The sequence below is a fragment of the Pteropus alecto genome, unplaced genomic scaffold (assembly GCF_000325575.1).
Source record: "Pteropus alecto unplaced genomic scaffold, ASM32557v1 scaffold196, whole genome shotgun sequence".
NCBI lineage: Eukaryota > Metazoa > Chordata > Mammalia > Chiroptera > Pteropodidae > Pteropus > Pteropus alecto.
This window is the reverse complement of record NW_006439717.1, coordinates 2,268,426-2,340,514: the sequence shown is the minus strand read 5'-3', so window position 1 is coordinate 2,340,514 and position 72,089 is coordinate 2,268,426. Positions and strand designations below refer to the sequence as shown.

General features: G+C 38.6%; 2 protein-coding genes across 9 annotated transcripts in view; both read right to left on the bottom strand.

Moving 5' to 3' along the window:
* Nucleotides 1–30,939: 30,939 nt before the first annotated feature.
* Nucleotides 30,940–59,670, bottom strand: RPAP3 (RNA polymerase II associated protein 3). 6 transcript variants are annotated; one of them, XM_006916856.3, is made up of 17 exons: nucleotides 59,574–59,670; nucleotides 56,338–56,521; nucleotides 55,338–55,478; nucleotides 52,100–52,222; nucleotides 51,181–51,308; nucleotides 48,138–48,259; nucleotides 47,371–47,441; nucleotides 46,207–46,332; nucleotides 44,732–44,859; nucleotides 41,706–41,827; nucleotides 40,101–40,171; nucleotides 39,887–39,988; nucleotides 37,942–38,180; nucleotides 36,765–36,951; nucleotides 35,861–35,958; nucleotides 35,106–35,206; nucleotides 30,940–32,746 (listed from the first exon to the last, which is right to left on the bottom strand). In XM_006916856.3, exons 2-17 carry the CDS (start codon nucleotides 56,488–56,490, stop codon nucleotides 32,661–32,663), a joined length of 1,998 nt encoding a protein of 665 aa, XP_006916918.1. In that variant the 5' UTR covers nucleotides 56,491–56,521; nucleotides 59,574–59,670; the 3' UTR covers nucleotides 30,940–32,660. The 6 variants fall into 6 exon arrangements, with proteins under 6 accessions (XP_006916918.1, XP_006916916.1, XP_006916917.1 ...); XM_006916854.3 differs by having other exon boundaries at nucleotides 56,338–56,627; nucleotides 59,574–59,657; XM_006916855.3 differs by having other exon boundaries at nucleotides 59,494–59,650.
* Nucleotides 59,671–63,213: 3,543 nt separating this feature from the next.
* Nucleotides 63,214–72,089, bottom strand: part of ENDOU (endonuclease, poly(U) specific) — a 14,404-nt gene continuing 5,528 nt past the window's right edge. The window contains exons 2-9 of one of the 3 annotated variants that reach the window (XM_006916851.1): nucleotides 70,589–70,654; nucleotides 69,961–70,095; nucleotides 69,324–69,495; nucleotides 68,744–68,943; nucleotides 65,745–65,858; nucleotides 65,024–65,130; nucleotides 64,124–64,266; nucleotides 63,214–63,432 (exon numbers count right to left, since the gene is read on the bottom strand). In XM_006916851.1, coding sequence (XP_006916913.1) covers nucleotides 63,312–63,432; nucleotides 64,124–64,266; nucleotides 65,024–65,130; nucleotides 65,745–65,858; nucleotides 68,744–68,943; nucleotides 69,324–69,495; nucleotides 69,961–70,095; nucleotides 70,589–70,654 — 1,058 coding nt within the window. In that variant the 3' untranslated portion in view covers nucleotides 63,214–63,311. The remainder of the gene's footprint in view (nucleotides 63,433–64,123; nucleotides 64,267–65,023; nucleotides 65,131–65,744; nucleotides 65,859–68,743; nucleotides 68,944–69,323; nucleotides 69,496–69,960; nucleotides 70,096–70,588; nucleotides 70,655–72,089) is intronic. The other 2 variants (XM_006916850.1, XM_006916852.1) reach the window with 2 other exon arrangements.

Below are 72,089 nucleotides of genomic sequence, written 5' to 3'. Positions count from 1 at the left end.
TTGCTCATCTAGCTGGGGTCAGTTGGCAGATCAATGAGAACTGGTGGTTCTAGGCTGGCTTTAGCTGTGACAAACTGGTTCTGCTGCATGTAATCTATCTTCTCCTCCAGTAGGCTAGCCCAGGATTGTTTTCATGGTAGTAGGGGTAGATACAGGGGAAGAGAGGAGGAGAGGAGGAGGGAGGAGAAAAGGGAAGGGAAAGTGAGACCTAGGCCCAGAACTGGCCCTCTGATGCATCGCTCTCATTCTCTTGGCCTGACCTTTTCAAATGATTGTCCTGAGTACTAAATGAGGTGGTCTCTGTGTAGAATTTATAAATCATGAAGTGTCATAAAGCACATATAATGTAATAAAACATCCACTGATGTGTCCTGTCTTTGTGCTGTCCTTCATAAGATACACCGACTTATACTCTCACTAGAAATGAAGCCATCAATGACATTGGGGACAGAGAATGTCATGTGAGATGTTTTGTGTATTTATGTCCTTTGCCTTGCTCCACAAAGCTTTGAGGTTGCCTGCTACACAAAAATACCAGCATACTATAAATAACAAGGAATCAGACTAGGAAAAATATAACTGATGGTAGAAGAAAATCAAGACACCCAGGGTTAGGGGTAGTAAGAGATACTACCCCAAATATGCAAGCCATTAGGACAATACCATGACTATATTTCTATATTTGGTTATATACTTCCTAAAAGTAAAGCTGAAAGAAATGTGTTTTCCCAAGTATGGTCCACAAGTAGATCTGCAGTGGTACAAGGCTGCCAGCACACACCCGTCCTTTCCATCCCCTGTGTACTAGTGGCTGAAAGGTCCCTCAGCGAGTAGCAATGCAATGCGCTTCCTGTCCACAGTCTCGCCTCACCCCCACTGAATGCTGAGTATTGCTGGGAGGTGAGCAAGAAGCGTCTGGGCTCTCGGCTGCCAGACACGCAGCGTTCAGCCACAGGCCAGCAGCACGGACTGTGTGCAGGCTGCAAACTGGGGTTTGTGAAACAAGATGAAGGGCAAGTGAGATGGATTTTTTCCTTTCGTGCTAGTGATACAATGTTTCCTCTTTAAATAAAATTTAAGTTTTCAAAAGTCAGTATAGATATCAATACTAAATAACTAAGAGTAGGGATGATGTATAGGTAAGGCAAACTTGTGAAGGTATTATCTAGACTCCTGGAGTTTGGAAAGTGGCTCTCATTTGGGACATCCATTGAACTTTCCGGGATGAATTGGCAGCAAGTCTCTCTCTGACTGTAGTCTGCACACTGTAGGAACCATGTAAGACTGGTAGGTAGGAAGAAAATAGAAGTTCTATCTACAAATGTAACGACATGAAAGGCGTCAGATTGTAATACTATTTGAATATTCTGGTTGACATAGGTACCTCACCTGCTTGGTCAACTTGCCAGATGTTACCTGCCCGGGGTGCCCCCTGTGGTCCTCTGGGCATCTTGGGGAAGAAGTGTAAGTTCCCTAAATAGAAGATTGACACATTTTTTGTTCACTTTCACCAAATGGTCACATGGTGCAGTTTGGATGTGTCTAAACAGATGTATAGAATACAGCATCTAATTTCAACTAAACTAACTCATAAAATGGAGAGGATTAAGGAAATATCAAAAATACACACAAGCAAACGGAAAGAAAATGGCAGAGCCTGTATTTCTCTGATTCTTAGAACACACAGCTTCTAATTAGCCACATTATGAAGTAAAACAAGGATCTGATTGTATCTGACAGAAAGGCAACCCCCACATTTAAAATGAATAAAAAGACAACTTAACATACAAATTTATCTCCACTCTCATTTTTATGAACCTTGCCTTGAGTTTGTAGTGTGCCTTTGATATCAGCTAACGAGAGCATGAAGCCATCAGGATTAACAAGAATTTTTAACAGGAAGCAGCCAGAACATTCATTGTCATAGTGGAGTGATATTATTCTATTAATGAATAAAATAAGAAAAAAAAAGTCACTTATTTCATCTTTATGTCATCTTTTTGAATTGCTATTTTATATGTGCTTTATAATATAGATAACATACTGATATAATAGCACATGTATTAATTTATATATAATAAATTTTATGTAACTTATTATATATATAATTTATTATGAATTATATTATATATAACTTATAAATAAATTTGTGCAGACTGGGAAAGCATGCTGACACATTTCTTCACTAATGAGGTATGTAATTAAAACAGTTGGGATACCACTGCTATAAATAACTAAAAAACTAGCTCGTTGAATGAAATTATTAAACTTAGAATCACTACAATTGGAGAACACCCACATAATAATTATTTTAATTGTAAAATAGTTGATCTAAGACTAATCTTTCTGTGTGTGGTCTGAGCACAGGATGCATCACCCACAGAGGCCACTTTTAGATTGTGGCATTAATATTTTGTATAGGAAGAAACTCATTCCACTATTTTCTCTGGCCAATGGACAGGCATTCACATTAACCAAAGTCAGTTTCAAATCATTAATATATAACTTATACAAAAGGGAGTGCAGAAAAGAGCCCCATTTTATGTCATTGAACCCTGTTAGCTAAATCATCAAAAGATAAGCCAGAAACAACCCAGTGTGTGTCAATCGATGAATGGTAAACTTTCAGACTTGGTTTGTTTTGTTCTGCGAAAGCAGTGGGACATGTTTGACAAAATAAAATATTACATGGGAAGACTAATACACAAAGCAGACTTGGAGTAGCTCTAGGACCCCGAATTCCTGCACTCTCTCCCCCTGGAGAGTGGCTGGGGAGTAGGGGTGGGGAAGGACTTACGGCCTAGCTGTGAAGCCCTTGAGAGAGCAGGAGAATGGACAGTAAAAGCGGGTGGGGGAAAAGAAATACTGGGAACAAAAAGGAAATTGCTATGAGCTGTTTGCTCGCTCTCCCTTCCTTCTTTCCTTCCTATTGTCCTTCCTTCCTTCTTTCCTTCTTTCCTTCCTTCTTAATAATTTAGGCAAGAAGTAATGGGGGCTTGAATACAAGCACCCCAGCCTTTCTGATACCCGCTAAAATAACCACTGCTCTGGACCTAAGGTGTTGAAATAAATTTCTAGGCTCAAGAGGAGCCGCTCCTGCTGGGAGCGTAATGTCAGCAAAATGAAACTTAGATAACTTTTGTGTCCCTGTAAATGCTCCCCTTGATCAGAAACGCAGTCTATGTGGTCAGCCAGTCCCTAAACACCAAGCCAACTCTGAGCTCTATACTTATTTCCTTGTTCCTTATTCATTTTCTATCTTTCTCTTCCTTGTTTCTCATTCTTTATCCTATAAAAGTGTCCTGCCTTCTGCCCCATTCTGCAGTTCTCAAGACCCTCTGGACAAGACTGCCCACTTCATGAAGTGTTAAACACAGTTTGTTTGTTATCACCTAAATCGCCTCCTTTAGTCATTTTTAACACATGGTCAGAAGGGAATTCAACTCCTCCTCTCCCCAAACCTCCTTCACTTTTTGCATCTTGATCTTTTCTTTATTTTCTTTTTTTTCCCTTTTTAATGTTAGCAAATTATCTAATACCTATCAAAGAACACACTGTCTCTTGAAGTGTCAGCCTCTCTACTGCACTGTGAGAAGCTCAGGTGGGAGCCACATGGGATATGTGTTGTTGAAGCCTCAGGTCTAATTCAGCACCTAGCATACAGTAAGCACTCAATAAGTGTATGTGGAATTAAGAATGACATCAGAGATAACATGCAGAATTTTTTAAGTTTATTAATTTTAAATACTAAGTTTTTTTACTCTTATATTTTAAAAAAATAAGAAGAATTAAATAGCAGTGGCGTTTTTCGGGTGAACATTGGCTGATGACTAATTTTGACATTTTCTCAGTCCAAGCTTCTAATACTCAGCACTGCCTGGCTTCTACAGGTAATGGTCATTCATATTCTTGATAATGAGCCTGCAGCTCTGCAAAACTCGGAATTACTACAGGAGCACAAATTACCTTCAGTGGGATTTTAGTGGACACGTTGCACTGAGCCTAGCTCACTGGAGATATCAGCCCGAAGACTGAATGACCACCAGAGATGGGTAGGAGGGACCCCTACAACTGCAAGGGTGAGTGAGGGGAGAGCAGACCAGATGGTGCTGTGGTCCTCTAATATAATATTCTGTAGTCATGACTTGTAATTTTTTAATTGGCAATAGAATAGAGGTAGGTTTACATCAGTAGGAATCTGGTTAAATGTATTCTGTTCTACCCACAGGAATAACACACAAAGAAGGAGGTAGGGCTGTATATATAGACATGGAAAGAAGCCCATGATCTATTTTTTTTTACACTGAAGAAGCAAATTACAGAAGATTATGTATATATAAACAATTTTAATTTTAAAAAGTAAATTTTGTATGTTTGGAGATAGAAAGAAGAGTTCTAAATATGCATAGAAAACTCCAGATGGCTATAGACCAGGCTATTGGTGGTGGTGAGCTCTGGGGAATGATATTGGAGAAGGCCAGGAAGTAGTGGGCTTTCATTTTTATATGCATTCATTTCTTTTGAATATTTTACAAGTACGTAGCATTATGAAAATATATAACCAGTCACCCAATGTGTCCTAACTTTCCTTGAGCCAAAGTATGAATATCCCCTTACTTACACAGAAGAGTTTACTGTGTTTGGAGCAGGAACAATAGACCCTATTCTCACCTCTGCCCCACAACCTGTGTGCCCTGAGGCAAGTCACCTACCTCATCTGTTGGACCTCTATCAAGAGGATGGAACCAAATTTCCTCTGAAGTTCTTCCTAAGCTCAAAATTCTTTAAGGAACTAAATTATGTAAGTGTCCATTTAAAAACTGATTCAGTGGCAACTTCCTAAATATAATATTCCCTTGGTGAAATCAGATAGTTCAAAAATTTGAAGAAAAAAATTCAGTGGGAATTTGAAAAATAAAATCTATCGAACTTTTATGTCCAGTGCTGATTTTTCCAATAAACTTTTGCCCATGAGACTAAACTTTTTTCTCAGTTCTCTGATGCTGTGTATGATGTGCCCAAAGTTACCAAGAGCTGCAAATTGTTTTTTCCCACAGCCTCCTGCTCTAAACTTATTTATAACTTCCTATCCTCTTTTGGAAAAAAAAAATTTGAAGTTACACAAGAGTTTGCTATGGGGGATATCTAGCCAGCCATTAAGCCAAACTTTATGACAAAGTAAGAGTTAGGAAGAGGAACAGAATGATTTATTTTGAACCTAACTAAACATTTAAATATAGAATGGATAATATGTCAACACCATGAGATTTCGTGTAAACCTTAGAAACCAGGAATTGGTTATATTTCAGTAATGTTTTAATAATAAATAAATTCTATTTGGAGCAGTCTAATGGATTGTGTTTATCAGTCAGAGGGAGACAACTTAATAAATAGGCTGCTTAAATGCACCTTTTTTCAATGATTTGATTACCATGTAAAAAACTGTGGCCTGGAACACAGATCTATTAAATTGTCAAAAGTGACATTAACACAGGGTTTCTGTGACTCTCCATACAGTGTGTGCAGTTTGTGCATGGTTTGTGGATATTGGGACAGTTGGGCTGAGCCTGCACAGCCACCCCAGCCAAGACCACCCTGGTTTGAGAGAAGTCCCATTTTGAAGGCCCCACTGGAACAGTCTAGTTGAAGGTTGTGTTCCATGGTCTCTGGCAGTTGTGGGCTTTGGAGTCAGAGAAGAAAACATTTAAATCCATCTCCATCTCTTACTAGAGTGAGCTATGTAACACTTCTGAAATGAGGTAAAATGGGGACAATACCTAATACAAGGACATGGTCACACATGATGAAAGAACACAGGAAATATGACCTACCATTGGTGCCTTGGACAGAGTAAACATTCAGCAAATATTAGTCTTCTGCCTTCCAAGTAAAGACTCTATTTACAAAGCCACTGGATCCATGATTTTGCTGAGGCAAAACTGACCACCACGTGTTCCTAAGTAAGTCACTTAAGCTCTCTATTTTCCTACTTGTAAAACTAGAATAACATCTCTTTGCCAGCCTACTGCATAGGGATGTCATGGAGATAGAGATTTCCTGTTTCTATATTCATACGAGTGTGAGCAGTAACATCATCATCACTATGCCCTTCAGATGAAATGGCTTAAAGCTCTAAGATGAGGAAAAATCTTACAGAACATGTAGCCTCTTCTCCAGATTTTGCCATTGGAAAACTGAGTCCAGAGAGGTGAAGTGACCTGTTCAAGATTACCCAGCTTGTTGGGGACAGAGCTAATATTAAAACTTGGTTTCCTGAATCGAGAATAGTGCAGGCACCACTGAATCTAAGCCAGGATGGGAGGTCAAGCTCTAATGAAGCCTGTGGAGACCAAACTCCATCTCAGAATCCATTTCTCCATAACTTAACCTGCCACACTTGGCCATACCCAGCTATTCAAGTGACTGGGAAATGTAGTGTTTTAACTTGCATCCATGTATATTCCATAGTATCCCCATAGTAGGCTTTGCACAATGTCTAATATGAGGAGGTATTCAAAAATATTTATTGGATAAATTAATGAGAGAAAATTGAATGGATAAATGAATAACAGGAATCTCTAGGGAAAGGACAAAGAATCCAATTAAATGTATTAGTTATATACATATTGGCTTATGTGGGTATACACATAAAGTAAACGCTTCAGTTACCAATAGTTAGAAATATACAAATAAACTTTACGACACTCGTTCTAATTTTACTTGAAGGATAGTTTCAAACTGACTTTATTATATTTGTAAGAAAGAGGAAAAATTTGGTGTCATTTTCTGTGAGAATTGCTAATACATCACAACTAGTTGAAAAGGTATTTTTGTTTTGTTTTGTTCTGTTTTGTTTATTTGCCGGCTTGTTTTTGCCAAAGCGGAGAGCACTTAGGAAAGACATCTGCTGTCTTCTGGGAGTCTCAATTCCCTGGGACAGAAGGGAGATGAAAAACTTTGTACTTTTCAACACATTTGGCGAAAGTATATATACTTTTCTCAGGGGAATACAAAGTTGTCAGACTCAACAGTAAATGTGGATGCAACACACTTGAGCAGGGAGGAAGAGGGAAGGAGCCCCCACAGGGGCTCAGAGTCTCAGAGCCTGGAGGAAAGATTCTGGGGCAGCACAGCAGCCACCATGCCCACGCTCCTCCCTCCAAGGCACGGACCTGAGTTATGGAACAGGACACCTCACATACAGCATTTCAACAGGGGCCTTCTGGAAATAATGGCTAGTGACAAAACTTTGGGCCGGTGGGCAAAGAAGATGTTCAGGGATGTGAAGGTCCTCAGGCCGATTCCCTGAAGTCCTGGAGCACACGTCCTGCATCCAGATGAGCACCATGAAGAGAAACAAAATGTAGACAGTATTCAACTAAGAACATAGCCCAATGGCTTCCTTCTACAATAGGCCCTTTAAGAAAATTCCAGAAACAGCCTGTGCTTTTGGCAACTTCTGGAAGGAGCTGGTCTCCCCAGCATCTCAGTGGCCAGGAAGCTCCCTCTCTGAAAACCCAGAGCCAAAGCTAAACCCTATTGCTGACATTCCATTTCAATTCGACTTTTTATTTAATGTCCAGCCCGAGACCAACAACATGATACAGTTTTACTTTTCTTCCAGAAAGCAAACAAATCAAAGGCTTTGCACAAGAAAGAACAAAACCCAAACACAGCTTTTTTCCTCATTAAAACTTGAAGCTTCAAGCTCTAAACCCCAAGGAAGACACTGAGAGGCAATAGTTTTATTGACTAGAGAAAGGAAGTAACAGATGAAAGCAGAGGATAATACAATACCTCCATCTCTCTCTGTTATGTTGCGGATCTCACTGTGGGGAGCCTGGACAGTAGCAGGCGTTTCCATCACATGCCTCAAGCCTCACTTGTCATCCGCTAGCTCCGACTGCTGCTCCTGAGAGGGAGGCAGCCTCATTCATACCAGGAGGGGTGCAGTGGGAGCCCTCTCAGCACGGCAGGGGGCTCAGACTCGACTCCCTAATATTCCAGACTCTAACAAAAATGAAGATGCGTTATTTCATTTAATCTTCATTACAACTCAATGGAAAGGAACTATTTTAATTCCCATTTTATAAATGAGGAAATAAAGATTTAGAGAGATTAAGTAACTTGAAAGAGATTAAAACTATTAAATGGAGACTCAGGATGCAATGGAGATGCTTTCTGTTTTGGAGGAGGGGGATGGGTATGCAAATGGCAAAAGCACCCTCTTTTTTTTAAAAAAAAAAATTATGTCTCCCACATTTTCTATTTGCTCATGAGCGATACTGAGAGGGCAGTTACTTTGAGAATACATGAGACCATAGATGTAAGGAGACACAGTGGCCCACAGTAAGCACAATGACAAAGGTAGGTGTCACCATCCATCCTCATAGCATCCCTGTGAAAAACTGGTGCCCTCCCCCATTTACCCATGAGGAGACTGAGGCTTAGTCAAATCGAGATGGGTCCAAGGCCATCCAGGTAGGATATGGAGTTGCTGAAAGGGGCCCCAATTCCCACCCAGTCTGGAACCCTTCCCACACACCGCAGCTGCCTCCCCAACTCTTCCTGCACTTCCTGTGCCCCAAGCTGCAGTATGTGCTTATTATTTCATTTAATGTACATAACAGCCTGGTGAAGACGGTATGTCTTTGTGTATTAAAAATTACCTAGTATTAGAGCTTTGAGACTTCCAAATGTATCTTTACTCTTCAATCCTTGTATTGTTACCAAGATTTGGGCATTCTGAGAATAGCTAAGCAGGAAACACACCATTCATTTTTCTAATATTTCAGCTTCAGGTCTGAAAGATTTAAATTAGAAGAGAAAAAATTCATATAAAATGGGAGATTAAAGTTCTCTAAGTGTTTTAAAAGAAGAAGAAGAAAGAAAGAAAGAGAGAGAGAGAGAGAGAGAGAGAGAGAGAAAGAAAGAAAGAAAGAAAGAAAGAGAAAGAAAGAAAGAAAGAAAGAAAGAAAGAAAGAAAGAAAGAAAGAAAGAAAGAAAGAAAGAAAGAAAGAAAGAAAGAAAGAAAGAAAGAAAACCTTATTTCTCATTTGATTCAACCAGTCCAGGTAACAAGCAGTACCTCCAGTCACCTTTTGACATCACTGCAACATAATGACTTTGCAGACAGTCTCCTGGGACCAGCTTTACTCATGTAAAGCTGGCGCTGAGGTTATTTTAAATAACGTTTTAATTTCTTCATTCCACCATGATAGAATTATGCGTCTGCATCTGAAGATCTTTTATGATATTATGTCCTCAGAATTAGCTGTAAATCAGGAATGAGTCTGCCCCAGAGCTGCTCCATTGACTTGATATCACGAAGTGAAAATTGCATGTGTAATAATGCATATCTGAGTTGTACTGTTTTGCAAAACTTTGAGACTAACAACCTTTCGAACCAAAGAAAAAAATGTAAAATCTCACTTTGGGCGGGTAGAGTAATCTTCAGAGGAATAGCGATGGCAGTGTTCTGAATTTTGTCTTTGCCCCTTACCATAGCTTTCTAAAATACACCCCTGCGGAGAGGGAGAGGTTGTGACTTAGGCGGAAGCAGGGAAGACTACTGTTGGCTGTCAGAGTCCTGGGGTCCCGGAATGAGGGACAGGGATGTTATTGCCTAACAAGCGATTAAGCTGTCCATGTTTTACGCAGTTTTCTGTGTTTGTGTTATATTTAACAATTTTTTAAAGTTTGTTTGTTTTAAAGAGACCTAAAATGGACAAGGCAAGGTGCCAACTCTGTGGGTTTAAAATCCTCTGTATCTGTTTTGTTCATTGCTGAATCTTCAGCACCTAGAAAAGTGCTTGGCCTACAGTAAGGATCCGATAAACACTTGTTGAAGATAATTACACGATGAAAAAGACATTGTTCATCCATTCCCTCACTGAAGTGGAATACTTGATAAAATACAAATACTATCTAGAGCTTAGGCTCATACAGCAAGTCTGGGTTGAAGCCTAGGAATAAAAATATCAGTATTATACCTTGCTTTAAACTCTTGAATTAAATTTGAGATTTCTTTTGTCTTGAGAACAGATCCTATCAAGCATGTTAAAATATTGTCTTTTAAAGCATTCGACATAGTTATTTTCTTGGTGTGTTTGTTACCAATTTGATATATAATTACATTTATTTGTTTTCAATTTAAGAACTCTCTTTTCGAATACTAAAATATTTGTCAAAAAGTCAAAATCATATAAAAATGTACATGAGTCTTGACTCCATCTCTGTCTTCTCCATCTTGTAACTTTTTAAAAATGTTGACATGCTTCCACATTTTTATCTTCTTCCTCCCTCCCTTGCCTTTCTAAACTATTCAGTCCTTAAGTAGGTGGCTATGTGGAGGGTAGGAATTGCTGTGGTCATCCAAAGTAGAAGCCAGGGCCCAAGCACGATCGTGAGAGTATCCGCGGGTGACGGCAGCCTGGCATGGGCAGTCAGAGCCCAAGAAGGGTGAGAGGAGAGTTCACCTAGGAGGACTACCTGGAGCCCCAGCAAGGGGAGGACTGATGCACGCATCAGAGCACAAGTGGACAGAGGAGAACATCTACGTAGGGGGAGGACGCAGAGGCTATGATGGGAGATCGGTTGCATACAGGTGGATTGAGCAAATAAGTGACTACATTAAGGAAAATGGGAGGAAGGTTTCTTGGTGTCAGAGAAGCGGGGTTACAAGTATTAGAAAGGGAGAAATCTAGAGTGAATCCTGTGATGTTAGATAGAAATTGGAGATATCAGGTACACACAGTTTTTTGAAATATATAATAGACACAGAAATAAATATAAACCTGGACACACGAAAGTACATACATCCTCTGTCCACTGAGATTGCCTAGGAGAAGTGACACCCCAATAGTAGCCAGCACAGCTGGCATGTAAATCTTAGTTTCTAAACACCATTCTCCACTAAAAGGAATCAGGGATCCTTGGAGAAATGGCTGATGGCAGCGCTGAGGCTGGGAACGTTCGACAGTAGAATATCTTGTGCCAGAAAGCAAGGAAGTACTCAAAAAACAATGAAACCACCTCAAAAGGGCATAGAAGCCATCTTGAAGATGCTCTCAATCTGGGACGATTTGTCTCTCCAAATAAATAATGATAGTAACAAATTATAATCCACGAATAAAACAGGAAATTATGATATTAATTAATTAATCAAAAGTTTGTTGAGAAATAAGATATTTATATAGTTTCAAAGTCACGTCCCACAAATGCTTGTTAATTATAAAGGGGAAAGGAGTAATCACAGTGGATCACCTTAATCAAGCGATCAAAGTTAACATCATCAGTAATGAAACAACTCAAATTATGCACCATCTGATAAGATGTAATGAGAACACACATCATTTCTATGATATTCCTGCAGAAACTGTACAACCTTGAATCTAATCATCAGTAAACATCAGACAAACCCAAATCAGGGGACATTCTTCAACATAACAGGCCTGTAATATTCAAAATCCTTAAAAAATCATGAAGGGGGAAAAAAAAAGCAACAAAAAAAAAAAAAAAAATCAAGATACTCCCAAGGGGCATCTTATATGTCAGTTCAGACAAAGCAGTTTGATGGCTATAAATCTGTTTATCACCCTTCAAGGTGCTAGTAACAGAGAAATAGTAACTTCTTCACTCCACTTTACACCCCAGCACATTAGTTCAGGGAAAAGAATAATTATTTGAGCAATTAAACCTACCAAATGTTAAAAATGACACAAAGCAGCGACATGGAGATTGGACTATAAAAGCTTTAGAATAGAAAGGTTTGGTAAAGAAAACACAGAGAAAGACTGAAAGAGAAAAGAAAGCAGCTTAAAGAAATGTGCAGCTCAAGCGGGGGAGGGCTCGGGGGCCATGGAGGAGGAGGCTGGGGAGGAAGGCTGGGTTTCAGTTTATCTGATGGCCGCAGTGTCTGATGGCTTATTCACTTGCTCATTCACTTTTCCATTAACCTCTGCAGTCCCTGAAAAGTCAACACTGTTAGTACATGAGATGTAGCTAAACAAATATTCATTTTTTTAACAATCTCAAAAATTGTTTAACATTGACGCTGCGGCCACTAAAGCTAGCTTCTATTTCTACCTTTCCGTGTGGTTACACCTTAATGTTTTTCTACATTAAAAGGTATCAGAGCCTCCTCTGAAACTCCTGAGTCAGGCTCTGCTTGATTCTTTTTTTCTCCCTCTGTGCTCAGGAATCCAGAGAAACCGGGTGAGGCCAGCTCACCAATCCCTAATACTGTGACCCAGATTGGGTCTGTTTTATTTAATAAATAGGAAGAGTTTTAGCCTCGGGCAAGCAATACATCTAAGGCTACAATGACCTCCGAGGTTGTTTATGAGGGATATTTTTGCCTGGGGTGAATGTAAGCATCAGCTGACTTCTTCTGAGTTTGTAGAATGGTCCAAGATACAGGAAAATTTAGTGTTTTCAAAAATGTTCACAGAGGTGTTATCTCTGTCTCTTAACATGCTCACGAGAATTTGAAAAGTTCTTCTCCAGATAAACTTGGAGATGTCGGTCCCCTTCTGATAACTTACTGGAAAGAGACAATAGTATCTGTCAGCACTGAGTGCAAATCATCCTTCTAAATCGTCCTTCATAATGTGCCATGCTCAGGGCTAAGCACTTTACATTTATTAACTCATTGAAGCCTGATGAGTATGTTCTGAGGTAGATACCATTATTATCCTGTTTTATGGATATCCAAGAACACACATCTATTAAACAGAAGAATTAAACCTGAATTTGTCTTAAGGGGAGGCCAAGCCCTGCACGGAGAGAAGAAGAGGGTCCTTTGGCGAAGAGTGTGGGAAGAATTCAACACACATGCCAAAGTTAGTCAGAAGGGAAGTTTATCAGAAATGGGATAACACTCCACAGAGTGTGGTCTCTCAGAGGCAGAGAGTGAAAGGGACAGTGAGAGGGACATGGAAAGGCAGTGAGTAAGGGCAGTGAGAGGGACAGGATAAAGGCACTGAGAGGGACCTTGAGTGTTCCAGGAATTCAGTTTACATTCTTTAGTTCCTGTGAGTTATAATTTCAAAAGACTTTGTTAATCCATTTCCTTTGATATGGACATACTGTGAGGAAGGGGAAGAGTATGTAGCATGAAAAGGTAAGGATATGTAGAGTGAAAGACCTACTGGCAGTTCCCAGCCTTTAATCCATAGGTTCCCCATGGTTTTAGCCATAGGGAATGACTTCTGGTTCCTGTTTCCCCTTCACAGGTGTGAAGAATGGGTTGTTAGCAATCCTAATTGAAATCTTCCTTTGTTCTGCAGGTGTCTTCCTGGCCTGGCTGCAGGGCTGATGAGCATATTGCAGTCTCTGATTGTGGCTTTACTAACATTTTTAATTCTCTTGCCTCCTCCCTGCGTTAATAAAACTATTCTAGGAGTACATGGGACTACAGATTCTAAATTGTTTTAACTATTGTAATGATGGGGTTCAGGACATGCTAGCCCAAAATACGGCACCTTAGCATATTGAATATTTTAAGCTGAAGGAGCTTGAGAAAATGGCACAAGCAGGAAGGTCACTCTGACCTTATTCTGACCTTATTCTCCCCTGAAGCAAGTCATAAAACCCTCATGCTCACATGCCTTCCCTATACCTAGGAGTAAGAAGCATCCTTATCCACAAAGACAAAGAGACACAGATTAGAATCCTAACAATCAGGCCTTGCTAAATTTCCCCAGTTTATACTCTTACCTCATACTCCTTAACCTATCGTATTCCTCCATGCCTGTCTACTCTTCATCAAACCCAGCATGAAAGTACCCAGTTTTAAACATTTCTTCAGGTCTTCATTTCCTTACGAAGCCTCCCGTGTCACATAAAACTCACACTAAATAAATCTGTATGCTTTTGCTCTGTTATGGCGCGAACGATTCTGAGACCCACGGAGCCAATTGAGATTAATTATGAGCCTTTATTAGCCGGCCGGCGACTGACTCTCTACCACGCAGGGCTAGAGGAGATCAGCCCCGAGCTTTCAGAGCAGGCAGCTGATAAAGCTCAAGACCATATCCTGGTGGTCTCCTGAACAAGCAAGCAGATTACAGAAGTGGAAGTTGGCTTTTAGCATATCTTTGCCCGGAACAACACCCTTAATTAACAAGGAAATGGATTATAGAAGCAGACATTGGCCATCTTCATATCTTATACAATACACTTCCTAAACCACACACAAGCAAGTAGGACAACTTCTGATATCTAAAGATATTTCTTCCCTGTAGCTGACTTAGCTAGTTTGCTCACTTGAAAATTTTCCACCCTTAACAGCTCTTGCTAATCTGTCCTTGCCAGTTTAATTTTCAGACCCAGCCAGGGACCTAAGAGGGTCGAGGAAAACTGCCCCTGCCCCTGCCCCTGCAGGATCCCTCTCGGTCTTAAGTGCAGCCTCTAAAGTGGGCATCACTCTGTCTCTCTTTCAGATGAGGAAATTGAAGCTACAAAAGTTTAAATAACTCACCCAAAGTAGGGTTGCCAGACTTAGTGGGGAAAAACACAGAATACCCAGTTAAATTTAGATTTTAGATAAGCAACGAAAAATGTTTTAGTGTAAGTATTCCCAAATATTATTATCAGGAATTCAAATTTAAATGGGTGTCCTACATTTCATGGCAACCTCGGTCCAAAGTCACCGTAGTGTTGTGAGGCAGTGGGAGACTGTAAGAGAGGGCTTCTCTAAGCCCAGGGTTCTTTCCACCACCCTGGGTAAGGGACCTAAAGTCCCCATCCGGATTTGCAAATGGAGTTACAGAAACCTGCTTCCATTAGTCACGTAGACCAATATTTTTCACTATCACTAAATTAACCTTGTAGCAAGTATGAATCTCAATCCATATAACGTGGTGTCAAAAATTACAGCTTTATTTTTTTATAACTCAATCTAGTTTCCATTTTAAGTCCTACTAGGACAGTGGAAGCACCACTTGCCAACCCTCTTCCTGAGATGCTCCACTGTGAGACAACAGAAAATCTACGCGGGGCTCCCTAAACCCTTGTAATTTCCTAAATAAGAGCATTAGGAGCATTTTTGTTCTACTATTTGGTCTTTGACCTCAGTTCCTGAAACAGAGCTCCTAAATTTTTTGGAATTTCCTGGATGACAGCAGTGTCTTTTGTTCTAATGAGGTGACTCTACATGGGCTCCTGGATGGGAGCTGGTCACCAGAAAGACCACGTCATGATTAGAAACTTGGAATTTTCAGCCTCATCCCCAGACCCTTCAGAAAGGGGAGAGGGGCTGGAAATGGAGTTAATAACTGATCATGCCCTTGCGAGGAAGTTTTCACAAAATCCCAATAATAGAAGTCTCTGTCCCCAGTTCCACAGAGATAGAAGCCCCTGTTCTCATGACCCTCCCAGACCTTACCCTATATCTCTCTTCATCTGGCTGTTCATCTGTATCCTTTATTATAAATTAACCAGGTAAACATGTTCCTCTGAGTTCTGTGAGCTGTTCTAGCAAATAATCTAATCCAAGGAGGAGGTGGTCATGGGAACTTCAGATATTTAGCCGAGTTGGACAGAAATGTGAATAACCTGAGCACCTGCTACCTGAGATTGGCATCTGAAGTGGGAGCAGGCTCATAGAACTAGGCCTTTCACCTGTGGGATCTGACGCTATCTCCAGGTAGACAGTGTCAGAACTGAGTTCACTGTAGGACACCTAGCTCGTATCACAGAGAATTGCTTGGTGTGGGAATAAAACACACACATCTGATGTCAGAAGGGTTGCGAGTGACAGCAGTGTCAGAGTAAAGGAGAGGCATACAGGAGGAAAAGTGTAAGTTCCCTACTCAGCCACAATTCTGGAATCATACCCAGTGCCAGGTGCCATGGGAACAAGGTCCCCTCCAGTAACTACGTCATCTGCTCACACTGGATGCTATTCATGAAGTCCTTTGAGTACCAGGCCTTGGGGAAGCTGCCGAAGGCCCCATCTCCATGGGAGACAGGCTGCCTCTGCTGGGCTCTGACTGGGAAGCAGTGTACAGGTTTTCTCTGCTCTCATCACCTCTCACCCGCTTCCCACCCTGGGGACGAAACTGATATTTTTCTTTTTCTAATCTTTGCAAAATCACACCTCCCTTCAGTTTCTGGCCAGGAACTTTGATCTATTCTTTAGAATCCTCTTCCTGTTTCTTGGGGTTTAGACTTTTTGAAAATGGAAGTCAAGAAGAGTCCCACACTTCTCTATCTCGACCACATCCCCTTCCTGTGGTAAGGAAGTCAGGAAGAGACAGAAAGAAATTCAGGGAGAGTGAAAGGAAATATCCATTAGCATCTAATAATATTCTACCACAACATAATGTAAAAATTGTGCTTTTGTAAATAATTTATATGTAATGGTTTCTTCATTCAATATACTGCTGTCTACAACTCAGCAATTAAAATTAATACAATCATCTTACACTTTGCAGCCAGACTAATTTCCAAAAGGCAGGCTCATCAAATGATTTCTGAGCTCAGATTCCTCTAAAGGCTCCCCTTTGTCTCCAGAACAGAGTCAAGATTCCTTGGTTTGGTGCCTGAGCACGTCCACGACCTGCCCCATTTTCAACTCCATTTCCCATGACTCCTCCACGCAGCCAGTGGCAGCCCCACCAAGTTCACCTGCCTGCACTGCCTCTCTCCCTCCCAGCTGCCTCTCCAAAGTTGCCACATAGGAGCACTGAAGTCTCATCCCACCATCCACAATTACGCCAGCCCATACCAAGCCATTTCTGCTCACATCAACCACTTCCTCCTCTTTACTTGCTTGGTACCCCTTTAGACCTCTAAGAAAGATACACTGCTATTTTAAAATACGAAGAAAAAAAAATCACATTTGCTACCACAGCAGAGCTGTTAACTAATATGTCCAAGTTTCTTTGCTTTGCACTGGAATTGCACCACCTCAATGTAGTAACACTGGTTATGTCATAAAAATGAATGGCTGACAGAGTTCTGATCAAAAAAAAAAAAAAAGGTGAGAAAGTAAATGCTTTATCAAATGCAGTGTGTCTGGTAGAAAAATAAGACGCTCAATGAGATATAAAAGGGACCTTTAAGAGTGAAAATGGAGAAATCATCCAGTCCAGTATCCCCTTCCTCTTACGGTGGAGGAAATACCTTCCCCCGCCCCATCACCCCCCACCCAGAGACAAGGTTCCTCCCACTGCAATGAAGGTGATGCTTTTCACAGGCCATGCAATGTGGAAAACCCCCCTGCTGAGAAGCTTATAAAGCTCACAGGCATAGTTAATGACAGTCAAGAAATACATTAAATGTGTGAATGTCATGAATGACACCAAAACAGAGATACTCTGAGAAAGGCATTGAGGAAGGAGGAAAATTTTCCAAACTGTGTCTTTCTAGGCCTTCATCTTCAAAGTTGCCCCATTAGAGCACCATTTATCAGTAAATTCCTCCACCAAGCTGTAAGTGGCTAGTGCTTGAACGAATGTTCTTAATTATTATTTCACCCTTGGACGTGTTAAGACCAAAACTGCTTCCTCTAAGCGGAGAAAGGATCTCACCTGAAATGCACTCTCTTCTTGGGTAGCTGGAGAAAGGTCCGTCTTTAGACAGACTCTAAAACCGAGTGGGAAGTCCCTACATGACAGGCAGAATTAACATTTTTCCTTGCCCTTGGCCTTCCCCTTGAATAAGTGAAAGTGCTGACATCTGGGAAACCAGATTCTGGCATCCGAGGAGAGAAGGTGCCCTCTCCATGGAGGCAGCCGAGAAGCTGAGACCAGGAAACAAAGGAAGACACAGCACAATGCCGCAGGCTACGCAGGGTAACATGAGGGATCTGGACTGTGTGAGCTGAACTTTTTATGTCTCTAGTATCTTCTTCCTTTATAGTCTATGTTCGCTATTGGAATTTGGTAAAGTCCTCTTTAAAATGCCAGTTTGTCTAAGCTCTGTGGAGGGGAAACAAAGAAAGGGGGTTGTCTCTGCTTGTGGGCCTGGACTGTCAAGCTAAATCGTCTCACCCTAGGAGCCATCCTAGGATAAGTGCTCCAAGGGAAAACCAAGTCACGGCCCCTTGGTCTTACCACACTTCCCTATCTGACTAGTCCATTCTGCCCTGTAAAAGAGACCCCCACAAACCTGGCCCACAGGAATACCATCAGTTACCCCCAAACCCCACCCCCAGCTCTACCCATAAGTGTTACTGAAAATAGCAACAGGGCCCAGGATAACAGCTGGCCTTTAGCAACATTCTCTGTCCAGTCCATAAATCTGAGCTTCTAGGTTCACTTCTTCCCCCTGCAGATCTCTAGCCTGCTATTACATCATTCTTTGTGGAGAGTCTATCTACTCACCCAAAAAAGAGCCAGACAAGCATGAAATGCTGTCCTTGGGACTCTGGTTTAAGAGCCTGTGGCGGACATCCTGGAATTACCGGTAGAAGAGGGCTTGGCTTCAAGATACCACTAGTATCACTGGCTGAACAATTTCCTAGTGGGAGGAAAAAGAGAAACGCTAACCCTCAGCCAGAGCCACTGTGGTCTGGCTGAGTACCAGAGCAGTCAGCAGGGAGCCCAGACTACAGCAGGAGCCCTGGGGCCTCCGTTTTTGGAGATCCAAGTCTTGACGGCTATTCCAAAAATAGGAGCTAATAGCCAAAGGGCTCTCCAGTGAAACAGAGATTTAATTTAGATAGAGCATGCAGAAGGAAGCATGAAATCCGAACAGACAGCAAATAAAGGGCTAGCATGTTTCTTCCCGTACGGGACCCAGACTCTAAATGAGAGAAAGTGATCTCAACCACATCTAAACCACATGGATTATTAAAGTCACTCAAGGGCATCCCTAACCGCAGAGTGCTCCCTGCCATAGGGCTGATGCCTCCACTATAATGAAGAGCCTGATTCTCGGGCTGCAGGTGAACGGACAAGAGCTAATAAGGGGCAAAGAGAACCTGGGTATGACCCTCTCAGTACCAGGATGTTATTGAGGGCCCTCATAATTAATGTCTCCCCTTCAAAGTGGTTTGTTGATTTGGGTCATGGACATAACTGGCTGGATATGGCTCCTCAATAAAGTCTTTCTGAAACAGGTCTCACCTTAGATGTCACTTCATTTGGGGCAGCCTGCCCTCCACTTCCCCTCGTATTCCATTTATTACATCTTATTGCATTCTTTTCCAATTTATTGTCTTCTCATTAGAGTCACTACCAGTAATAATAAAACGTAACATTTACTGTCACTGACTATGTTGCAAACCCAACACCAAGCACTTTAGATGAATTTTTTTCATTTAATCCTCACATCAACTCTGTGAAGTAGGTGTTTTATTCTTATCTCCTTTTTAAAGATGAAGAATCTGAAGTCAGGGACTTTGGATTATTAGTCCCAGAGCTGGAATTCAAACCCCTGGCTGCCTGACTCCTGAATCTATGTTCTGATGAGAGAAAACCTCTCCAGACTGCAAGTACAAAGGCAGGAACGGTGCCATTCATTCATTCATTCATTCAACAAAATTTATTTAACAACTACAAACTATTCTAAGCTATTCAAAGTGCCAAGAGTACAGTAAACATGCAAGTTCCCTGTTTGCAAGAAGCTAACATTCTAGAGGTTAGAAAACAAATAAGAAACAAGTAACTAATAAATAAAAAAGATAAATCAGGTAGTGATAAATGCTAAGATGGCAATAAAAGAAGCAGATATGCTAGCCAGAGAGTAACTACTGCAAGTGTGTGGCCAGGAGGGAGAGTGTAGCTTCAGTCTGAGTGACTAGGAAAGTTCTCTCTTAGGAGGTAATCTTTGAGCTGAGACCTGCAAGATGAGGTGGGAAGAGAGTCCCAGGTTAAGACCTAAGGGACCTTCAAGAAATAGAAAGGAGGCTCCTTTGGATGGAGCGAAATGAACAAGGCGTGTCTACCTGATGGGTTTAAGCCAGTCTGTACCTAACACGGCCTGACTCATGTTGCCTTGCTTTCTCATTTGTGATGTGCTACCTGATGAAAAAGGTTTTCCAAGCCACAGATTCACCATGGAAGTAAGCACACGGGCCACTTTAAATAGTTACCTGCACATTCTTGTTTACCAGGAAATTTATCAGCCAGTCCACATAATGCTTCTATCCCTCCAAGTGCTCAAGATAGATAACACATAGAAAAGGTCAAAGAGACAACTCCTGGACTAGAGAGACAGTACCGTTCTCAGGGGCAGCCCAAAATGTGACTGAGCTGAGTGAACTTTGACCTTCGTGATCTACATCCTTAGCATTTTTTCCTACCATGCTCACCACCAACACCACCACACACAGTGACCTATGCTACTGCAAGAGGTGGGTATAGAGAGGCAGTGTAGTTTGGGAGCAGACCTGGTTTTGAATTCTAATTTTACTACTGTTAACAGTGTTACCCTAGTCATGCTACCCAACCTCTATGGGCCTCAGTGAGCCAGTCTGTAAATGAAGGAGGATAGTGTTGAGACTATTAAAAATGTAAAAAGTGCCAGAGCCACCAGCTCCATATCTGGCATACATTCGATACTCATCCTTGTCCTTCTCGTCTCTCCCCTACAACCAAAGGCCCATTCCCTTGTCCCTAAGGACACCAGCTAGCGCAGAGGGAAGATGCTCACAAATTTATTTTCATTAAGATGTTAATGCCCAATAACAGTTTTATGTTTCTCTTCCCAGTGATATTTGTGCTCCAACCAGCAAAGCTGACCGTAGCAAAAGTCCCTAGGTCGGGGATTTCATATTGTGCGTGGTCACATTGGAAGGGGTAAGAGAGCCTTCCCCAAGTACAGCACATCCCCCTGTGCCGAGCCCATGGAACAAGAAACCCGGGACTCCTGGTAAGTTTACCATGTTCTTATCCCCACTTCCACATGGTGCAACCATAATTCATTCACATAGAAGAGGCTAATTGAAGAAAAATCACATAAAACCTTGAAAGCAAAATCTTAGATGAAGCAAATTTTTATTGACTCTGGAGATAGATCAAAAATTCATCAACTCAGAAAAGAATGAAAGTCTATTCATACAGTTCTTCAGCCAGATTCACTTTAATGCTGACTTTAATAAATATGTGAGTCCAGCCTGCTTTGAAAGAGCTAACGAGCTGGGATGTGAGCTCTTTCAAGCCTCTCTGCTTTCGCATCTCTTCTCTCTACCTGGAAAGCTCTTATTGCCCCTTCTGCACCTGGCAAAATCCTACTCGTCTTTGAAGGCCTCGCTCAGTTGCCATCTTCTCTGTAAAGCCTTTCGAAATGTACATCCAGCCGTTCTGCAAAATTAGTCACACAATTCATCTCTTCATGTTTCGTTCCTACCTTTGGAATAAGGCCTACCACTGTTTATCCACACATCACAATGTAGTACAATGAGTGGTTTGTATTCTGTCTCCCACGCCAGACTGAGCAATTAGAGATCAAGAGCCCTGCCTTTTCTGGTTTGTATTCCTGGTATCATGTACTGTGCCTAGCATATAGTGTGCCCTCAGTAAATATTAGTGGAATTGAATTCATTAATGTTGGGGGAAGTACTGAATCTCCTCGAGCCTCTGTTTCTTCCTTTATAAAAGGTGACAAAGATATCTGCAACAAAAGGTCAGTATTCAGATTCAATGACACGTCAGGTATGAAATATTGTCTTGCACCCAACATAGAACCTTGTATATAATTAGCTCACTAGTTGTTGATTTAGTTCTTCCATCCAGTAATGTCCCCAGTGCATTTCAGTAAACAGGATAGGCAATGACCCTGATCTCACAGAGTTTATATCTCAGAAGGAAAAGACAGCTGATGGCTAGTAAACAAATAAATATACCAGAAATATCAGTGATAAACACTTTGAAGAAAATTAAACAGAGTATTAATAGAGAAAGTTATTTACATAAGGGTGGTGGTGGTAGGGAAGGCTTCTCCGAGGAGAGAATGTCAGGCTGAAATTCACATGGCCAAAAGGAACCCTGTGAAGATCTGGGAGAAGAGCACTCTGGGCTCAGCAATAGTAAGTGCAAAGGCCCTGAGGCAGGTACAAGATGGAAGTAATTAAGAGAGAATGCTGAGGTAAGTATGATGGGAGCAGTTTGACTTAAGGGAAGAGTAAAGGAGATGCAGCTGGAGATGTAGGCAAGGGGCAGGTAATTTGGAGAGTAAAGACTAGGACTTAAAATTAGAAGGAATGCATATTTTATTCAAAGTGCAATGAAAAACCATTAGAGGTTCTTAATTAGGGCAGTGACAAGAAGTGGTTTATGTTTTTAAAGGTTTACTCTAATAACTGTGTAGAGAATGGGTTGTAGGGGCAAGAATGGAAGCAGGAAGACCAGTTACTCCTAACTGTAGCAGTCTAGGAAGGAGATGCTAACTTGACCTTGGGCAATGAAAGTAAAGATGGAGAGGAGAGGATCTGAAAATGTTTCAAAGATAGAGCCAAGAAGAGTTACTGATGGAAAATAAGGAAAAGTGAGGGACCAAGCATGATGCAGATTTTGACTTAAGCTTCTGGGTAAGATTAAGTTTGAAAGTACATAAACTGTTTTAACACAATTAGCAGTAGTGTACTTTTCCCTATTTTTTCTGCTAAGTACGATGAAAAACCTTGGACATTAATTATAAATCGAATGTAAGAAGACTGAAAAGTAGAGAGAAGGCAGATGGATTAGGGATGCTGGAACCCAAAGAACACAGTGGTGAATGCTCTGGGCTGTCTTTTTGCCTCCTATACCCCAAACATGTTGCTGAAGAGGCCAGCAACCTGGAATCACCAACTGGCACATAACAACAACAACAAAAAATCCCCCCAAAAGTCTGCTCTCTCTAGCCGAAGGACCAGGAAAAGAGCAAGACGAAAACTTGTAGATAATAGCTGTTCTACTATAGACAAACATCACAGAAAAATCTGTGGCTCTACTCTCATTCACACCAGCAAATTCCAAGTAGGAAGCCTAGAGTCCCACCCTTACCAGGTTCTAATGAGGAGCTCCAACACCCAAGAAGAACGTCTCTTCTCTTTCTGGTGTAAGGGAAGCCAAGTAGAGAGCCAAAAATTTTATCCCTATTGGCCAGTAACAAGCACACCAACTCCTCCTGGTATCAGTGGAGACACATGGGGCAACTGGACTTCTATCCCCATCCAGCAGTAATGAGATGCCCATTCCCCTTCCAGATGAGGTGGTCTCAAAGGAGGCCTAATGGAGAGTCAGGACTTTAGAACTGTTGTCTGTTATGGTTCTAAATGTATGTAGAAAAAATATTTAAGATGTATATCGGTAAGTTATGTATATACAGTGTAAAACTAAGAGCAACCAATAAAAACTTTATTAAAAGATATACTTTTTAAAAAAATAGATGAATCAAAATGGCATTTTAAAATGTTCCAGTAACACTGAGAAAGGCAAAAAAAAGAAAAAGAAAATGAAAATGAAAAATAAGAACAAACAGAAATAATTACATTAAATATAGTCTAAATATACAAATTAAAAGACAGAGATCTACAGATTGGATTACAAAACATGACCTAACTATATGCTATCTACAAGAAACTCAGTTTGAATACAATGATATATGAAGGTTGAAAGTAAAATGATGGAAAAAGACATAACATGCAAACATTAATCTAAAGAAAGCATGGAGTGGCTATATTAATATTAAGTAGACTTCAGAACAAAGAAAATTATTAAAAAGAAAAAGAGACATTATGTAGTGACAAAGAGATTAATCCGCCAAGAAGACATAGCAATACTTAATGTATGTATATGTACCAAATAGCAGAGCTGCAAAGTATGTGAAGCAAAAACTGATAGAACTGAAATGAGAAATAGACAAACCCATAATTGTAGTTGGAAACTTCAATATTCCTCTCTTAACAACTGATAGAACAACTAGCCAAAAACCAGCAAAAATACAGAACTCAACATCACAACCAACGGGTTGGCATTTATAAAATACTCCACCCACAACAGCAGAATCCATAGTTTTTTCAAGTGCCCACAAATCATATACCATATCCTGGGCCATAAAACAAATCTCAACAAATTTAAAATATTTGATATTATTATTTCAAGGATAAGAAAATACTACAAACAAATCTATACACACACATCTGACAACTTAGAAGAAATGGATCAATACCTCCAAAAACACACACAAACTACCATTACCATTCAATATAAAACAATTTGATAATATTTAAATTTTTTAATTTGCAATTTAAATTACTCCCCCCCCCCAACAACAACAACAAAAATCTCTAGGCCCAGATTGTTTCACTGGAGAATTTTATCTAATATTTGAAGAATTAGTACCAATTGTATACAATCTCTTTCAGAAATTAGGAGATAACATTTCCCAATTCATTTTATGAAGCTAATATTATGCTGGCACCAAAACCAAACAAAGACAGTATCAAAAAAGAAAACTACAGATCAATATCCCTCATGAATATAAATGTAAAAATTCTTAAAATATTTTATGTAATACAAATAATATTTGGCATTACATAAAAAAATTCTATACTGTAACTCAATGAGGTTTATTCCAGGAATGTAATGCTAGTTTAATATTAGAATATCAATCAATGTAACCCACCATATTAAAAAGCTAATGGAAAAAATATCACATGATCTTATCAGTTGTGCAAAAAAAGCATTTGAAAAAATTTAACATCCATTCTTGATTTTAAAAAAAACTACTCAGAAACATAGAAATAGCAGGAACTTTCCTCAATTTGGTAGAGTATTAAAAAAAAACATACACACACAAAACTACAACTAGCATTATACTTAATGGTGAAATATTGCTTTTCCCCTAAATTCCGAGCCAAAGCAAAAATTTTTACTCACCACTCTTATTCAGCATGATACTAGAAGATCTGGCCGGTGCAATTTTTACAAACTAACTCAAAATGGATCATAGATCTAAATGTAGAACACAATACTTCTGAAACTGAAATGCAGAGAAAAAATAACAAAAAAAGACAGATTAGACTATTCAAGAACTGTGGGACAACTACAAAAGGTGTGACATACATGTAATAGGAATACCAGAAGAAGAAAGAAAAATTTGAAACAATGACCGAGAATTTCTTAAAATCATTAGACACCTACTCTTTAATGTACCTGGTTTCCCCTAGTCCAGAGCCTTTCAAGGGTAATGGAACATAAAGTACATTCTGTATTAGTTTGCTAAGGCTACAATAGCAAAATACCACAGAAAATGCCTTAAACAACAGAAAATTTTCTCACAGTTCTGGGGGCTAGAAGTTTGAGATCAAGGTGTTGGCAGGGTTGGTTTCTTCTGATGGACTCACTCCTTGGCTTGCAGATGAACATCCTCTTCACTGACTTCACATGGTCTTCCCTTTGTGTATGTCCTAATCTTTTTCTTATGAAGACAGCAATCATATTGGATTAGGGTCTAATGACCCTAATGACCCCATTTTAATTTAATTGCCTCTTTAACAAACTGATCTCCCAAGTCACATTCCAAGAAACAAGGGGTTAGGACTTTACCATATGAATTTTGTGGGAGAGCACAGTTCAATCCATAACACCTATTACCTTATGCTCCTTCATGCAAATCCTTTCTGAAACTCCCTCCACCTTCATCTTTCCAAAATTGGTTGAGATCTCATTTCCTAATGCCCTGTTCCTAATGCCTTTCTTTTTGCTGTGTATGATTTACTTGTTTTTAATCCTTTATTATTATTTTTAGGAGGATCTGAGGAGGGGGAGAAAAATAGGTGTGCTTAATCCCCCATCTTTATCCAAAAGTCCCTACCCACCCTTCTAATTACCACCTCTGTCTGAGAAGCCCTCGTGTCAATGTCAGACCACAGTCATCTCTCCTTTCTCTTAACTCTTAATTTGTTTAACGTACAACCATCTTCTGTTTCATTTTTATTAGCCTTGTGAGTTCACTATTTGTATTTTACCCACTGAATATCCAGGACAGTATAAAGTGTTCACTATTTGATTGATAAAAACAAGTCATTTTATGAATTTATTATATGAACCCGTTTCTATAATTTAGATTCAATTTTTTATTAATGTTTTAATGTAGTAGATCAATAAACCCATTACATCATGGATTTCACAAAGTACTACCCTATTATACATGACCGCTTGTGGAAGGAAGTGTAAGATTGCAAGTCCACATCCCAAAACGGAAGGCACACTGCCATCTCCTGGATCAAAGCCAATAATACAGCCCTTTAAGAAAGGACAATACAGCTTCAAGTAAAATGCAGGTCGGCGAAAATTATGCAAATACGACTCTTTGCTTTTCTTCTAACAAATGTTAAGGGTAATGTAATTAAAATCGATGTTGATCACTATAGTAATGAAAATCCTAGTCCTGAATTCAGGGCATTTACAGATAGTTAAGTTGACCTGTTAACAAGATCTTCCAAGTTCATCTAAGGAACATCATTTCCTCATGTGATTTTCTGAATTTGTACCAGACCTGGATTCAATTTCTCTGGCAGTTATTTTTATATGAATTGATTAGTGAAAACTTTGTTCTGTTTTGCTCTATCAAATGAAATGACAAATCAAGTGTGACAAAAAATGAGATGACACACATACAATGTAGCCTTTGTCACATTTCAGACTGCCAACGCTAGAGTTTACTAGACAGACTACACACAGAGTTTGAACATATTGACTGACTTACTCTGATCATCCGAATCAGGCTTTCTTCAATGGAAAAGAATGTAAGAGGGTGAGTAAAAGGGTAAAGTCAAATCCCAGGTACCAGTTGGAACAGACACAAAACCAAAAATAATTAAAGCCAACATTTGGGAAATCATAAGCATTTTCTGCATTCTTGTGTTTACTGGACTTTTTCCTTTGGGAGGGTACTCCCATTGTTCTGGAAACATGATTTATATTTTGGTCAAGCATGCCTAAAGCAAGTGCCTTCCCAGTCTTTGAGGGAAGTCCTGAAGGTAGGCATGATCCAAGTGCAAGTGCAGAGGCTGCAGCCTGAAATGCTGAGGAGCTTCTAGTAAAGCCCATCTTCACAGACAGCTGGGAACCTCTGCCAAGACTGTGAGAGGACAGTAACTAGTTTTTGCTTTCTCTGGCTTAGGCCAGCTGGTAGAGAATTCTGGACTTGAGGAGGGCCTCTGTGCAAAGTAGCAGTGGGCTCCAGGAACACAGATGCCTGTCCTCTTCTCTGCCCCATAATCTTCTGAAGACATCTTCAAGTATTCAGTAACGTGTTAGAGGAGTATGCCTTCTAGTATCACCTGTGTTTGGGAGGCTAACAGAGGGGCCTGTGCCCACATTTGGGTTAAGCAGGCCTGGGAGGAGCAGAAGCCAAGAGACGAGGCTAAGAGGTGGCCATGGCAGGGAAGCCTGCAGCAGTCACCGACAAGATTGCTGACAAGATGCAGTCAGGATGGATTTGTGCACGTGTAAACACTCCCTGGGCTGAGTGTTGCTGGCAACTGATAAAAGATTGATGTCGTCCAGACATACAGGGAGGTTCAGGGTATGTTTTGGGGCATCAAAGGGATGAATGACCCCTGGAGCTGGAGCCCTTGAGGATATCCAGGTGACAGTTATATGTCAATCTGAACCTAGTACTCTCTGGATTCTGCATAATGGGGGCTTCAGACAGCCTTGCTATTTGGTTTGTGGAAGGGTTGAACGCAGTGGGGGCTGCGTTAGACATCCTCCTGAACTTCCCTCTCCACTAACCTCAATCTAGTCATTACTGAGGTAATAACCAGAGCTTTGTTATGAGTGCCTGGCACTGAATCAATTCAAAACATTCACCCTAGAGACCCACAGATACTTATGTCAAGTTGTAAGCCTGGAAACTCAGTGTCTCAAGGCCCCACTCAGGCAAAACTCTGAGCCTGTGGGAGATAGACAGGTCCTGCTTACCTTCCTCTTCTTCTCCATTTCCCCAGTTAGATCACTCCTTTTTCACTCTGGATTACCTGAACTCTACCTTGGCTTTGGCCTCCCACGGCCTGCTCTTGCATTCCTTCAGAATTCCCTTGGGCTTTATCAGATAAAATCATCTGTCAATGGACCAATTAGCTCACATTACTTATTTCAAATCATAATATTGTTATTTAATAATTTGCCTGGGCCGAGATAAAACTTCGTGTCTCCCAGAGGTCTGGAATAGGTTTTTCAGGCATTGCAGCAAGCCAGAGGGGAGAGATATTTGGCAAAGGGGCCCTCTGGCACTTGTTGGTGGCTGTAATCCAGGGCTGGAGCCAAGGACATGGACAAGTCTGTAACTAAGCAGAGCTTCCACCATGACCAGACTCTCAGGATAATACTGCCTTGGGTCTTGAATTGAAGGCTTTTAGGGCTAACATCAGGTTAATAGCTGGAAAAACAGGCTGGCATATCAGTTGTCTCTATTTATTGCTGAGTAATAAATACATGAGTGTTTTGCTTTGGTCCTCTCACCATGCTAAGAAGCAATGGGCAGCCACTAATCACAAAGAATTCAAGGATGTTTAGCATTCACAAAAAGCTTGGTACAAAGAATAGAAAAGAGGATTGATCGTGGTATAATCTCTGGGATATCAAACCAATGACCACTGAACTATGACTTCTTGGTCTCAGCTGGTCTTTTGCCATTGCAAATGCACTACTCTACCATAGTTCGGAATCTGCCCTGACTTTGTAGTTTTGCTCCAATGTTACAGAACGTGCATATTCGATTACCCCAGTTGAGAATAGCAAAAATCACTGTATTTTACTATTTAAATGAGTCCTTAAAATAAACATCAAGACAATTTTTGATGGAAACTAGGACGCAGGGAAAGAACAGGTATCTCTGTATGCCAGTAGTTAAGACAGACCTGAGTATCATGTACAGACTCAGCCATTTCCCACCACAAACACACGTACATGAACATGCGCACAAGCATATACACGTGAACCTCCTCCCTGTCACAGGAAGGACATTTCTGCAAACTCATTTCTGACTGCATTTTTGTGACATCGCTTCCTCTTCAAAGTCCAGTCTGATATTTTAGATCCAGGTCCCATATACCGAAGTATTAAATAGAGTAAGAATTCCCCTTATACACACCCTCTAGTCCCTAGAGAGACCTTGAGACACAGTAGAAAATGGAGCTCTGCTTGTTGTAAGGTGGAGTTTCTGCCGTGGCCTTCGCTGGGCAATGACTGAGGTGTGCTCCTGCCTAGATACTCCCCCAGTGATCTCAGAGTCTCCCTGTGTGACCATGGCACAGGATGTCAGGCAACCATGACAGAGTGAATCAGGCTCAGAATGGGGCCCAAACAAACACTAACAACTTTTCCCATGTGCCAACTACCCAATCTAACCACCACAGTGATGGGCACAGAGCGGGCCTGCAGGACCTGTCTGTGGTAGATTGAATGAACTAAAGAACTTATGTAGGACCAGCCATTACAAACTGTGTTGGCCACACTTCCTCCTTTCACCATTTCCTCTTCCTATGTTTCAATATTGGACAACACGATCAAAGAGTATACCTTTGCATTTGCTAGGTGTGCTTGAAGATCTGCTAAGAAATTAAAATTCACTTTCACTTTGATTCCTATCAATGTGCTTTCAGTCATGAACTGCTATTTTCTGAAGATCCAGTGGGTGGCAGTAATACCAAAGAAATGTCAGCTGCCAGCCTGCTTCTCCAGTGGTCCTGCTTTTGTGCTACCATGTTCAGCAGTGACTGTAGCATCGAAGAGACTGAGTGTCTAAATCAGACTGACTCTGCTTGATTCTCACCTTTGCAGGACATTCTATCTCTCAGAGCCTGTTTCTAGGATTGCGACGATATATGCAAAGCCCCTGGTACAGTGCCTAGCACACAACAGTATGTGTATAAGTGGCAGCTAATATTATCACTAAACCTGTTTAAACTGTTATGACTAATAAGAGAAAATCCTATTCCTGTTCCACACTCATTAATTATTCAAAAACCATTTAGGGGGAAAGAGCTATCTCAACACAATCCTGTAAAAGATAATTAATCTCCACTGATGGTGAAAAGGTGTTTTTTAATGTTCGAGGAAGTGCTTTGAACCAGACTTAAAAGGCTCTTTATCTGGATACTTCATTTCTTTTAGTGCTTGAATTCATTCATTTGTTTATTCAGGAAATATTTATTAACTTCATATTATGTGCCAAGTAACAAGTTTTGGAAATCATCTTTTGAAAACACACTGCATGTTTATAATCCCACTGGCATACGAACTAATTTTAGTTCCCACTGAATCTACATTCATCACGTCATCCATGCACACAAACTTCAGGACAACTCAATTGTTATATGATAGTGATAGCCTTCTTTTAAACTTAATATTGAAACTCATGGTTTAACAGAGGTCTGATTTTAAATTCAGCAACATATATACCAGTCACTATGATAGGCGTTACAAATACAAAAAAAAAGCCCTAGCCTCTGCCTTTGAGACTCTCAGAGCCTAGTGGGAGAATCAAACAGGTATCAACAATAATACGAGGTGACAAGGGCAATGATAGAAGCCCAAGATGCAGGACACTAAGTTCACCTGATGGGATGGAGGAAGGCATCCCCAAGAAAAAGACATCTAGGCTCAGACATGAAGGATTGGAAATGATCATCCAGGTGAACGTGGAAGAAAGCATGGTCCAGGCAGAGAACAGCTTAGAATGGAGGGGCGTAAGAATGGAGGGATTTGCAGGCAGTAGGGTGCTTGTGGGGGCTTGGTTATAGGGAGATGGGTGAGGTGATGGGAGCCATATCATGAAGGGCCTTCCATGCAGTGACAAAGAAGCCAGTTTTCTGAAAGTGATAGAGAGCCACTCAACGGGTTAAACAAAAGAGTGACATGTGATTTGAGTTTTAAGACCATTCTGGTAGCAATGATGAGGGGTCAGTTGCTGATGGTGTGGCTAGAACAGGAGACCAATTAGAAGAATACTGCAGGAATGTAGAAGTTAAATAATGAGCATCTAAACTAGTAATAATGGAAAACAGGCTAACATTTTTTATTTCAAATGCAAATAAAGTAAATCTTGGGATTTATCCTTCTTCAGTCCAGTACCTAAACAAGTAACACACATAAATAGTACAACCAGAGTAGTTCAAATAGCCATAGATTAAGAGTTAGAAGAAAGCATGTTCTGAACTTGCTCTATTTTTTAGCTCTGTAATCACAAACATTTACTGAGTCTCCCTTTTTTATGTTAAAAATGGCAATAACACTACCTGCCCTGACTACTTTATAAGTTTCTTCTAAGGACACATAATATGCAAAGGAACTGTTTTGCCTTTAGAATGCTTTTCTATATATCAAAATCAACTAATTAATGACTTGAGAAAAATTCAAGTCATTCAAAATTCAAAACATAAAGCTTATATATAAGCTATACATAAAAGACTAAATGTCAATGCTTGTTCATATACCATAAGACAATACATTTAGCAATGCATAACATTAATAAATTCTATCCTAAGTGTATTGCAAAACACTGAGGCTAAGCAAATTATGATCATTTCAGTAACTTATACTGTGAACTGGGGAAATTATCTTTGCAAATAGATTATTCCTCAAGCAACTATAAGCATAATATTATGCAACAAAAATTATCAATAGCTAAATAAATTTAAAAAAAAAATTGTACACCTGAAGCTCACTGGATTTTGTTAACCAATGTCACCATAAAAAATTAATAAAAAAATATTATTGACTATAAAAAAATTATCAACAGTGTAAAAGTTTTAAATTTGATTTATTGATGCTAACAGCTATATGATGGTGACCTAATATTTTTTTTAACAATCTGATAGCCTCTAAATTTAAGTTGGTTTTAACAACTTAAAGGATGCCCAAAATTTGCTAGATTGCTACTTAAACATTTAACTAAAATTGATTCTTGCTGTCGAATTCAATTAAACTGTATAAATGTCAGTGAAGGACCTAACCAGGTGCAAAGGACTGTGCCAGGGCTATGCAGAACTAAGATAAAGAGAACAAGAGCCCTGCTTTCAAAAGCTTATAGACACCACACTCACACACAACACATGTAGGCAAGCTACATGCTACTACTTCAAACATTCCTAGTTTTTAAATTGTTTATGCCTCAATTTAGATTATGTGTCTTAAGTTAATAGGTAACGTGGATACAAGGAAAAAAGCTGAAGCATTAAAATTTAAAGATGCTGTGACTCTTCCATTAACCTATATAAAAAACCCAATTAAAAGTATCTTTTCAACATAATACTAAAAACATATCCTGCAAATGATTTTGTTAGTGAACTGGCATGATGATATTAAAAAGTTTTATAAAGGAACAATCTAGTTACCTAAACTTCCTGTAAACAAATATAACTTTATTCACATGCTAATAAAGCAATCTGGTCATGTGGTCACAAAACTCATGAAAATATGATGTTACATTAACAGGGCACTAAAGACTGTATCTATATCTAACATTTAAATGACTTATAAAATACTGACCTTTACAAGTATACTTCATTATTTCTATTTTTATTTTCAGAAAAAGACATAAATAGTTCACTTGAATACATTTCTCATGAGTTAAATCACAATTCACTTTACAGTTAATCAACATATTCAAAGACAGTACTTTCTTGTATGATTTCATTATCTTAAAAGCAAAACACTTTCTGTAGAAAATTTATATACGAAAGTCAAAGACAATAATTTCAGTAAAAATGGGAATCAACCACCATATCTTTTCTTGAGTTCTTCAACAGAATTACCCTTCAATCCTGATTTGTCTATGTGATTGAATAATACATGTGTAACTGAAAAAGAAAAAAAAAAATTTTCATGTGAATCCTCATTTTTAAAAACTAAGAAACAAAAATTAGAGTAATCTGATCTGTCAAATGAAACTTTTACACCTGAAAGCAATAATCATTAGGATTATTTATAAATTTACTATTCAGATATTTAAAAAGCCAACCCCAAAACAGAAAATTATATGGCAATCCAATGATATTTCTTACGGGAATATTTTGCTTTCTAGTAAAAAATTTCCCCTATCTTCAACATTAATCTTACAGATTAAACTTAACTCATTCTGAGCTTCCTAAAGTTTTTACTCTATTTAACAAGTGTCCTTTTACTTATTATTATAATTGTTTTGCAAACTTAAATTTTATTTTAGAAAAAAATTTTATACCACTACTCTAAATTGAAAATTAGCAATAACATCTACAAAAATCATGTTTGATGGGCTAGTAATACATTTTTATAATATGTAATAAAATATATAACTATTAAAAGTTAAAAGATCTTATGAGCCATGTAAAATCTTTATCTTTCATACCAGTGAATGGTCAACACTCAACATTTTTGAAAATACTGTTATTGTTTATATATTTCTCAACATTTAAACTAGCTAACAGTGTTTAATGATAATGACAATAATAAAAGAGCACAGCAGCTAATATTTATTAAATGTTTAGTTACATAGCAGGAACCTTTCTAAGAGTTTCCCATGTTTAACTTAGTGGACAGTGATGACCCAACCAAGATGGTACTGTTGGTAAATCGTCTGAAGAACCAACTCACATTCTTTGAGTATACTTGAACTTATTACACTATAGTGGCAAGAAATTCATTCATTCGACACACTTAAACTAAGAGGTTATTAGGTACTAAGCTCTGTTGTATGCTGAAGCCTAGAGAACAGGGTAGATGAAGCTCCTGCCCTCATGGAGCCTTCCTCCTATCAGGGAGAGAAGTAACAAACATATCCATGAAACACTGTCAGCTAGTTACATATTACAAAGAAAAATAAAGCAGAGTAAGAAGACAGAGAGTGATGAGGAGGGAAGGCAGGCAGTTATTTTAACTAGGGCTGGTGAGGAAAGGTATCTCTGAGGTGGTGACGGTTAGGTGGAAATTCAAATGAAGTACGGTAAAAGATATGTGGGAAGATATTCCAGGCTAAGGGAACAGCCAAATGCAAAGCCCCTGAGGCTAAAATAAGTCTGGCAGTTCGGTATATTAAAAAAAAAAATCTAAGTGGTGTGAAGGGGCAGAGTGATTGAAAAAAGTGGTAGAAGATGAGGTCAGAATAGTAATTAGAGTAATACTTTTTAGAGAATTTCAGGGACTGTTTTTGATTCACTGAGGATAAGGCAGAAACTTCTTTTGGTTTAAATTATATTTAAAAATCTCTCTACATTACAAATATACTTCCCAAAGTACAATGTAAAGAGTATTTTTCATAGTGACTGAGACTCATTCAATGTCACTGCTAGAAACAAAGAAATAAGAAAGGAGCCATAAGTTTGTTTAGTCCAAGAGATCTGAAAATGGCACATTGAGTTTTCACTATTTTTAAATCTAAAAAAGTCTGGTACTTTGGCATTCTAATGATTTTTCTTTTTCCTAAAACTAGAATATAGTCCAAAACTCTGAGTAACTGAAGTTTCTGCAGTTGGATTTTACTTAAATTAGAGTTTCCCAAGATAGACACTTTCTGTCAAAGACTAATAGAGAAATAAGTAAGGGATCTAATTCTTCAGGCTCATCACCTGCCACTCTTTACCAACTAACTCTACAACCTAGCCACACTGCATTTTTAATTTTCTCAACTCAATTTTCTTTCCTGCCTCAGAGCCTATGCACACATTCTTTCCTCAGTCTAAAACTCTTCCCTACCCCCTTCATCTAATTGACTCTTGTACTTTGAGGATCCGGCTTAAATCAAACAAGCTCAAGGAAATTAGCTCTCACAAAATGGGATGTACCTCCTGTGTACCCATGCCTCCTATGGCAGGTGCTCAACCATTACTCTTATTATTGTATTTTCAAGTAAAAGAGCCCAGATTAGAGCAGGACTGTCTAAGTTTAAATCCTGAGTCTGACTTCCTAACTACATGACCTTGGTCACAGTTCCTTATCTCTTTATGCCTTGGTTTTCTTCTTTGCAAAAAAAATCATACCGACACCTCATAATGTTACTGTCGGGATTTAATTAATTTTACTTAAACTGTAATTAAATTAATATGATTGTAATTAATTTAAATTTAATTGTATGTACTTTGGACATAGTAAATAGTCAATAAATGTTTGCTATAGTTGGTTAAAAAAGTAAGGGAACAATACAAGAATAAAGGAATATGGAAAAGCTTTCTTCACAGAACTTACTTTTTTTCTCAGGTTCTGACATAAACATCACTGCCATATCAAACCTTTTTAATTTAGAAAGCCTTTGTAAGATTTCAAAGATGAGTGATGGCTTTTCTTTCCTGAAATAAACCAAATTTAAAACAAATGATTCACTAAAAGTAGCTCATTTAATTCTTTACTTATACAATATGTAAGATCTTCATTTATCTTTTTTCCCTGGATGCTACCTATATTTTAAGTGCACAAATGAAGAAATTTATCAAGTCAATTGAAGAAATTATAAAATTCTAAAATATGAGGCTTAGCATGGACATTATTAATCTGCTATAAACTGTCACTTCTATACCCTACTTTTCTCTTTAAAAAAATTTAAAGTCTTTTTTCCTTCTATTTAATCATTTCCCTTATTACTGTTTGCACTTGTCACCTTTACAACTTCTGCAACAGTAAAATTTACTATCAAGTCAATTGAAGAAATTATAAAATTCTAAAATATGAGGCTTAGCATGGACATTATTAATCTGCTATAAACTGTCACTTCTATACCCTACTTTTCTCTTTAAAAAAATTTAAAGTCTTTTTTCCTCCTATTTAATCATTTCCCTTATTACTGCTTGCACTTGTCACCTTTATAACTTCTGCAACAGTAAAATTTACTAGAAAACTGCTATACAGAAGGTTGTAATATGATATCAAAATGAATGAATTTCCCAAACCATCAGAAATAACATAGCATTACAATATGAAAGTATACCTAAAAAAATTCAACTTACTCAATGTAAAAGTCGTGCAGAATTTTAATGATTTGATTGAATACATCTGGATCTAGATTTTTCTGAAACAACTTAGGATACAAGGATGGTTCAATTTGCTTGGAAAAAACATAGTTAGAAAATTAAATTATGGCGACATGCACATATCATAAATTATATAATAATTACTAAGGTAAATATAGTAAAGAATAACTACTATGCATTAGTACTTAATAAACAATAACTGGGGGGTGGGGGGGTTACACCAAAATGTAATTAATGATAGAAGAAAGGTTAGAGGAACTGTAAAATAATCACTCAGTTCAAGTCAGAGAAAAACCTCATGAACAAGAGATGAACACCACCCTAAGAAAGACAGGAAACTTGAGGGCTCTCAAGGAGCAATAAGATAGAATTTAAAAAATAAAACTACGTGAGATACTGTACTTGGAAGTAACTGTATACTGCATAATTATAGAGATTACTATAATTGCACTGAAAAAAACCTATTCTAATCCATTATTTGGTAAATTTTATATGATTTGACTCTTTTTCTTGGAGCAAATAAAAGTTCATTTTCAGGAGACTGCCTAAATATTGCTAGCGTTACTTGGCACAAAGAAGACACTTGATATATTTTAGCTTCTTTCCCCAGCTTGAAGGACAAAGAATTAAGTTTAAGTTCGATATATGAAATTAGATTAAGTTATTTTGAACAAAAGAATTCAAAATATGACCTATTTCCACAGGTTCCCTGTCTGCAAATATTTAAAATGTTCTGGCCAGGGTGATAGATGTATCAGGCAAGGGATAAGAGCATTTTCTACAGTTGTATTATACAAAAAGCAAATATAACACTTTATTATATAGTGACAAAGAAATTCTTTGACCTTTTACTTAGAACTACTAGCTTCCTCTTTCTTACCTTCAAATACTGATATAACATATCTGGAGAACTTTTCAGTTGTCTGAAATCAGATTCAAGCTGGAATGAGTTTGAAGGAACTGGAGGAAGAACGGTTGTAATCGACTGAGCAGGTATTTTGTCTACCTCTACAGAAATCTTCTCACTGAAAGACTGACATACATCCTGTTTCAAATTAACCTGAGGTCTGGAAATATTTCAGAGGCATCAATCAAACAATTGAAAAGAACTACAAATAGTCAAAGCTTATATAAACATCAATAGAGATTTTTACATTTCTGACTTTATTGATATTGTATTATCTATTTACATTCTGAAAATGCTAATTCTTTCAGCTGATAATATATGTATATTTTTCACAATACAGATTATGCCTTTGCAAATTTTCACATGCTATGTAATGACTATTCTCATCTGTTGGGCAATTAGCTGGACCACCTTCTGAGTACGCCATTTCTATACACTGCATTACTACATCACCTATACTTATAACTCAGCCTTCTAGAAATCTGAATTATCAGTTTCAAAAAAGATCTAAGGAAAAAAAATCCTTCCTCCTTAAAAAAAAATCTGCCTATTTAGTGTTTCCCCACAATCTATACTATCATTTTAAATAGAAATATTGCAAAAATTCAAAGTTTAAAAAAACTTCTACTAGGATTGCTGAGTGCAATGCAGGAATATGTTAAGTAAAGTTACAATACAAAATAAACTTAGCTTACATTTTTTTATATTCTCATAATGAAGGAAACATGAGACTATTTTTTAAAATCCCAAATGAATTTTAAACAGCCCACAAATAATCTTAAATATGAATGGCTAGAATAATGATCGTGCCTAAATTTTACAATTTTTAGAAGCTTCCTTTTAAAAAGTTAAAAATTTTTTGTTGAATTAAAAAGTAAAACAATATACTAAAGTTCTAGAAAAGGAAATGAACAAAATAAATCTGTTCAAGATACTTTCTTATCATCTCTAAATTCCCCACTATGCTTAAGGAACAGTGATTATTCCATAAGCAAAGCCTCTTTAATAGCAAGAACAAATTAAAAAAAGAAACTGAATGCGAAGTTGAAAAAATTATGGTGCTGAGTACAAACCAGAAGTCTCATCAATAATATTAATTTTCTAGTGGAATTATCACCATTCTAGAGATTATAAAAGTGTTCCTACTCACTGCAGAACTGAAGTATCACTGATTTCTTCTATTTTCAATACTTTTGCTTTTGGAATATCACTCGTGGGCAAAAGGTCATCTTGGCTTGAATTCTTCTTACTTGCAGTGCCTGTGCTTGCTATTACATTTGCTAGATTAAAAGGATTACTCTCTGGAGCAGCAGCAGTCGTGCTATCTGGCACATCGATAGTTTGTATCAAATTACCAGTTTCTTCAATAATAACCTTCTTGAGTGGCTTCTAAAACAATTAAAATCAATTCCTTAAATCAACACATACAGGTTTTCTATTTTAGGGTCACAAATTAAAAGGTTGCAGTGTTCTTACAGCCAATATCCCAATTATAAGTAAATTCAATTTGATGGCTAGGAGTCATACTCTTGTCTGAGAATACAAAAAAGATGCATAGCACCTATCCTACATAGATCTAAATGTGGGAAAGAAGATGTATTAGAAATAATTACAAAGCAATGGAATGCACATCATAAAAGATGAGAGCACAAAATTATAAGAAAACACAAAGAAAAGGTAGATAAACAGCATCAAGTGGAGACTTCACAGAAAAGTACACAAGAATGGTAATGTCGAAAATTATGGTATGGTCTGTGGAAAGGCGACAAGTCCAATGGGGCGGGTGCAACAGGAGGAGTGATGGAGACAACGCCTGAAAGGCTGCTTAAAGATAGCTTATAAAATGACTTGTGTGCCATGTCAAGGAGTTTGGACTTTATCCTAGAGACAATAAAGCCAAGAGAAAATATAACCAAACTGATAGCAGTATTGTGGGCTAAGTGAAGGCAAGAACAAGGCGGGCAATAACCAGCATGTAAAATTACAAAGATGTGAAAGTTTAAACATTTAATCATCTTTATTGAAAAGAAAAAATAGCAAAAATGAATATGAGTGAAAATTAATATATGAAAGCAACTAGACTTATTATGCCCAGCACGTGAAACAAGTATTGTCACAGAAAATTAAAGAATAAAGTCATAATAAGAATACTAGGAAAGTATTAAACTAAGGATTTCCTCTATTGGCTACTAACCTAAAATATGAACTTAGCAAAACAAATATTCTTTGCCTCATTTTCTTCCTTTGTAAAAAGAGGATAAAAATACCTGCTCTGACTTCCTTATAAAATTACTTCTCTAAAAGCATCAACCATGCATAACAGTTACTTTTAGCGGACAAGGAGAGGATGGTGATCAGCAAGGAGGCACACAGGGCAATTCTGGGAGGTTGATACCTTTCAATTTCTTTACCTGTTTGGTGGTTTCGCCAACACACACGCACGCGCGCGTGCACACACACACACGTATGTAACTATGTAAATGTTAGAGACTACAACAGAGTCACATCGTGACTCTATTTGCCTTAAATGAAATCGATTTCAAAGGTTTAGCACACAACAGACTGCTGAATTCATGCCAGCTACTCTTACTAATATTGCAGGAAAATAACTGGCTTTGTTGGACTTACTGAAAAGCAGTATAGTATACCAAATAATGTGCAGTGTGTATTTTTAAAGATAACCTTGCCTATATAAGATTTTTGCCTATGTGCTGATTTTAGATCTAACCCCATACAAGATATAAAACATTGCAATAAAATCATAATCTCAAATAAGAATAGTAATAGAAATAAAAAATTCTTAATTACAAAAGGTAAAACCACTTCAAATTCCTTTAATGCCATAAAATGTGAAAATATTTAAATTTATGGTTACATTAAGTCACTTAAAAAGTTACCACAGAACTCTAAATAGCTCAAATTCCCCCAATTTTATTATATCAATAATCCTAGGAAGTACTTTTTAAAGAGCATAAAAAAGGCCCTAGGAAGAGATTTCAATATTTTCTTTAAGAGATTAATTCAACAGTTGGTTTTCAACTCTTATTCATACAACACTGATATTTAATAGCAAGGAAAACAATGAAAGAACTTACAGTTGATCCAAGATGAGGTGGATTATCAATGGGTTTTATCACATTTTGCCTTTGAGTAGAATCGAGAAAAACATCATCCCAGTGTCCTTTCTCAATTAATTCCTTGAAAATAAATTTGTAATCATGACTACAAAAATATTCTTAAGATAATTATGCAATAAATACATGTGTTTATGCTGCAAGAAATAAGAGCATATTTTAGTGAAAAGATTACCTTTTTAATTTTGGAAAGTTCAGTTACTGCTTGCTTATTTCCAGGTTCTAGAAGTAAAACAGTTTCAAAATCTAAAGGGAATTTTTAAGAAATATAATAAATTAGTGAAAATACTTTATGAAGTTCAAAATAGGATATATTTAGTTTAGTAACTCCATATTTAACTTAAGAACTATTACTCTGGATGCTAGAAACAGGTGAGCAATAACAAGGACTAACATTTACTAAGTGCTATTCTAGTTGCTTTATATGAATTCTCACGTAACCCCTACTTGTTACAACCCCACTTTACAGATATGACTGAGGCCTAGAGGTCATCTAACTTTCCAAAGCTCATGCTGTTAACAGATGACAGAGTAACACACTAAATGTAAGATAGAATATAAGAGAATTCCATATAATAGAATATTATTCAGCCTTAAAAAGGAATCAAATTCTGGTATATGCTATGAAACAGATGACTCCTGAAGACATGCTAAGTGCAGTAAGCCAGACACGAGGACAAAATAGTGTATGATTCTACTTATGTGAAGTACCTAGAATAGTCATATTCAGAGATAGAAAGTGGAATGATAGTTACCAGGGGCTGAAGAAAGGAGAATGGAGAGTTATTGGTTAATGAGTAGAGTTTTCAGAATGGAATGATGAAAAAGTTCTGGAGATGGATAGTGGTGATGGTTGTAGAATAGCACGAATGCACCCAGTGCCACTGAAGTGTAAACTTAAAAATGGATAAAGAATAAATTTTATGTTATGTGTATTTTACCATAATAAAAAAATGTACGGGCTACAGCTGAAGCCAGCCTTAGAGAGAAACATATTTAAATGCAAATATAAGGAAAGAAGGTTGAAAATCAATTATCGAAGTATTGATGTCAAGAAGTTAGAAAAACAGCAAATTAAACCTAAAGACAGTTGAAGGAAGGAAATAAAGAGCAGAAACAAATGAAAGAGACAACAGACACAAGAGAAACAAGTTGGTTCTAATAAATAGTTAAAAGACAGGTCACGGAAAAATAACAGAAATAGATAATCAGTAGCAAGGAAAAAAGGGGGCATCGCTAAAGATCTCAAATTATCCTCTATCCCCTAGATTAGGGGTCCCCAATCCCTGCACTGCAGACTGGTACCAGTTCATGGCCTGTTAGGCAATGGGCCACAGAGCAGCTTCATCTGTATTTGCAGCTGCTCCCAGAGCTAGCCTCACCGCCTCAGCTCCACCTCAGCTCATCAGGCATTAAGATTCTCACAGAAGTCCCTGGTGCCAAAAAGGTTGGGGACTGCTGCGTAGATGCTGATTCCCTTTCTTTTCATTTTTGCCTTTTTCTTGCTTTTTTTTTTTCCACCTTATAATTCAAATGTTTCATTGATTTTGAATGGCAATTAGCCAGATGGTACTCTGTGCTATTAAAAGATAATCAGGTCCACTATGGAAGCTGCATTCCTTCAAGTCTGCAAAGCTATTCATGATCTAAACTTGGTAGAAAATGTACTTCTCTAAGTTCTGTATCCTTGACCATGGGAAGGCTCTGCCTATCTCAGATTCTATAACTTGGTAGTTTCATCAGGATAAGTGAGTGCCAGTTGTCATAAAAATAGTCATACCTTGTTTGGCTTCATTTAACTTTCCCAAAAATGTTCTTGCAGTTCCTCTTCTGGCAAAAGCTTTAGAATATGAGCCATCTAATAAAATAGCTTGTGTGCAGTCTTTTTCAGCCTCTTCATATCTATTAAACATGATAAAATAACCAATGGGAAAAATGCAGGCTACAGAAAAAGTTCATGTAAACTGAGTTTCTAATGTAAAAAGCATGCAAATAATTTAAATTACCAACTCTCAAACCTGTGTCTGAAGGAAAAGACTATTTTTAAATTTTATATTCTCACCAAATCTTGGAATCATCTGATAAGGAGGGAGAAGGTACCAGATTAAAGAAAAGTCAGAAAAGAGTGTGCTGGAAGGATGGAATTAATGATGGTAAAATATATATAGAGCAGACAGAAGACTATCACTGCTGGCAATTTACCTCCCCTCAACTCTCAATAAGCACAGGACTACATTAAGAACTGTAACTGATATGAATTTTCTAATAAAACATCATTAATATTTACCTATAGTACACTTTAAGGAAAAACAACCCATGTAAAAAACATTATATGAAAGTATATCATCTGACACTTTTCATAAATTCTACTTAGCCAGGCAACCAGCAGTCATTTCAGCCTAGCTACTGCTCTACGATAACAAAGAGCTAAGAGCAGTTAAAAAACAAACAAAATGTCTGTGACCTGCTTTATAATTCAGAGGGAAAAAAGGCTGAAACAAATGTGACAAAAAGGTATGTTAAAGGTTTGTTTAAAACTAGATGCTTTGATACATGGAGCTTGTGATACACTTCCATGAAAGTTTGAAAAATTTCATAATAAAAATATTATTTAAAAAAGAATTTTCTGTGATTACATTCTCCGCAAGACCTAAATGAATGCCATACTATCCTCAAAACAAGACTTAATATGAACAAAATCAGATTTTCTAATGAACTTAAACATCTCTGAATTTAATTTACTTTTCAACAAGAAAGTATATGTGTATGTGCATGTTCATGGCCCTACCAATTTACTTTCTATATGACTGATTATGTCATTTTCCCATTTAAGACACTTGCATGGCCCCCACACCTTTCAGGATCACGTCCAGCTCCTATGCAGAGCACGAAATCAGCCTTATCTCTAGCTTTATCTCTGTCCCTGCATAACAGCCAAAATATGAACTACATGCCCTGTCCAGAAGTTACCATGAAATTTCCCATTTCTGCACCTTTGAATCTGCACTGAGACATTCGACCTGTTTTTTCACCTCACTCATACTACCCCATTAGATCTTAGTTTGGTTCAAACTCCTCTTTAAAGTGCTCCCTTTATGACTCTCATCTAGTCTGTAATATCTGACAGTCACCATATGGTGGAGAAAACTTCTGATATTAAGCATAAATCTAAAAGGTAAACTAGAAAAAAATGCAAATAAGAGTCATATAGTTCTTTGTATTTAAAATACACTGTTAACTTGCTATAATATACTAATATGAATATCAACTAACACAATAAGGCCAATACAATAAATTAGAGCTCTCATAAATGTAGATATAATCTCTCACCTATTAGAAGGTATTATTCTTGGCATTAGTCAAACCTAAGAATCGAGGCTTACAATTGTTAAATTATGCACAATTCTTGAATAGCAAAGTAAGCTAGCAGGAAATGCAATGATTTCTATTCTGACTAATCAAAATAATATGTCTCTAGTTATATCTATTAGTTTCAATGAGGTTAAATATACAACCAAAATTTACTTCTGTGACAGGGGTTCCTAACCCAAGGTCCTTCAAAAGATCCAAAAACTTGGATGGAAAAAATATTACATCCTTATTTTCACTAACTTTTAAATAAAATTATAACTGTAGATAACAAACCATAGTTATAAAAGCAATATCTATAACTTTGTCACCAATAAAAATCATAGATATGTTCATATCACATTACGTTTGTTAGAGATATCTCAAATACTGTTTTGAGATATCACCACTATTTCAGAATTACAGTAGCAATTTAACCTATTTGTTTGCATGTGATCATAGTATCCCTGTTTACAGACACTCCTATGACAGAAGTGGCCAGCTACTAGCCAACTCTGCCCCTAGTAGTCACTCATATGCCAAAGCGTGAAATCGTATGTTCTCACACTGGTAACGTGATCATCAGTTGCTTTCCGAGTATTCCTTATCCACACGTATTAGTTGATCAATATGTGGAAGAATATGTGTCAAAGATCACCACAAATCCTAGTGCCCTTATTCAAACTTTCACATTAATGTCTTTAAAAAATTTTTAACTTTGTTGCCTATATTTTAAATGTAGTTTCTATGTAGTGTATTTTAAAAAGTACATATATCACTATATCACAAATTTTAATATTTTTAAAACTGTACTACAATACAATTGGTTTCCTTTGTAATCTTAAATGTATAATTATACCTTTAAAAATTTTGAGAAAGGTTCACCATTCATGGCACCAAAAAAGTTTAGAATCTCTATTTATAATATTTATAGGCTTTTTGTCACTAGGTGTATAAAGTATTATTACAACAGATACAAAGAAATGTAATATACAGTTTCCACTATCAAATATTACCCTGCTGATTATCCAACTTGGAACCCTAAGTGTATACAGAAACAGGCGGTGAATATTACAGGACCGAGTTTTAGGTGCACATGTAATCAATCAGTAATTTCAATGACAGCAATTCCTGTCTGCTATATATGTACATGTATATATAACACACTTCCAGATTAAGACGTGGCCCAAAGTATTCTGAGTTAAAAATAATTTTCAAATCACTGATTCAGAATAACATGCATAAAGCAATTTAAAGTGTTAAATTGTGTAATTCCAGACTATTAAAAGTGAAAAAATATTAACATGAGCTAAATTTACTGAATATGTACTATGATACACATATGCTCTTTTTGTCTCTCTAATTCTCAAGAATTTTAATTTATTGTTTAGCTAATATACCAATTTATAGTAAATTTCATTTTCATCCTGAAAAGCATTAAATGTAACCAATACTTACTTCTGAATCTTCAGATAGGCCATTGCTCTGTTAGCTGGAAGAAGGGCATTAGCACCATCTGCTGCTATCCCTCGAGTATAGCATTCAATCGCTCTTTCGTATTTCCCCTCTTTGAAATATCCATTCCCCTATCATTTTGTAAAGAAATATGAATTAAAAAATATGTAAAAAAAAATTAAATTTGAATTTTTATTTTTAGTTTTTTATTTTTATTATTATTATTTTTTTAATTCTTTTAGGCAAGGCAACCCTTGGTTGACCTCACAGACTGCAAAGACCTTGTCAACTTACGATCCCTTATTTTTTATTTTTTACGCCTATAGCACCTGGTCTTCCAAGCTGGTCTCCCATCCAAGTACTAAACAGGCCAGACGAGATCAGGCTTGTTCAGGGTGGCTAAATTCAGATCTTAAGAAACACTGCAAGTATACTCATCAATTTATTACATCAGTAATTACATTTTAATTGTTAAAAATCTAGTCCCATGTACATGCTTTTAGAATCTGTTAGCTTGAGTTGTTTTTTTATATTATTCTCTCTTCAGTACTAAAAAGAAAAAATGTACATAACTATATTACTTTGAGGTATTAACCATTTTCTACTAATTATTACAGTTTAAATTTAAAAACAAATTTAATAAACATAGGTCTAAATATTATACTCTTTACTTATATTAGAAGCTATACAAATGAATTTCACAATTCCATTAATTTTTGTGAAAGAACAGAATACCAGAATTGTACAGCTCACTCTTCAAAACTTTAATATGCCCAAACATAGAATGAATTAAACTGTATTAAATGTGTATACCAAATTTCATTGTAACATTTATTTATAAACAGTGAGATATATCACAATCAATAATCAGTCCATAAGTATTAGGAATCCTCTGTGGGTCTGTGTAAAGCTGTAAATTTATTAAATTAAATCTCAACTCAGGATTTTTTTTTTTTTTTAGGCGGCAACCTTTGGTTGACCTCACAGATTGCAAGGACCTTGTCAGCTTACAATCCCTTATTTTTTATTTTTTACGCCTATAGCCCCTGGTCTTCCAAGCTGGTCTCCCATCCAAGTACTAACCAAGCCCAATCCTGCTTAGCTTCCGAGATCAGACAGGATTGGGCTTCAACTCAGGATTTCCATAGGAATTTTGTTCATAAATAGTCCAGTGTGAATTAATGAAAACAAATTATAAGAATGAATTGTAACTTGTTAAATTTATAACTATCTATATATAAATGTGTTAAAATGTTCAAAAGTAATTTGTTCACTAAAATTATATATTTTTAATTATGTATTAAGTCATCAATTCGTCAAATCTTGAATTAGTAGGCTCCAGAAGTTTTAGTATATTTAATTTTCAGTCCTTATTGAAAAATAATTTTAATACTAAAAAAAAAGAAACTTAACCAATATACAAGAAACTAAGAGTAAATTCAGCAAAACATATATATGTTAGAATCTCTCTGAATTACCAAGTCTTTCTCTGAAATGGCCTGCTGCCTATTCTGTTGCTCTTCAATTCGTTTTTTCTCTCCTTCAGTTGACTTAATCATCATGTCAGCTTCCTCTGGATATGGGTTTTCTTTGGATGTCAAAGCCTAGGAGACATAGCAGTCAGCTAAACTAAAACAAGTAATGCAAAATGCATATATATTTGACTTTAAAATATTGTCACTCAAATATATTAAAATTTCTGCCACATTTCAAATTAATAATTAAAATAATATTTTTACTCTAATTCGAAGTCTTTCTACTTATTAAAATAGAAAGCAAAAAAAGATTATAATAAATTTAATGCTCATCTTATTCTAAATAAAATAAGTAATATCCGCTAAAGGTAGTTGTTCATTTATTTATTTACTCAACAAATATTTGTTGAATTTCTACGCAGCCCAGGTACTATTCTTGGAACTATTTTCAAAAATAAAACAGTTTATTAAGACCCTATCACCAAATTTCTCAAATTTAAGACTTAGTCATTATTAGACCTAGTACAAAATACAAAAATATACAATACAGTTCACAATCATAATCAAGTTGATTTATTTACAGATTTTCTTTTAAATTTTTTTAAAAGCAGATTTTTCCCCAATCATTTTTACTTTTTTCTCAGTTTCAATGGATGACAAAGTAATTATATCTCTGATTCAAAGGCCAAGTAAAAGGGTATACAACTGTTCAGTATCATTTGACAGTAAATTTTACATTTAAGTAATAACTATTTTCTTATTGTTAAAAAAATTAGCATGAATTTTGCTAAAATATAAACTATAAAAATGCAGCAACTTAAAAATTACAAAATCAAAGTAATACACAAAAGTTTAGCACAGAAATTAAAGCATTAGCCAAAAAAGAAAAATTAATGGGATAAAGAAAAATAATTCTGTCATCTGGGAAAAAGTAAATAAGCAGTAGTCCTAAAGATCTCAGACAACTTTCTTAGATGATGATTAAGGATCTTTAAATACCATTATAGTACTTCTTGCTTGCAAATTTGGTAAAACTCTGTAGTACAAAGAATTAAAATTAGAAAAATGTCTATATTAAGTAATCTATAATACAGTCTATGCTAAAATCTTTACTTCATGAAATAAAAGTAATAAGTAATGCACTTAATTTAAATAACTATAGATTACCTGATTAATTTTCCTGAGTTCATTTGTGGCTTCAAAGTTATTTGGTTCCAGTTCTAACACTTTTTCATAATCTGAGTAAAATAGAAGGTAAAGAATATTTGAAAGATATATTTAGAAATCTGTATAAAACAATAATCATTTGCTACATGTGACAAATAGGTAACTGTTCTATAGCAAAATTAAGAGGAAATAAGAAATATTAACATTAGGCTGCTGGGCTCTCTCCACTCTCCCCCAGGACAGATGAATTCTGACATAATCACCTGCTCTCACCAGCGCCAGGAAGGATACTTGCTATCTTAAGTCATACATCGTAAAACCAAAAAACAGCAGAATCTTTTAGATATCAGCTTTATTCAATTTGTGATTTATAGTACACAAAGTTATTTTATGGAATAATAAGAGACTTAGAAATTACAGACATGTAAACAGAAACATGGTAATAGCTTTACTCGCACTACCTCTAGATTCACAATAGCCAAAGATGTTTTAATCCTTATATTATAGATGAGAAACTGAAAATCAGAGAAGATAACCTTCCTCTGGTCACACATGGTGGAATGAGAATTTGAATCAAAATCTAATTAGTGGCAAATAATGCACTCTTTCTCAAAATACCAAGATATCTTCTTAATTGCAAAAATGAGTTTATTCAAACATAGAAAGCTCTCTGAAGGTAATAACTGTGATTATCTAATATTCTTTGTATAGTGTCTATTAAACCACTGAAGAATTTTTTAGACAACAATGACCTGGAAAAATAATACCTTTTTTGGCATCCTCTAATTTTTGCAAAGCAAACCGAGCAGCACCTCGTCTTGCATAAGCCTTTGTATAACTTCTATTTAAGGCAATTGCTAAATTACAATCAGACTCAGCAACAGCAAATCTACAATTAAAAAAATTAAAATAAAGTGAAATTAATAAAAATCATTTGTTAAATCAACACTTCAGAATTTGAGTGGGATTAATTTCCCAACTGAAGGCATGTAACCCACCTTCTTTTATTTTAGTTAAGCGTACTAACAGCAACAATTTTTTATGGTGAGATGTAAGTAACAGTCTCCTTAAATCAAGGAACAACAATGCATACTATCATTGCTTTTTCTCAGCATTGTATGACCGATCCTGGCCAATGCAGTTCCGTAAGAAATACTGAAGACTGGAAAGGAAGGAACAAAATCGACATTCCCAGATGAAACAATCTAGAAATATTGTTAGAAATAATGAAACTTAAGCAAGGTGACTGCTTTATTAGCGACAAAAAATAAATCTAACAAAAGCTGTATAAGATCCATATGCAGAAAACTGCAAGACTGTCCTTCGAAGACATTAAAGACTTAAGTGGAAATATTTCACATTTACCTATAACAAGGCACAAAAACATAACAATATAATTCTCTCCAAACTGATCTACAAATCCAACTATAATCAAAATCCAACAGATTTTTCATGGAATTTGACAAGATGATTCTAAAATTTATATTGATAAACAAGTCCAAGAATACCTAAGACATTCCTGAAAAATAAAGAGAACATGCCATATGCCAAATATCAAGACTCAGCAATTATAATGCTATAACAATTAAAGATAGTGTGGAATGGAATAGGCAACAGATCAATGTAAAGAATAGAGAGATGATAAAGAAATCCATGCAAACCTGACAAATGACAATGGTGGCGCTGATCCATGAGAAAAGCATGGATGTTCAACTAATAGGACTGGAACAATTGGGATATTCATATGAAAAGATATGAAACTGGAATTCTACCTTCATCATATATAAAAAGACTGAAATGTGAAAAGTAAAACAACTTTTAGAAGAAAATATAGGAGACTACTACTGTAAGTTCAGGGAAGGAAACTTTTAATAAATCATTTTTTAAAGTGCTAACATTATTTTAAAAATAAATTGAAATGTTAAAATTAAAAATTTGTTTATCAAGACTCCATAAAGAAAGGAAAGAAGCTACAATTAAGATAATTATAAACAAACACTAAAGGATTAGTATCTAGAATAAAGAACTCTTAAAAATTAACAGCAAAACAGTCTAACAGAAAAATGGCCAAAAGACAAAACAAGCATTTCGCAGAAAATACAAATGGTGAATAAACCCATAAGATGATGCTCAGCCTCATTGGAAATTGGGGAAATGCAAATTAAGACCACAATGAATTACCATTTTATTCCCTCCAGACTGAAAATAATTAAGAAGCCCAATTATACCAGTGTTGGTAAAGATACAGAACAGGAATTCTATACACTGCTAGTGGGAATGTAAACTTGTACAACTACCTTTACAAAAACTGGTCGTCACCATTTAAACAATGTGCACACCTTACAAGCCAGCACCAAGAAACATGTACAAGTGTTCGTAGTATTAATGTTTTTAAATAACGAAGGAGAGTGGGAGGTAATGAGAGAGTGGGGAGGAGCGGGGGAAGGAAAAGAAGGAGAGGAAAAATCAACCAACAATCCAGCAACAGGAGAATGCATATATAATGGTATATTCCTAAAAAGAAATTGTAAATAACAGTGAAAATCAGAGATCTATAGCTATATGCAAAACATGGCGAATCTAAGAAATATAATAATTAGAGAAATATAAGACTACATTCAGTATGATATACTTTTAAAGTTCAAAAATAAGCAAAATTATACAATATACTATTTAGGGGTACATATATAAACTTTTTTATGTAAAGAATGATAAATATTCAAGGCAAGATAGTGGTTAACTGGGAGGGAAAAGAGTCAGGTCAGGGAAAGAAGTATGAAGGTAGCCTCTAAAATAATAATGTTCTGATTCTTAAGTTGGGTGGTCGGTTCGTGTGAGGTTATTTAAAACTACTCTTCATCACTTACATATACTAGATATCAAATGTTACAAAATGTAAATATTCCCTAATTTGTCAGGATATTAACACATAAATTCCGAAGACCAAAAAATATGCTATTTAAAATAGTAAAAACCCAAAAACCAATGTAATTCATATTTCCAAATAATAATTAAAACAGTATGAATGCCTTCCTTGGTGGCATGTCTTTTTAAAAATTCTTATGAGGACGTGGTTCCATAGTGTAGCGGTTAGCATGTCTGCTTTACACGCAGAAGGGTCCTGGGTTCTCACCCCAGTGAAGCTATGGTCCATGGTCTATAGCCATGCCACCCTGAACAAGGCCAATGTCTGATTTCGGAAGCTAAGCAGGGTCAGGCCTGGTTAGTACTTGGATAGGAGACCACCTAGGAAGACCAGGTGCTATAGGCATAAATAATAATAAATAATAAAATAAAAAAATAAAATAAAAATTCTTATGATAGGTCAGTTCCTTGCTTATGATAAGACAATAAAACACTTATGTTCTTCAATAGGAAGTATGTATTTAAAGAGTCAATATGATTTAAAGATAAACAAATGCTGGGATATACTTTAAGTTCACCATAATAAAAGTTCTCTAGGTTAAATAATGGATAAATGATTTTTCAAAATAATGGAGGGAAATTAATTTCTAAAATTTTTTACCCAGCTAACTTTTTTCCTTTTGTGAATTAGCTAAAGAATACCATTATTCAATTTTTGGAGAGTACCTTGGTAAAGTAAGCTATAGAGGGCATGGTATGAGCACCTGAATGTTTAAAATGGCTTAAATAACTCAATAAGAGGCGGGTAAGCTATAAGAATTTACAGTTGAAAAGAAATGGAAAATTTTTTCAATCATTCCCACACATTTTTATCATGAAAGTTTTTTAAAATATCAGTCTCCATATACACATGAAATATTCACACACATTATGGAAATTCCTTACTTTTTCATTCTAAAATATGCTGATGCTCTGTTTGTTGGTAACACAGGATTATATGGATCGGCATTCATGCCTTTGGTGTAGCATTCAATTGCTTCATCATATTTTCCTTGTTTGAAGTACTTATTGCCCTGAAAAAAGCATACAAGTCAGACATATACTGGCACAGAATTCTAGAGCCTTTTTTTTTCACTATTATCCATCTCATTCTAATTCATTAGCTGTGTGATCAAGGCTAACAGGAAACAAACGAGAATGGAGCAAAAATGGTCTTTTTACAAGTGCTGAAATTCACAGTATAGTCATAATCCAAGAGTCCTGGCAGAAAAATGAGTGAAACACTTAGCATTATGTACTTATTATTGACAATAACAACTCACAGAAATGTAACCCAAAAAAAGCCATCAAGATGAAGTTCAATCTAAAAAGCAATACATCTAGTTTTATATCTTCCTCAGGGAGATGCTGAACATTCCAAAAAGTAACCATGGATGGCCTGTGATATGGAGGGGTGAAATATAATATTCATGTCGAGAATCATATGCTGATTTTTAAGTTACTTCAGTCTACTACTAAAACCCTGGAACTACTCTCTATATGGTCCAAGCACTTTACATATAATAATTCACTGAATATTTAATAGTCAGAATAACCCATCGAGGTTTAGTAATAATCGTATTTTACAGCTGAGAAAACTGAATACAGGCAATTTAAAGAATTTGTCACAGGATCTGAACCCAGGCAATTGGGTTTCTGAGCATATATTCCCTATCATTATGCTATACTGCCTCCCGATTGGGATATAGCCAATAACAACTTAGTGTGAACACCCCCCAAATTATGTTGAAGAAATCTTGGGATCCACATGATTTTCTATATATCCTGCCTACCTGAGGGAAACTAAAGCTAACCTAAAGAATACCTTTTCTTTTAGAGCAAGAGCCTTTTGTGAATCTACATGAATTCCATCTTCTTCCGATTCTGATTCTTGAGATAAAGAATCATGAGTACTCTCTTCTTTGTCAAGCTCATCAAGGATACTTTCCTGAAATCACAAGTAGGAGAACGATGTTCACAGTTATTTGACCATTAAAAAAAAAAAAAGACATATAAAAAGAGTACAGTCAACAGAACTTAAGTTATGATCTATGGACCTAAAGGCCTATAATAGCAACCCAAATAACCTCTCATTTTAAAGATTATATCCAAAGAAAAAAGTACCCTTGTTTAGAAAACCAAGATCCAAACCACTTAAAGATTCTAACTTTGAACTCAAAAAGTAAACTCAGTCAAGTCTACAAACCACCCCTAAATCACCAACTATTAGCAATGAAGTATTATGTTTTGACATAAAGAAGTTTGCAAATAACCCCAAACTAATGTTATAGCAACCAATAGCAGAGAAAGGGTTTTTTTCTAAAACTTTGTTTTTAAAACAACAAAAGGTGCTTGAAAAGCACAATGAACTCCTGATTCTCATAAGAAGCTATAAGGTAGGTGTAATTACCCATGATTTTCAGTTGCATGAACTGAAACTCAGTAGTTAGTTAACTCATTCAAGGCCATAAGTGGCTGAGTCAAGATTTGAACCCAGGCGGTCTGTCTCCTCCAGAAAGCTCTCAATGACTATGTTATACTGTCTCAGTGTATTCCAAAATATAGCTGACTCAATCAAAGACTCTATTGACTAGTTCATTAAAGCTTATTTTTTTATTGAAGTTTGTTTAAACAAAAATTTTAATCATTATGTAAACAAACTCCTTTTTTATTTTGCAAGTAACAAAATATTATTTTAAATGATTCATGTAAGAAAAAACATATTGTTGATAAATTAAAAAACAAAACAAAATCTATGCTGTTTCATTGAATGAACATTAAAAGATGAACTGAAATTTAGCTATGTGTTTTAGCGTGAGGATTCTACAAAATCCACCAGCCTACCAACATTAAAGCCAAGAATGTCCCACTCTGTTATGCTGACATGTGTAGAAAACTAATGGCAGCAAAATACTAAAATAGCTGCTCAGATCTGGACTAGAATGGAAATGGTAAGTAAACACCTATATCTTGTATAGATACACTAAAATGACAAGGTAAAGCAATGTAGTACAATCATGATGGCACTGGCAACACAAAGCAGTAGTTCAACTGTTATCTGTTGAATGAGTGAGTGACTGTAGAAAGCATTTCTCTAAGAAGTCATCTGTGATGGTGCCTTTCAGGAAAAAGCATTATAAAGAAGATACTGACTTATGAAAAGGAAATATAAAAAGGGGTAAAATGACAACAGACTATATAATTCTCAGCAAAAAATAAATCATTTTCAAAAAGTATCATTTCCAACAGCAATAAATTCAAGACTCCAAACCACATTTCTCTTACATTGGAACAATACTGAAACAGATGGCAAACTACTTAAATAATAGTGCCAGCTTTCTTGAGTCAATTAGCCTTGGTTTCATTAAGAAAAACACAACTAATTTGGAAAACCATTTGGCAGTATCTTCTAAACCTAATTGTATATATAAACTATGACCCAGCAAATACCATCCCCGGTGCTTATATTCATCAAAAGACATGTACAAAAATGTTCACAGCAGGTTTATTCATAATAGTCGAAAACTGGAAATAACCCAAATGTATGTTAGTAGAATAGATACACAAATTGTGATACAGTCACACAATGGAATGCTTATCAGCAATGAAAAAGAACTACTGCCATTGACAATACGAATCGATCTCAGACGATGCTAACAAAAGAGGTCAAACACAAAACGGTGTATCCTATATATTTATATGAAATTCCAAAACTGGCAAAACTGATCTACAATAGTGGCTACCTTTGGGAGGTTATCAACTGAGAAGGGAAGCTTGTGAGATGCTGGAAATGTTCTGTATCTTGATCTGGCTGGCGGTTTCTCAGGTATATACATGAGTAAAAATCCAGGCGGCTGTACACTTAAGATTTTTGGATTTTACTGTATGTATATTATACCTTAATTAAAATATAAAACAAAAGTGCAAAGAAAATAAATAGTAGTTACCTCTGGGGGTAGAAGAGAGAAAAGATGGGAAAGAGAAGGAGCACACTGGCAGCTTCAACGAGACTGGATAAATTCTCTTTAAGTTAGATGGTGGGTTCACATATTCATTTTATTATGCTTTAAAACATGTATCTCCACATGCTCTTTTCTATGAATCAAATATTACATAAAAAACACTTTTTAAAAGACTAAAAGGGAATGCATATTCCATATCAACCTAACCAAATGAACCAACCCTTAGAGTGGGCCAGACTCTAGAATAAGGCTGGCCAAAAGGTTCCCTTTCATAGGTTGAATTGACAGTGGCTGCCTGGAGCACTGAGTAGAGGGTGCCAAGGTTGAGTACTGATGATAATTCTCCAGTAGACTGTGTGTCACGTGTGGGAGATGGAAAACATGCACACATTTTTGCAATCCTTGGTCTAAAAGGGTGAGGCCCACCTTCCTAAGATCTAGACTTGCTTTTATTGTCATGTAGCCCCAGGCCTAAGAAGAGACACAAAGGCATTCTCTTTTTACTAGTATTTGACAGGTCCTTCAGTCTATAAAGGGGGTACTGGCAGAGTCATTCTTTTCTGGGAGTATTACTATCTTAGAATTCTGGATGTTTAGGGGTTAGAGATGGTGGGGAGGAGGGAGGTGGGTTTAACTATAACACAAGGGAGATCTTTATGATGTGCAATACTTCTGTACCTTCACTGCAATAGTGCTTACCCAAACCTATTCATGTGATAAAATGGAACAGAACTAGATATACATTGTACCAATGTCAATTTCCTGGTTTTGATACTATACTATAGTTAAGATGTAACCACTGGAGGAAACTGGGTGAACAGTACAGTAGACCTCTATGTGCTATTTCTGCATAAAGAGAAAACAGGAAAAATAAGAATCCTGGCTGTTTTAGCCACTATTCACTGAAAGAAGACTGGAGAGAAAAAAATCTGGTTAATTGAAGAGCTATGTAATTAAATTTTTATTCCACATAAGATAGTCTGTAAGACAAAGAAACAGGGCGTAAGAACTCTACATTATTTTTCATTTAATCCATGACTCTTAGCTAATACAAAAACAATTTTACTCAAATATAAGAAGCACATAACTAGATTAACTTACCACATCAAGTTTTGCCCATGCCTCATAATCATAAGATTTTATCCTGTTTTTTGTGTTTTCATCTTTGGTTTTTTTAGCAGACTCTTTAGCTTTGCCTTTCTTCTTTTTCCTAAAATTCTTATTTCGAATAGGAGGTAAATTCTAGAGAGTAAAAGAAAAAGACAACATGTTTTGAGCACTACCGTTACTTTTGTGTAACTAGTAATGTTTAAAATTCTCACTAAATTATACGTTAAGAAATATTTTTAAATTTAATTTTCAAGTGCTTAAAAATATCAATTTACCACCTTAAATTATAATGATAATTTATGCTTGAAAAGTTTAATTCATCCTTTGATGAATGTTGGATATTGTTTAGTCACAAGAAAAATATTACTTAGAAATTTTAATTATACACTTAATTTGCAATCCTAAATTTTCTTCAAAAACTATGTGAACTTCAGCTTAGTACAACAAATTAGCAGTTCAATGGCAAAGTGAACAGCCTCCACATCATTACATGAAAGAGCTGTAAATATTTAAAGACACTGTCTTTAAAAAATGTTTGACTAAACTCAGACACTATCTACATTTTTATGGCAATAGTGTATGTTAATGTAATTAAATATATAATTATGTTACACATGATATATATATATGTGATATGTTATACATGATTATATTATACATGATATATATGTTATACGTTATACGAGATATATATGTTATACATGATATATATAGATATATATATACATATACACACACCTACATACTTTACGATGCTATTCATTTACCTTAAAAATTATCACATGGTCTTTTTTTCAGTAACTATTCACTAACCTTAAAATGTCTTAATACAGTTAATACGATTATTACAAAGACTTTAAAAAACAGAATTTTTCAAAGGTTGACAATATTTTCACAAACCATTTTAAAAGGTGCTTTATTTTAAAATAAATAGTTTTTTGCTGGATTCTGAAGTAGGAATTTAATTAAGGCATTCAATTAAGACGTTTACCTCTTCAGGAACACCATTCTGTCTTCTCAGTTCCATATCCTTTTGTTTAATATCTTTTTCCCAGTTTTCTAAATCTCTCATAAAGTCTTGTAATTCTTCTGCATTTTGTTTCACTTGTAGTTGTAATTCAATTGCTTTATTTGTTGAAGTCATTATGGCCTGCAGAGTTTTGACCAATCAACCTCTGACAAGAATTAAATAGAATTACTTGGCTTTATTTTTTGAAACCTAGCTAAATAATGGCTTTTCACCTTTTCATAAATGGCCATCATACATGGATAGAAGAAAGCCTAAAGTGATGTTGAAGAAAGAAAATGTCAGTATATCATTTTTAAAATGAGTCAATCAATGTTTGCTGAACAAATGAAAAATAAACAAGTTTGGGCATCCCCACAATGAAATATGAATGAAAGGCAATGAGGCAGGAATCACTGAAACTAGCAGGTAGCTAGACTGGCTGCTCATCTCTAGAGTTTATAAATTTATCCTAATTACCTCCTTTTTTCCTTTTCTTTCAACATTTATTAAACTTCTGCTATGTGACAGGCCCTGTATCAAGATTTAGGGATGCAAAAACTAGTAAGACAAAGTCCCTCATCTAATGGAGAAGAAAACAAAACAATCAAACACTGAGTAACAAAATATTATGCTAGGCAGCGTTTTCAATCTTGGGACTATTGACATTGTGGGCTAGATAATTTTTTGTTGTAGCGGGGCTGTCCTGCACATTGGAGGATGGCTGGCAACATCGCTGGCCCCTACGAACTAGGTACCAGTACTACCACCTCTCCTCTAGGCTGTGACTACTGCAAATGTCTCCAGACATTATTAAATGGCCCCTGGGAGGTATAATAACCTCTGACTGAGAACCGCTGTGCTAGAGATACATACAGATGCTATGGGACTGACGCAAAGGACAGGCATAAATCAGATGGTAGGGTGTGGGCTCAAGAAAAGAGGCCTCAGAGGTGCTGAAACTTTAGCCTGTTTCTAAAGGGGCCAGCTAAGTGATTTACATGGAGGAGTGGTCAGGCAGAATCAGGGACTATGAGGGAGAAGGACGGAAGAGAAGGTCAACAAGGTAGAAATGGAACAGATCTTGAAATGCCAGGCCGTGAGGTCGAACCTATAACCTGAAAGCTACATGAAAATATTAAGGTAATAAAATAAAAGGGACATGATGATTGATTAGGTTGAGGAACTGGGGTGCAAAGAAGGACTTAGTATTTTAGATTTCTTGTTTGGAAGCCTTATGAGTCAGGAATCACAATTTTAAAAGAAAAAGAGCTTTCAGGATTAGAGGATAAGTGAGAAGACAGACATTTCAGTTTGGGATATGCTGAATTTAAGTGCTTATGGGACATCGGGACATATCCAGTAGGTAGTTACAGAAAGCTAGAGATATACATTTGGGTGTCACTAGCATAAAGGTGGAAGCTATAATCATGGGATTTGGATGTTTAATCACTGTGACTATGGAGGGGGGAGACCCCAGAGAACACTAATATTTAGGGAACAAACCAAGGAAGAGATGACATAGGAAAACTAGGCAGTAGAGTCTAGGGAGCTGAGAGGAAAACTTGGAGAGTACTGTCACAGAAGAGTATTTTCAAGAGTTCAAGAACATGGGAGAAGTTAGCAGTGCCAAATGTCACAGAAGTCATACAGGGGAAAGAAAGTGCATTATATTTAGTCATATAAATATTATTGAGAGTTTTAATGGGATTTTTAAAAAGGAAAATAAAATGAGCAGAGTAAATGAGATGATTATATAAGGATTAACATACTTTTAATAGGATTTTGATAATATAAGATTGCTCAAGTGCTGCATAACCACATTTGGTCAATGATGAACCACACATACAGCCATGGTCCCATTAGATTATAAAGGAGCTGAAAAAGTCCTATTGCCTAGTGACAACATAGCCCTTGTAACACATTCATAACTCACGTGTTTGTGGTGATGCTGGTGTAAACAAACCTACTCCACTGCCAGTCATATAAAAGTTGAGCATATACAATTACATACAATACATGGTACTTGATAATGATTTAAAAAATGACCATGTTACCGGTTTATGTATTCACTACACTTTTTGGCGTTATTTCAGTGTACTATTTCTACTTCTTAAAAAGTTTGATGTTACACCCGCTACAGTCTCATACGTCTCATGTTTACAGAAATCTCTTCATTGCATTATTTTCTTTTGTGCTTGATTTAATCTAAGTAGTTTTGTATGGTAACATGTTGTACAGGCTTGTAGCCTAGGAATAGGCTGTACAATATATGTGTGTAGTAGGCTACACCATCTAAATTTGTGTAAGTACACTCTACAATGTTCACACGACTACGAATCGCCTAATAACGCATTTCTCAGAATGTATCTTCATCCTTAAGCAGTACACGACTACAGTCTGCTGGAGAGCCCCAGCAAGAAACATGATAAAAGAATATATAGGTCTAGGAAAAAGGAAGAGGAAGGTCCTCAAAAGGTGAGAGAGGATTCAAATCTTCAAGGGGACAGGAGGGTAGGACAGGAATGATTAGAAAAGGGTTTCCTCTAGATGGAGGAAGAGACGGTTACAAATGCAGATAGGTCTAACCCCCAGCCTAGCCTCCGAAACTAAATTGTTCAAGCTTCTTTCAGGCAGTGCCTATGTTTGATTACATATGTATATCTCGTTAAAAAAAAAAAAATGCGTCCCTGCTGGGGACTCAAAAATATGAATAAAAGCGTAGCAAGACACTGAGATGCAGTACGAGGTCAAAACCTTTTACCTTTCGCACACTATCTCTGCTACTGCTGCAGGCCCAACCACTCCCATGGATCCTGCGACGGGGCTGAGGTCCAGGCAGACAACCAGAAACTTCCAGCGTTTGGGGATATCACTTTCATACCCAATATCTAGGCGAGCACTACACACCCACGCCAAAAGGGGGCGGGCCCCACCAGTCTTCTCGGAAGGGTGGATGAGCGGTACTGACCACCGCAAAAGCCCAATGCCCGGGCAACCGGGGTGGAGGGACTCTCAGCAAAGCAGAACGTCCAGGCCTGGGCGGCGCGGAAAAAGCCCCTAATGGAGCGCGCTCCCCGATGCGCCGCTACGCAGGACACGGCCGCGCCCCCGCTGCCGCCCTCGCCCTCTCCGCCTCACCTGGGTCCCACCGCTGCACCTGCTTCCCCGCCAAGCGACCCTCAAAGGCCTCTTGGGCAATAACGGCAAGCCGATCTCACCTCACCAGCCGTTACCTCCCGCACCTCCGCAGCGTCCCGCTCGCAGCGACTCACGCCGGACCCCGCCTTCGTGGACTTTCCCACAAGTCCCCGCGTGCCCTCGCCCCGCCCCCTGGAGCCCAAGCGGAGCGTGCGCAGAAGGTCAGATACAATCCGCCGTCTTTCTCCCGGTCGAAACAGCTCAGAGAATTGACAGGTGTGTTAAAGCGAAATCTGATGCGTTGCCTGCTTCCAATATGACTAAATTTCACAAACGATAACCCAAACTCGGCAGGATCTTCCTGACTTCTTCTGATTCCCAAAATAGTAGTGCCTTGAATATTTCTTTGACTTCCTTCAAATAATTTTATCCTTAATATTTGCCTTCCTGGATATGTCACTACTTTAGTATGATAATCATGTGAGAAATTTACTGTTTCTCTACCGTGAACAGACTATACAAACAATGGCAATTTTTCAGAGTTTTTTTCCCCCTTAAGTACGTATATTTGGCAAACCAGTTCTTCAGTATGGCTCCCTAGCACCTTTTTGCAAGTAAACTCTTTCCTTTTCTAAGTGTCTATCTTTGAGTCTTTCTAAAACGTGTGTGAGTATTAAGGTTTGTCTTTGGATGTGCCCTGATTTACAAAGCTGAAAGAATATGAAGCTTTTAACATTTCTTGTTTCTGCTTCCTGTATGAGTGAGCTTTATTTTTTTCATTTGTATGACAACCCTAAAATTGTAAAACAAACATAATTTTTAAAGTCCACGAAAACGGACAGAAACAAGTAAAACTTTCCAATTTGAAACAGCTCTATGATCTCAAACATTAGCCCAAAAATCCAGATCTGTGGCTCTCAAGCTTGGCTCAACTTTGGAATCACCTAGGGAGTTTAAAAATAATAATAATAATTTCTAGGTCCCACACCCAGAGATTTTGATTTAATCAGTGCAGCCTGGGCATCATGATTTTTTAAAGCATAGGATACAGTTGTGCAGTTGAGACTGGAAACCACTAATTCAGATAGTACTCCATGAAAAACCACCCTGGAATCCTCCCTTACAAGGTCATATCATTAGCACATCTTTCTCACTGTGTAATTATTTGGTATCTTTGTATTTTAAAGTTACAGTAATCCAATTATTAAGTGTCATTAAAAATATTTACTAATGGAATGATTCTTTTGGGTTTTTTTTGTGTGTGTTAATAGGATAGATAACTGACTAAGAGTGTTTTGTGTTTTACAATTAGTAATAAAAATTTTTAAGATACACTGATTTTAAATGTTCTTAACAAAAGCAACTATTTTTTAAAATTAATTCTGGCAGAATTGGTTGAGAAGGGAGCCAGCTGGCTGTTCCAGTAAAACGTAATAGACTCTTGGGTGAATCTTCTTTCCTTTCTCTCTCAAGTCACGTAATAATAAGGTTGTATTGATATATTCTCCGGCTCAGAGACTCTTTCCTCAGCTATGTCCAGTCTACTAATAAATCCATCAAAGGCATTCTTCATTTCGTTTACAGTGGGTTTTTTTTTTTTTTAATCTCTAGCATTTCTTTTTGGTTCTTTCTTAGGATTTCCATATTTCTGTTTACATTGCCCATTTGTTCTTGCACGCTGTTTTATTTTACCCATTAGAGCCCTTAGCACATTAATCATAGGTATTTTAAGTTCCCAGTCTGATAATTCCAACATTCCTGCCATGTCTGGTTCTAATATTTGCTCTTTCTCTTCAAACTGTATGTTTTGCCGTTAGGTATGCTTTGTATTTTTTTTCCTGATAGCCAAACATGATGTACCGGTAAAAGGAAGTGCTATAAATAGGCCTGTAGTAATGTGGTCGTAAGGTGTGGGAGGCGGAAAAGCATTTTATAGTCCTATAATTAGGCCTCAGTCTTTTACTGAGCCTATGCCTCTGGACTATGAGTTTCATAGGTGTTTCTGTCCCATAGATGCGACAGATGGCTAACGTGGGCTGGAGTTGGGTATTTTCCATCCCCAGGTGAGTTAGGCTCTGATAATACCCCAGCAGGTTAGGTTCTGGTTGACTAGTTACCCCTGAGGACAGGCTTTGTCAGGAAGGATGGAGTGCTGAGTGCTCTGGAGGATTTTTAAATGGTTTCTTTTCTCCTGGCTGTGCCAGAGCTTGAAGCAATTTTTCTCAAACATTTAGTATGGGAACCTGATTGAACTCTTGTAGGTAAATCTCACAATATTGTGGGGGCCCATATGACTGGGTCCCCTAAAGTTTTTAACTTTCAAGGCCATCTGCACTGAGCCTCCAGCAATTTGTCAATTATAGTTCAGCTGTTCGTACCCCAGCACTGGTATCCTCTCCAGAGCCTCTGCTCTAGTAAGTTTTGTCTCCCTATATTTGCCTGTCTTTCCAATCTTGAGGACAGAGGTTTGTCTGTATCCTCTCCTCTTTTATGGATCCAATACTGGTTTTTCAGTATGTTCAGTTTTTTATTTGTTAGGATGGAGTGATGACTTCCAAGCTCCTTAAATGCGGAATCAGAAGCCAGAAGTACACTCCTTCTGCCGTGTACATTACAAGTCCACCAAGAAGAATTCTCTTCCCATCTTAGCTAGAGAGACTTGGTAAGAGTCCTCAGGGACTTCATCAAGATAGCACATTCTCTAGGCCATCCTGAAGAGACAGTAAGAAAGCAAGAAGCATCACTCTCAGCCCTACTTCAGGGAAAAGAGAGACAGACAGTTGAAAGGGAGCAATTATAAAAAAGAGACACATTTCAAACTTTCTTAAATGATTTTAATTGGAGACTCGAACCCTCTGAACTATAGTTCAAGCCTGGCTCTATGGGACAGCATCTGATTCCAGTGGGGTTAGGGAAGAAATGCATAATTGGAGTTGCAATCCAGTCTCTCTGGTCTTCCATTCTAGAGTTTATGCAAATTATAGCTGCTCGATAAGTCTTAAAATAATTATGTTAATGACATAAAGCTATAAGCCCCTTTCTTCTTCAAATGCAAAATCTTCCTCCTATGAGAGAACTTACACAAACGATTTGGGATCAAAACACAGCTCTGTAACTGCACTAAATATAAGCAGCAAGATTCTTGATGCAGTTACTGAACTGGCTGAAAAACCCTCAGGCCCGGAGAAATTGACTTCTCCCCCAGACCACTCACTGCACCAACCTGTTATCCTCTCCATCCAGCATTCGAGTTCTCCCACACCCTGTTCTGAGAGGATCTGACCCTAGAAATGACCATGATTTCCATGTCTTCGTTGAGGCCCCAACATAGGGGGCCTCAACGAAGGGTTGAATTACAGTTTGCAGAGCTGTGTACAATAACAGCCATTATAGTAATCTTGAATTTCTACCAGCCGTTCTTCCTAAGAACAATTGATAACACTTTCACAGTAATAATCATCAGGTTTGCCCTCTCACCAACCCCCAAAACAAGAAAGAAGGCAAACCCCTTTCCTTTACATTAAAAGGAAATACGAGGCCTGGAGAGGTCAAGGACTTGTTCGCGGTTCCAGCTCACATCAAGAGAAAGAGCTATTGAGGGCCCCAGCTTCTCTGAATGCTGTTTCCAAAACGCTGGAGACGAAGATTTGACTGTTTCTCTGCATTTTTCTAATTTGTATCTTTTCTCTCTTTCCCATATGGGTATTTCTGGATTTGGGAACCCCTCACAGTCTCCTCCCCACTCCAGTCCAGAGCCGAAAGCACCTCAGTCCTAAAAGAGCTCTCACTGCCTTCATGCCCCCTTCTGGCTCCAAGCTCTATCGGGTAGAAGACACCACGTAGGCTGTGGCAATGTACTTCTTGCCATTTCCGTAGGTGGACTTGTCCCAGGTATAGGTCTGGATGGCCAAGGGATGTCCACCCAGGCTTAACTGGCACCTGTGAAGAAAAATCATCAAATCACAGAGCCCTGCTTCACCTTGCCTCTGTCCCCAGGCGGGAAAGGTAAAGGCCAACCTATGCAGAAGGGCTCCACCGTGACTTAAAAGGCCTCTAACGGCCACAGCTTGCTTCAGCCACTGCCTCCAGCTCCCCTGGAGTGCAGGGAGTCCTCTCAAAATCTATGCTTCACTTTCTATCTTCTTTAAGAACACCACTCCTCATCTTTCCCAGAGCAGTATTCTAAAATCCCAGATTCTAGAGCTGAATCTCCAGAATTTAAATGTCCGCTTAGGCTTTCGGAAGTAGCAGGACCTAGAGTCCTCAAGTGCTAGAGAACACGAGGCCCAGTGGTTTCAACTGTCCTCTTTGGGGCTCTAGAATTCCCTCAACCAGCTTTGAGGGGGCGGGGGGAGGCAATTAGGAGGCTCAGAGTGCCAGGGCAACTCCATTTCTCACTGTCTTATGTTTAAAAGTCTTGCATAAGGTTCTGCTGCTCAGATGAAGAGTGGCAGCCATCAGTCTAATCTAACAGCTTCATTTCCCAAGTGAGAAAACTGAGGCCCGGAGTGGTGATTTGTCCATGCCCTCTGAGCCACCGAGTAGCGGAATCCAGGTCTCCTGACGGTCCTGGCTGAGGACACCCTGCAGCCCCAGCCTTCTCCCCAGGCCGGGCTGGCCCAGTACTCACGTTTTGCCTGGCCTGGCGATGAAGCATAGGGAGTAGAGTGCAAACTCAAACTCGGGGCTGCTACCGATGAAGGCTGAGCCCACTTCTTTATAGTAGCCATCCCAGTTGAACTGCATGGCTAATACATCGGGGTAAGACTCCCACTGTGGAGAGAAAGGGGGTCTGGTGAATGCCACAGAGTAGAGGCAGACTGAGGGGTGGCAAATGGCAGCAGTCAGCCAGGCTTAGTTGAGGGCCCATTAGGGGCCTAAGTGAGCTTTCTGAGGAGGCTAGATTCTTTAAATCAACAAAGTAAAAGTCTGCCCTGCTATGGTGTGTAAGCCCCACTCAGACCCTCTGTCTGGAGCTGCCAGAGCACATATCCCAGGGAGGCCAGAGTTGGCATCCATATGACCAATGCCTGGGGAGCAGGTACACAACCGTTCCCTGTGGCCCTGACATGTGAAAGAGAAGAATCATTTATTGCCTCCAAATTATTTCCTGTTACAGGTAGCAAAAGTTTCTTTTTTATAAAATATAAGGAGTTTAATTCAGACCAGCCAAACTGAAACTTCCAGCTGACACCCCATTCTAAGGAAATTCAGGCAGGAGGTAATTGCATGTCTTTGGTTCTTTCCTCCGATAATCGTCCCCTGCCCTCACCCTCTCATCCAGAGATGGTGCCCGCTGCCTCTTTGCCCTGTAGTTGTGGAGCCTTCACTATTTGGAAGGGAATCCCAGCATCCTGGCTGGCTAAACTTGCTGTCCAGCAGATGGGGAAGACATATTCACAATCCCTATTAGGCTGCCAGTGAGGGTCAGATGACAGACAAATCTGACAGTTTGGAATGTGGAATGAGGGGAGGAAGTCCGGGTACTAACAGGCTTTTCCAGCCCTTGGGATCAGCACTCAGTACTCACAGGTCCATCATAGATGTGACTGTAATAGTCAACCAAGCCCTCCTTTTCTTGCATGTAGAAGCGGATCCAGTTATGGAAGCCAGTGACCTTGCCTTTTTTGACTTCACCTGTAATAAAGAGTCCAAGGTGGATGATCCCTTTCCCCTCTCCCATGCCACGGCTGTCCCCCCATCTCGAGTCTCTGACTCCTAGATCGTTCACCTACTCAGCCTCTTGCCCCAACTTCCCAGAGTCTCTCGCATCCCTAACTCTCACCTCAGGAGGGCCCCCATTTGGGTTTAATCCCTTCGTGAGAATTCCTCTTCCCAGCTGACCCTGGTTACCAATTTGAAGTACTCCTCTCATCCATTTCTCCAGGAGCAAGCCAGACTTGATGGGAGCTTTATGGGATGGGGCAGTGGGAGAAAGATGAAGGCCCCCTTGGGAAGCCGCTGACCAAGCCCTGGAAGCTGAGGACCATTTAGAGGTAGACAGCCATGGCCCTAAACACACCTTCCTTCCTACGTGTGCCCTTGGGAGCCCCAGTATCTGGTCATCTTTCTCCCTTAGATACTCCAGACAGATTATTCCTCAATCCTTCCCTCTTGGCCTGAGTAGATGTGTCCCTCCCCAGTAGTTGGTGTGGCTGCGTATTCATCAATGTCCGATGACACCCTGCTTCTGAAGGAAGTCACCTCTCTTCACCTCTCCAACTCTTTCTTTCCAAGCAGAGTGATCCCACCTGAGAAGACGTGTTCAAAGCCACTTGAGTCCCCCTCTTCATTGCCTCTTGAATAGAGCCCAAACCACATGTTCTTCAAGTCATTGACGAACTCTTGTTCTGAGCTGTAGCGGTCTGCGGGGAGGAACACAGAGGATTTAGGAGAGGGGAAGGCAAGGCTAGATTCTGGGAAGCAAAGAAGGGCCACCTGCTCCAGCATGTCAAGAGATACATGGGTTCAACCAACAAATATATTCAGTTGTTTGTTCAATAGTTATCTACGGGGAATCTGTTTTGTGCTAGGCCCAGATCTAAAGTCTGAGAATTCAGCAGAGAACCAGAGAGATAAGATCCCTGTCTTTATAGTCCAGTGGAAGAAATGAATAATCAACAAATAAATAATAAGTAAACAATATGATTTCAGAAAAGTACTATGAAGAAAATAAAGCAGATTATTCTGTGATGACTCGAGGTGGGGGTGGGGGTAGAGGGCTCTTCTAGAAAGGAAGATCAGAAAGGTCTCTCTGAGGAGGTAGTACGAGTCAGAAACCTAAAGGATAAGGAGCCGGCCTTGCAAAGATCTGGGGCAAAGATTCTTCCCCATAGAGGGAATAGCAAGTGCAAAGGCTCCAGAATGACTTGAGTTGGTGTTCAAAGAGCTGAAAGAAAGTCAATGTGGCTGCAGCAGAGTGAGCGGGAGGGGAAGGTGGTAGGAGAGGAGGTTGGAGAAATAGGCAGTGGCCAGATCGTATAAGCTGTGGCAAGAGGGTTGGATCTCAGTCAAACAGTAATAATAACAAAAAAGTATTTTCGATTTACTGAGTATGTTCTGTGTGCCTGGCAATGTTTTAAGTGCTTTCATTTCTCAGAGCGAAACTTCACATCAGGTTGGTACTAATTATCCCCAATTTAGAGATGAGGGAACTGAGGCAAACAAAGGTTATGTAACTCATAAAAGATTACACAATGAGAGTAGAGACAACACTTGAGCCCACACAATCTAGCTCAGAGACCAATCTCCTAATGACTCTATAGCTTCTTGGTGGTGGGAGAGCCACTGGAGGGTTTTAAGCAGGGAAATTATGATCTAGGAACTCTGTTTTTAAAGGATCACTCTGGTTGTGTGTGTAAAAAGGTCAACGGGGCATATAAGCAGCAGAGAGACCAGTTTTGAGGCTAATTCTTTGTCCATTCACAAGTGGTGGTAGCTGAGACTTCAGTGGCAGCCATGAAGAGGGGGTGAGAAGCAGGCAAGTCAGGGATAGATTTTGAAGGTGGAAGTGATAGATGTTACTGGTGAGGAAATGGGGGTGGGGAACAGTGAGGTAAAGAGAAGAATCAAATATAACTCCCAAACTTCTGACTTGAGCAACTGGATGAATTGCGGTGTCATTTGTGAGATGGGGAAGACCGAGGAAGAGGCAGAAACCATGAGTTCTCTTTATACTAAGTTCTGAAATGGTGCCTATTAGATAGGTAGAGATGTTGAAAAGGCAGTGGGGACCCAAAGGAAAGGTCAGGGGTGGGGATCTAAATTAGGGAGCCATTAAATATTGACTGTTTACTGCCCAGAATTGTGTGTGGAGGATACAAAAGAGAAACCAGACATATTTCCTTTTGAGGACTTAAAACACAGTTGGAAGCAAGACTAAATATACACGAAATAACTAAGAATGGTTTCACAGTCTGAATGGCTACCACTTACTCAGTGCCAGGCTTTCCACTGAGTGATTTACATGCATTAATCCTCCATGACCCCATTTCACAGTTAAGACTCAGGTAACATAACTTGCCCAGGGTGGCACCACTAGTAAGTGGCAGAGCATGGAGTCAAAACAGGTGTCTCTGGTCCAAGGCTATTTGGGCCTATACCCTAAGCCTCTGACCTCTGAAAGGAAGCCAAAAGCAAGCCGTGAGCCAGGTCAAGTGCAGCTTTTTAAATGTGGTGGGATATGAAGTATAACTTTAAGGACAAGTGGAGTTTGGACAGGGAGAGGGGTGAAGACAGGGTGAGTAATGGAACAGCTTGGCCTCGGTATCGAAACCCTGAGTTCCAGCCTGGCCTTGCTTACAACTTCCTTTGTGGCCTCTGAGAAGTAACCTAGCCTGTTTGGGCCTCCATTTTTCTCATTTGAAAAGTCAAAGGGCTCAGTCTTGACCAAGAGTCTCTCGTGTTTACTACAAAGAGAACACCAGGGGGCAGCGCAGGACTGCACCCTCCTCACAAGGATGCCTTGGTGCTTCTGGCTTTACCTAAAAACAGAGCATGTTACTAAACTCTTAACAGAGAAACACAGATGGAATGCAGCAGCCATGAGTAGAGGCAATCCCACAGCCAAGGAGAGAAGACCTGGACAGAGCCACCCCTGAGGCAAAGCTTAGCTGCCTAGAGCTCAGGAAAGGAATCTTCAGGACTCTAACAAACACTACCCATGCCAAGAAGTCACTTGGCCTCAACCAACCTTTTTTGGTCTGATTTTAATGTATCTCTATCTGGAGCCCGTCCAACCAGAATGCTCCTTGCTAGAACTTCCCCCTCTGAGCCTTTGTTGATTTTCTGTTGCTGTTTACACAGTGAAAATGTGGAATGGGCCAGCCTCTTTCCTGGACTTAGAGCAGGAGGAGGGAGCAGAATCAGGGACTCTCTGAACCTGGAAAGTGGTGCTGACGCTAGGGTCAGCTGAAGTGGCTGACAAGTGCCCTGTGTGGAGTGGGGTGGCACTCAGCCCTGCAGAGGACCCTGAGACTGAAGCAGCGAGTTAGGGCATAAACAAGGCAGCTGAGAAAAAATCAAAAGATGGGGTGACTTCCAAAACAGAGAACTCCTCAGCTCCTGCTTGGTCCATGATCTCTCTGGGCTCCTCTCTGCCCCCCTTTCTCAAGTATACACCAGCCTTCAGCACTGCCCTCATTCTTAACTTCCCCACCCATATCGTGGAGCCCCCAGGGGTGCCTGGCTCTCCTGCAGAGAGACTTGAGTCCTCAGCACTGCCTCGTGAGGCCTAGGGAGGGCGGCTTACTCTGGTGATGGAGGAAGCCGTAGAGTTCCTTCATGACTGCCGTCTTCATGACCTCTCTGAGAAAGGTGTCCTGTTCAGCCAGCTGCTGGGCACTGAAGTGCTCCCCACGGCCCGTTGCCCGCTGGTAGTTGTTGAGGAGGTTGATGAAGGCTGCATAGGTCGGCTTGGAAAACAGCTTCTCATTGACATATGTGAAGAGCCTGGGGAGGCGGAGAGAAGCCCCGTGAGAGGCCTAAAGTTGGAGCAGAAACCCCTCCAGGAACTGGCAGATGGGCCAGGGCGGGCCACTGATGGTTGGGTTTAGGATCAGAGTGGATATACTCTTGAAGGTCATGCATGAGGTCGCTCTCTTCTTACACTTCAGCTCTAAGAAGGTCAGTTCTGTTCTCAGCCTGGCCAATCACAGAAACCCTCCTGACTGAATACCCACAGTCCCTTAAAATGGCTTTATTTGTCTCTGGAGACCTATTTTTTTCTCTCCCTTTGATCCTGCCTGCCTGGAAGAGAAGAGAGCTGAGTCATCAAAAGAAGCAAACTTGGGAGAGAGACTTTGCAGGAAAGAGGAAGGAAGGGAACTCACGGCTCTGGGCAGTGGTCCACTTGGTCCCTGGTCTCGGAGGGCGAGATGCGGTTTTGGCTGTTGAGAACGATGTCTTCCTTCTGGGCTTTGTTGATGTCTGCCCTGTAGATCTTCTCAGAGATGCCCTGCAGCTCCGCCTTGGTTATGGCATCACTGCTGCGGGAAAAGCCCTCTAAGAGGAATTGGGGGAGGGGTGTCTCAGAGCCAGAGGGAGGCCAGGGGGAAGCAACTGTCTGTGTGCATCCCCTTCTGGGCACCATCCAGAAGCTGGTAGGAAGAGAGAGGGGCTGCAGTCAGGCACCCTAGTGGTCAGAGGGCAAGGGCCTCAAGCCTAAAGGATCATTAAAATGAGCACATGGCATTGCCCACAGAATGTCCACACTGCCCCCTTCCTTTAGGAAGGTTCTCAAACTTTGGCATGCATCAGAATCACCTGGAGGACTTGTTAAAACAGATGGTGGGCCCCACCCCCAGAGTTTCTGATTCAACTGGTTCAGGGTAAAGCCCTAGAGTTTCTATTTCTAATAAATTCCCAGATGATGCTGATGCTGCCGGTCCAGGCACCCCACTTGGAGAACTATTGCTCTAGAGAGTCCCTCTGTCCCTGGGGCTATAGTAAAAGGAGTAGGAGACTGACCGTGGCCACATTGGCTCTCAAAATCCTTGCAGCAGTTCCCAAACTCTGGGCAGCGGGCATTGCAGTGGCATGGGTGGTGCCTGTGGAAGGCTTCATGGCAGCGGCCCCGGCAGGAGTTGGGTGCTGAGTACAAGTCTGAGAGAACAGGGGGAGTTGTGTGCTGGGAAGACCTCTAGAGGTCGCTCCATCCCAGCTAGTTCCTCACTCGGCCTGGCTGTCCTTACTCCTATTCAAGATCTCAAGGGAAACAAAACAAACAAGCTTCACTGGTGCACACCCTTCACACTCAGGAAGTTCTTTCTGATTCCGAACTCTATTTTCTGTCCTGTTGTTTTTATAATCTTCCCACTCTAAAAATAAGATCTCTTCCACTTCCCTCTCCGGCCTCTCTGCAGGCCTCAGGCTCTCCTTCCTGCCGACTCCCCACCCCAAGCTGCTGAGGCCCCCAGGCTTCTTTCCATCCAGGACCCAGAGTCCAATGAGCCCCTCTTAGCACCTCCAGGTGCTGGGTTTGGGATCTGTCTGGCTTGGACCTAAGCCTGTTGCCGCTGGTATGGCTGCCCCCTCCCCTGTCACCCTCGCATATCTTTCTTTATCCTGAAGGTCCCCTGTGGGGAGGCAAACTCACTGCTAGCCGGGGCCTCCTCTGCCTCTTCCTCCAGCTCCAAGAATGCCTCTGGCTCTTTGGGGTCCTCTTCAGCTGCAAAGCAGAGACATCAAGTGACCAACCATCCCTGACAGTTCCCTCCCCTGTATCTCTGGTTCTCCCAGCCTCAGAAACAAGCGTGTACAGTAGAAGAAGACACAAAACAAGGGCTAGGAGACAATGAACAAATACCAAGTAAAAGAGGAGAAAAACTGAAAACGGAAGACAGAAAGAAACAGATTATTGAAAACTGTTATAAAAAGTGCAAAGACTCTCCCCAATGACAACCCTCCTTACCACTTTACCATTCTGATACTCAGTGTGCTCATTTTTAAAAAGGAGAGGGGTAGACAGGCAGTGGTCCCTTCTAGATTGAAAACTCAGATTTGGTTTATGACTTTTCTTTAATGAAAGTCGATAGAGGGATAGGCTTTATATTCTCCAACTGACAAACCCCTCACTCAGGAACATCCCATACCTATACTAACTCCCAGTCAAAGTCAAGGGTGAACTCCTCCCAGAGTCTCTAGGAATAAGAACTGCTTCCTGAGTTACCAGCTTCCCTTCTTTCTTTGCAACACTTGACTGTGGTCACAGAGGCTGTGTATGGGGGAGGGCATGTTCAGAAAAACACATTTCTAATAGCTGCTCCATTCCATCAGCCTGCATGCTGAGTGACTGCAGCCTCCATCTGAGCTGAGAAGGGTGAGGTGGGGATGAGGAAGAAGATGAGGCATGTTCCTGGAGATGCTGAGCTCCTCTCTCATCACACAGTGGAATACTTTCCTCCAAAGATATAACACTATGACAAAGTGATTCCGAGTCTATTGGTGAGTTCACCAGGAAAGACTGTGTTATTACCACCAGAAACATGCGTTATTCATTCAGTCAACAAACACCTCCCTATCACTTACCTTGTGCCACGCTGTGTTCTAAGTGCTGACAACCCACAGGGTTCTTAACTCAGCCACACTTTATGCTGATAGACTTTCGTGAGCTGATCTAGAGTCTCAGTCGTCAGTTATAATATTTCAAGTTGCAAGTCAGAGAGTTAGAGAAGAAATGGCTCCCAAGTTAAGTATTGTCTCTACCTAGAAATGCCAGCCTGCTGGTCCGAGGTGAACAGGCCGTCCTATGTCTGCTGAATAGGCACAGGCTGGCTTAACAGGTACCACCTTTGGGCAAATTAGGAAAAGGCACTCCTTTCTCTCAGCAGGCACAGATCGGCACCAAGGCACATGGCTTAGCAAGAAGGATACAGACTCAAATGGGTTTAATTTGCCTTCTCAGCCAGGTGCCCTTGTACAGTACACAACCTGCACAACCATATGCAGTGGTCTTGCTGGCCATTATCTATCATGGCTTCAGCGACCATGGTTTTCAAACTGGGAGTCATGACACATGGTTTGACAGTGAACTTAGCAAGGCTTCATGTCACAATGCAGAAGATCATTTATCTGGAAGTCTAAAACATTGGCAACAT

Coding starts and splice junctions, on each gene's coding strand:
- RPAP3 (XM_006916856.3), bottom strand. CDS start 56,490: ATGACTTCAACAAATAAAGCAATTGAATTACAACTACAAGTGAAACAA. Junction 48,260..51,180: donor GCATATTTTAGAATGAAAAA/GTAAGGAATTTC, acceptor TTTTAATTGTAG/ATTTGCTGTTGCTGAGTCTG. Junction 41,828..44,731: donor GCCTATCTGAAGATTCAGAA/GTAAGTATTGGT, acceptor CATGTTTAATAG/ATATGAAGAGGCTGAAAAAG.